Genomic DNA, 69,289 nt, shown 5'->3' with positions numbered 1-69,289 from the left:
GATGTGCTTTCCGTGGCCAGTCTGTGCTGGTTCAGTTGAGAGGCTGGTGGCTTTGCTGGTCCAGGTAGGATTTGGAGCTGGCTTTAGGTCCCCTGGTGTTTCTTCTGTCACTTCATGCCCCGGCTATTCGCAGCCCCTCTGTGATTTTCCCTCTTTACTGTTGGACACCCCCCCCCCCCCTGCCCCTTCCTCAGCAGCCCTTGAGGACTTCTCTGACCCAGCATCAAACTGGGGAGCACAACGGCCTCTCCACTGGCACCACCGTCCCAGAGGAGGGGAGCCCAAAGCCAGCTCTTCTTTAGCAGCCGAGCAGGGACTAGAGAGGCAATGATGCACCTCTGAGCCTTCCTCCTCAGGGGGGGTCACTGACACAGAGCTGCCCGCGTAGAGCTGGGGCCACAGCACCGTTCCCACGAGCAGGTCTGCCTGGAAACCCAGCCCTGGAGCATTAGTCCAGCCTCCTGTCCTGACGGATGAAGGCCGGGAGATTTAATCTGCTTAAAAAGCCTGTGTGAGTCCGATAGTTGCTTAAAAAGCCAGTCCCAGTCCCTCCGAGTCCCCTGCTGAGGGATCTCTAGACTCTCACCCTGCAATGGCTGTTTGCTCGAGTAAAGAACAAATAGTTTCTGCTCCCCGTGTTGGTTTTCCAGGCAGGACCGGTGCTGGGCCGAGCTGTGTCTCTGTTCCGGGGAGCCCTGTGGGTGTTACAGCCCCTCAGACCAAGACTGTCCCGTTGTCACTCTCTGCTCACGGGGCAACTGAGCTTCCTCCCAGCTGCGGACATCAGGCAGTGCAGGGGGGATTCAGGGCATTAACTCCAGGCATCAGAGGGTGGTTAATTCTTTGGGTTCGTTTGTTGGTTGGTTTTTTTTTTTTTTTTTTCTTGTTTGGTTTGTTGTATTGATTCAACTCCAGGCTCATTGTTTGAGCCACAGGGAAAGTTCCTCAGTAAACAGAAAGCAAAATGTGACTCGGGCTGACAGAAACAGTCCCAAGCTGTGGCAGGATCCATCGTCTTCTTGCTCGTCATGGTCCAGCAGGATTTCAGGGGGGTTCCTTGGCTTTCAAGTGGGATTTGCAGGAAGGAGGGAATGAAGGGGACCGATAACCCAGGCCTCTCTCTGCTTGGTCACAGCAGAGTTGGGGCAGTGACGGTGCTGAGTTGGGGTAACGGTGGTCCCTAGTCAGCACGTGTGTGGCTAAACTGAATTTTATAGTATTGACCTGTCTATTCTGCAAGATTGAACCGGGTAACTTGTTGGCCAGCATTGTGTGTGTGTAACATCGGGCGTGCTGAGCGGGGAGGCCACGGGGCTCCCTCTGCCTGGCTGGGGCAGGGGCCCTGCGCACGGGGTGGGTGCTGGTGGATTTCTGTGCTGGTCCTGGGGCTGTGTGGAGAGTTTGATGATTTGGTGTGCTGGAAGTTGATGGCTTTGAGAGAGAAGTGTTGGATGCTGTGATCGGGAGGGGAAAAAAAAAAAAAAGCTGATTTGAGAGGAAGGAGCAAGAAGAGACCCAGATCTGTGTCTGCCCCTGGATCCGGTGGGCTGTCTGCAGCGGGTGGCAGCAGCTCTCGACCTGCCAGCAGCTTTGTGCGGGGACGAGCAGCCTCTTCCCCACCACCAAGGACTTCGTGGTTGGACCTCGATGCCGTGGAGACGTGGGAGTAGGAGCTCCGAGGGAGGAGGAGGGCAGCCGCTCTCCTGCCACGCAGCCTCAAAGGGTTAACAGGTCCCGAGGAGCCTGGAGGGACCGTTCACACCCTCTGCCCAATCCTGGGAATCCCTCTGTGCTAATTGAGCACTAACCAGATCAAAGGCTCCAATCAGGCAATCAACACCCCCCTGGCCCCTGTCTTCAGGTCCCGGCCCAGGCTGCCCTTTGTCTGGGACCAGAGCAGAGCAATGTGGCTTCTCCTCAGCTTTAAAGCCAGCCTGGCCTGGGCTCTCCTGAGCCTGGTTCTGGGGATGGAGTTGAGTTTGCAGGAAAGTTTACTGTTAAAATCCTTGGGTTTGAGTGCCAAGCCCAGCCCGAAAACCCCCGTTCCTGTGCCGTCTGTGCTCTGGCGGATCTTCCAGAAGAGAAAGACGCTGCCCTCTCCAAACAAAGACCTGGCGGATGCCTGTAGGGTGGAGGAATTTAATGTCCCTGGGAACATCATCCGTGTCTTCGCTGACCAAGGTACAGAAAGGCCCTGCTCTGGGTCCTGTCTTTTGGAAGCCGCTCTGATCTCTGGCCTGTGGGAGACTTTGCTCCGGTCCTTCCTTTTCTGTCTGTTGGGCGTAGGTGGGAGAGGCTGGGGGAGGACGGGCAGTGCCCAGAATCAGCCTCCAGGAGAAATCTCAGCTCTGACAGCTCTGGTCCCTCTGGGTGTTGTAGACAATTATTTACAGTTTAGGAATGATGAGTCAGTAGACGAGGCAGCGGGTGAGGGTGTGGAGGGTGTAAGGCTCTGTCCCGCCCGGGCACCTAATGTGCCCCAGTTTGGTCCCAGGTGACCAGCTGGACCCGCTGGGCTCATGGTGGTGGCTCCTGGCCTGGGGTGACGTGGCTCCTCCGCGCGCTGGGGCTGTGGGTGCAGCGAGTGGGACCAGCACGGGGATGGGACCCTCGGCCCTTTGACTCTGTGTGTGTCCCCTCCTCTCCTCCCTTTTTGCCCTCGTGCCTCTGCGTGACCACGCGGCACATCTGCCTGCTTCAGCCCGTGGCCTCTGAGCTGATCTCGGTGACTCGGGAAGGGTTTGGTCGGTGTCTGGAGGCGCCGTGGAGCTTCCCTTGGGTTTCTGCGTTTCAGCTGGAAACCCAGGGCTGGCTGAGACAGGCAGCTGACCAGTTCCTAAAGTCTGTGGCCATTTGCCTTCCTTTCCCCTCCATCCCAAACAGCAACCCCCGTGTCCTGGGGGGAGATATTTACAGCTGGGGAAAAATAACCCACCAAGATGTTAAGCAGCATCTAGAGGTGGTGCTGGAAGGGCTGGAGCGTCTCAGTGCCGCAGGCTGGAGCCCGGGGTTGTGTTTGTGGCTCCAGACCCGCCTGGAGGCCGCGCCGTCGGGCTGCTGGCCCTTCTGCAGCCGGGCCACCTTCACCCAACGACTGCGGGCGCCTCTGCCAGCCCCATCTTCCTCTTCAGCCAGGAGCTTCAACTGGAGCCCTGGGAGGCTGAATCCCGCCCGGCGCAACAGGGTTCAACCACCACCACCTCTATTTCTCCTTCTTTGTCAGGCCACTTCATTCATAACGGGCAGCCCCAGAGGTTGCTGTGTCTGCAGAAGCGTCTGTACTTCAACCTCTCGGTGCTGGAGGAGGGGGAGCGCTTGACGATGGCTCAACTGGAGATCAAATTCAGCCACAACTCCTACCACACCTCCAGGCAGGGGCAGGTTTTTGAGCTGAGGCTCTACCAAACCTCCCAGCTGTCTCTCCGGGGGGTGCCCTCCCAGCAGCACAGCCGAAAGCTGCTGGTGGAACAGTCCTTCGCCCGGCTGCACAAGTCTCTTCTCTTCAACCTGAGCAGGGTGGCGAAGGACTGGAGAACGTCCAGCAGGAACCTGGGCTTGGTGCTGGAGATCTCGGTGAGCGGCAGCCATGGGGCCTCCGCCCCGGCCTGCGGGGGGCTGCAGAGCCTCTGCACCAGCATCGACTCCTTCCTGGACACCTCCCTCCTGGTGGTGACCCTCAGCCAGCAGCAGTGCAAAGCTGCCAGGAGGAGGAGAAGCGCTCATTCCCTCCCCATCACCACGAGCAACCTCTGCAAGCCCAGGCGGCTTTACATCAGCTTCAGCGACGTTGGTTGGGAGAACTGGATCATCGCCCCCCAGGGCTACATGGCGAATTACTGCCTGGGCGAGTGCCCCTTTCCCCTGACGGCGGAGCTCAACAGCACCAACCACGCCATCCTCCAGACCATGGTGCACTCGCTGGACCCCCAGGGCACCCCCCAGCCCTGCTGCGTCCCCGTCAGGCTCTCGCCCATCTCCATCCTCTACTACGATAACAACGACAACGTGGTGCTGAGGCACTACGAGGACATGGTGGTGGATGAGTGCGGCTGCCGGTAGCGGAGCGGCGGGGAGTGGGGGGCAGCGGGTGCCGGGGGGCTCCTGGCTGAGGCGGTGGATGGTTGATGGAATAAATCCGAGTGTGTTAAATCCCCTCTGTGCTGGTGTTCAGGGAGTCTCCCCTGGGGTGGGGCCACGGAGGTCTGGCACGAAGGGAGCGGTGCTGGCGTTGGGATTGAGGCGCAGCTCAGCCCTGCGAGCAGCCGTCGGCTGCCGCTGACAGACTATTATGGGATTATGATCAAGTCTGAGGCTGGCTGTCTGTTCCGTTCTGCACGGGTGATGGCAGCACCAGGTTGTGAATCCCAGACCCCTCTCGCGCTTGGCTGAGCTGCTGCTGGTGCTTTTTGGTGAAACGCTGCAGCGTTCTCAGTGTGAAAAGGAAGGAATTTTTTTTTTTTTTTCCGGTTGGTTTGTGGGTTTGTTTTTTTTATGGTGAAATGGTGCTGGTGGTGCCTGGGCACGGGGTTCGGTGGCTGTGTCGTGAGGTGACATGGTGGCTCCTGTCCCGCTGCAGGGACAGAGTGAGGGCAGGAGCTGCGGGAACTCGCCCCGGGGGTATTTTTCTGGTGCGTTGGGGAGGGGGCGGTTGGGGGGGGGATTGGCCACACGAAGCCCCTGGGAGCCACGGCCTGGGGTGGTGGGGGGGGGCAGGTTGTTGCGTGACACATTTTGGGCTAAGAAAGGGGTAAAGCAGGGCCTTGGGGCAGTGGAGTTGGTGGCGTCTTGTTCCCTCCCAGCCTGCGTCGAGTCAGTAATTAATTATTTACCTCATTTGCAAATTGGTGAGACCAGTGGGGGTGGCTGTCCCCACTCACCAGCAGCTGGAGCCAGATGGCACCTGAGCATCAGGCAGCAGCAGTCAGGCACCACGTTCACCCCGTTGTGTATTTTAAGGTTATTTTGTGTTTTTTTTAATTTTTTTTAATTTGTTTTCCTTGTTGCTGTGGTACCCAGCCCCTGGCAGGGGCGTGGCCTGTGTTTAAGGTTCACCCCGAGCCAGCAGCGCCCCAGCTCCGCACCGTCCCTCTCACACCTGCAGCTTTGCTTTTGTCTGGGGCAACGGGGGAGAAAAAAGGAATCTGAGTTAGACTTGAATTTTTTAATCTTTTTTTTTTAATTTTAACTGTGACCCTGACGCCCTTGCATAGATTTCTGTTTGGTCTGTACCGAGGTGTTGTCTCCACGAGGTCTGATGAGGTGTTACCCCGCCAAGCTGGGCCTTCTCCCTCCTGGGAACACGAACGATTTAACCACTGGGGGGGGAAAATGTCTTCCTGGCCCTGGTGAGGGTGTTTTTGTCACACCCCCCTGCTGGACCCAGGGCCTGGATTTGTGTTTTTGGGGCCCAACAGAGCACCCCTGCAGCTGAGACCCAGGGTCAGCACCTCAGTGTTTTAAGGGCTTAGAGTAGGATTTAACTAAAGCGAGCAGGAGCCGTTTCTTACAGCTCTAAAATGGGCAGGATTAAGCGAACCTTTAGGTAAGTGTTAGGTTTTGGTCCCTGTGCTGTGGCAGACTCCTTTAACTCCTGCCCCGGTTCTCCTACATGAGGGAGGGCGACTGTCCACCCTCACCCCAGGGGGAAGGAGGTGGGTGACAGCCTCAGGAGCTTGGGCTGAGCTCAGACCCAAGCTGGGGCTAAGACCAGGCCTAAAGCAGCATTTCAGGGGCAGCACTGCAGCCTGAGCCAGGCCGAGCTTTGCTGAGCTCCCACAGGTATAAGCCAGGTCCACAGTCACTGCGGCACAGGGGAAGCAGGCAGGAGGACCCAGCTCAACTCTAGGCTCAGCCTTTGTGCCTCCTGCAGCTCCCCCCACCAGGACCAGGCCCCCTTAAGCCCGAGGGGGAAGTGGAGGAAGAAGGGGAGGACATTTAACATTTTCACCATTCCTGTGCTTACCCATGTACACTATGCACACACCACACTTTTGTACTAGTCTGTGTTTAAGAAAAAAAAAAAAAGTAATAAACTTGAAGTTTATACAATCAGACTAAGTTTTAATGAATGTTGCATGGTTTTCATCATTGAAAGGTAGGGGCCACCTTGAATGCAAGAGCTGTTTATTAATATTTTATTGATGACAAACAGGTTTAAAACAAACTGAGACAAAATCAAAAAAGAGTTAACACCGTGCTAGCACTGATGTCTGGATTTATAAAACTCAGAGTAACTGCTACAAAGGAAAAAACCAGCACAAAGCAGAGGCAAGCATTCCCGTCAGTGAAATAAAGGGGGTGAGGGGAGAGGAGGGGGTTACATTACTCAATGGATTGCATTGCACAGAGGGTTACAGCTTAAACCTATCGGAAAAGTCTATGCAACTACGCAGCCTACAGAAGGAAAAAAATTAAAAAGCCCTTCGGCAATGTTAATAAATAAAACAGTCCATCTTACAAGGAAGGAAGGTGGCCTGTGTCTCCATTCTTTCACATTTTTAGAAGTCTAAACTCTGGAGGCGTTTTATGAGAAAAGAATGGTTTTCGTTTCTGGAAAAGTTTCTTTTGCAGTTCTTGAACTACGTTCGCTGCAGGACTTGAACAAAAATCTTGAACACCTGTTCCATGTTTATGTGCACACTACTCACGGTTTGTGGGTATGCTACACCAGGTCTGCACTGGGGGAGAGACACTCTTGAAAAACTACAGCAAATACAGGTTATGAAAGCGGGTCAACAATCTACAGAAAGGACAGTAATGAAAGGGCTTTCCCCCCAGTTACAAAAAGTGGGTTTTACGTCATTTAAGTACATTCATATGAGAGGTATTTTGAGTTCCCCCCAAAAAAAGACTTAGAAACACTTGGAGCCCTTTGAGTATAAAGCTAACTTAATTCCAACTTTAAAAACACCTAGGTTAGTGAATCCCACTCTACTGTTCTGTGCCAATTAGGAGGTAGAGGTTAGTCTAATTTAGGGATCTGATAAAAATGGGTCTCTGTAGGAATCTGAAATTCTCTGCGCTGTTTCTAAAAAGGTTTAGACAGAAATAAAATGCTCCCAGTGTTCCCATATGACTTATTTAAGACATGGGTACAACTTAGAAATTGGATGGCTTCTCTTATGTGCTGTTTTCAGTTTTGACTTCCAGCTATTTCTCAAGCCAGCGTTGATGGCACAGCCGTGTCCACTACCTGAAAAATCAGCTCCGGGTTTGGTTTAACACCTGAATCTTTCAGCTAATCTGCGTTAATCACCGAAGAAGCCACACAAAAGCCTAACCCAGTATCTCTAATTATACCCAGCGATCAGAGGCCACCTTCCAACAACCGCCTGCTTTGTCCATTTTTCCAACCTGCTTCGGTAACGTTGTAGAGTCTGTACTTCAGAACCAATATAATCCCCAGTTTCCACTACTTCTCCCCCAGCTCTGAGGGAGCAAAGCAGGCCTGTTTTAGCATCTTTTCCTCCAGGGCCGAAGGGCACAGGAACCCATCCCCTTTCAAGCGCAAAGTTCATCTTACAGAAAGGCTTGTTTTTCACAGAGTAGAGTCCAGACAGTAGCCAATTAAAGCATACAGAAAACACTTTGAAACCCTCCTCCTGCCCGAGCGCGCAGGCTCCTTTCACTCTAACTGCTATCCAATGTAGGAAGAAGAGGCTGATTGCTGCAACTTTAAATCACACTGAAAGTTCTCAAGGTTGGTGCTCAAATTTAGTTTTGTTTTAAAACTTTTTGTAAGCTTCTCAGAACAAGGATCTCCCAGGTCCACCACTACAAATTCAGAGACAAACTTCTAAAAATTCAGTGCTCCTTTGAAAGAATCTCTTTAAAAACCACCTTGTCACGAAAGACCCGTTCACAATGTGGGCAACACGATGACACTAGGATTTCAGAGCCAGTGTTGGACAACAAAACCTGCATCTCAGAGTTGAGCATCAGCTGTGTTCCGCTGGATTTCTGCTTGGCTCGCTGTCACTTAGTCAGGAACTCTCTCTCTCTCTTTCTCTCTCAGATACTCTGCTTCTAAAATGTAAACGGTTACTGCTAAAATATAGTACCCCTTTAAAACGAGAACAACTCTGAGATGAGGGTTTTCCTCTCCCCATCTGCTCTGAAAAGTAATGCCCTGCTCGCAAAGAGAAGTATGGAATGAAGTGAAACCTGCTTAAGGCCCTTCTCTCGAGCTTGTTTGACTGGGGGAGCAGGGACTCGGCTGACCACTCATTTCAGGGTGAGTTGCCTCCCCGGTGAGGCGCCAGCCAGTCCTTCAGTGCGCTCTCTCCTCTCCGGTCAGTCTCCTTGTCTCAGTGAGCTAGCAGTGGGCTCTCTCGCGCGCGCTCCTTTCTCTCTCTCTCCTCTCCGTTGGTTGGTTTCTTTCTCCTGTTGCTCTCACACAGTGGTGCTTCAGTTTTAGCAGTGGAAAACAGGTATCCATTTTATTTTATTTTTTTTATTACCCAGAATAAAATGCTGATGAACTAAGCTCCACGCAAGCTTAGCTCTTCTTCCTCAACCTGAAAGCAAGGAGGCAAAACAACAGTTGCGTTAGGGATGTCGCTCCAGACAAACTTACATGAACTTAAATCGGGGAGGAAGAAGCAGAGGAGTGAACCTCAGGTGTCTTACACTCTAATACTGTGACAGTCCCGTCACTCCACCATGTTGATATGCACGTTCACCCTGGTAAGTAGAGTCCTGTGACAGCGCCACGTCAATCTGAGATTTAAACTCATCACCAAGGTAACTGTCCTGAAAATAAAAGTGTGTGTTAAGCCTCTAAATCAAGCTCAAGCGCTCCCTTACAAAGCAGAATACCTGGCAGCCAAGGTTAACAATAACATCTGAGGGGTTTTATTGGGGATTTTTTTTTTTTTAAAAAAAAAAACACAACCAAACAAAAAACCCCATACTTTTTCCTGCAGAATTTCCACAAATAAAGGTTTTTGCAATAGCTGGCTGCTGAACAGGCAAGCAGTTCAAAGTTAAGCCTTGAGCTGAAGTCAACACATGCAGCATTTCAATTTTATGCATGAGGGTCCATGCATAGCAAGTCCACCAAGTATGAAACGCTGTGGCTGAGTCACTGAGACACTTTAGTTGCCATTTTCCTCAGTTCCCACTAGGAAACAAGGATGCTCATGCACAGAGATCACCAGCAAACCCAGGGAAGAAAGCAGACTGCATCACAAATTGGACTTACCTGTGATAATTCTGGTTGGGAGAGCCCAGGCTGACTCATCTGTGATGGCTGACTCATGGAGATATACCCCTGAGTCAGTGGACCCTGGGAGAAAGGCTGGGACACCACATCTTGGCTCGCTTGACTATTTGGGAGGTTTGACTGACTAGTTCCAGGAATCCCAAAGCGATTTTTCTGGCGCCCACCACGACCAGTCTTTCCTTTTGGCGCCCCACGTCCTGGAAAAGCATTTATCCCAACCAACAGTGAGAAGTCTTACATGTGAGAATTAAATATTCTTGTATTTCTATCAAGTCTTGATCTCTCGCAAGAGGCAACATTTTCTACGTACCCAACGTAGCAGGGGCAGAGAAAACAAAAGGCAGAACCACCAGCACAGACAGGGCAAAGGGATGCTGACTGGAAGGGGTAGTGCTGTTGTGTTTGTACCCCAAAGAGCTAAGATTTATCCCTGGAGGACATCACCGTTCCCTCATCAGCGCTGCTGCAAGAGCAGCAAAAGCCATTCTCTGATTTCTGACCTAAAAGGTGGCGTTTGTGCCGTTTGTTTGCACCGTTCCAGCCCCGCCCCGTACCTGCGGCGGGTCCGTTGGCCTGGCCAAAGTACCCGGGTGGTGGCATCGGGGGCATCACCAGGTTGAAGGGGATGGGAATGTTCATGGCCGTGACGTGGCTGGGGCCAGCGCTGATCATCCCGATCTGGTCGTGGGTTTGGAAGTACATGTTGGATGGGCGCCCTGGGGAGGAAAAAAAAAACCAAACCACAGTGATCTCAGGCAGCCCCGAGAGTTAAAAATCGATTCCTATTCCTGCTTTTAACAGGAACGGGAGGAGTTGTGAGCAGAATCAGAACCAGAAATTGAGAGGAGAAGCCTTTTACTGCCCAGAACCAACAGTTCTAGTTCACCACTTATCCCACACCTGAAAATTTCAGAGCCTCATCTCACACGTGTTCATCCCTACACAGTTACTCTTTGACAGCAGCATCTAAGGTTCCTGAAATGCTCTCACACACACACACACCCCCCCTCCCTCTCCCCTCATTTTTCACTTGCTCTGCAGACACCAAGTTGGACCGTAGGGGTTTCTATATACAGCAAGCAAAATCCACGCACAGCATAAACATTTTCAGATGTTAAATCCTGTGTTTTTCTGTAGCAGCTCTTCAAACATTTAAAAATTTGAAGTCTGTAAGAAACCATACCCCAAGGACTAGCTGGGGGGAAAAAAATAAAAACCTAAGGTGGTGTTAATTTTGACAGCTTCCTTTACCTTGGCTGCTCCGGTCGTAGACAGATCCCGGGATGATGGCCTCACGGGCATCGTACATGGCAGTCGTCATGAAACGGGCACCCTGGAGGCATTATAAGAGTCAGACAAAGCCTTGGCATAGAAAGCATCACACCATAACTTCAGCAGAAGTTATTTTGGATAAAAACCCCAGTAAAACTCCACAGATCACACATACTTTACAAGTGCTGAGGAAACTATACGGTTCTAATACACGGAAAACATCCAACTACTATTTCAACTACATCATGACAAGAAAAAGTAGTAAGATTCTACAGGCAGCCTATCTCAAATTGTGAAACATCTGATGAATTTTCAGTCTATTTTGAGGTTCTGATCATAGTTCCTTGCTCCATTCCCACCACTGGCCTGTGACGGCTGACAAGCTTCTCTCCCTACCCCAAGTGACTATTTATGTTAAAGCACAAAGTATAAAACTTGCAGGTTGAGGAGTAAAGTGCAATGCTATTAAGTACACACACCTAAGGAGCTCGCCATTTCCACATAAACCAGTTACTTTATGTTGCATTCACCTCAGAAGTTACCCCCCTCAAAACTGTGCAGTAAATAAAGCAATGAAAAAAAGCACCAAAAAGGTTTTTTTATAAGAGCTCAACTTAGAAACAGCTGAAGCAGCAACTTACTTGGGTCACACTGCATTAACTAGGCAACAAAAATGGAAAGTTATGGGTGTGTGCAGTTGTGTGGGTGACTGTTTATTCCATCCATTGATCAATCAATTCCCAGTTGCTTCATGCCACAAACATCTGAGAGACAGGAGAGGGCAACTTACTGGGTTGATGGTATTGACCAGTTTCCGGGGCTTGCTGAACTGCATGAGGCTTTCCCGGAGGTTATTTAGTGGTCCCTCCACCAGAACCTTCTGCTCCTTGTAGTAATTCAGCAGGTGATTCCAAAGTGGTTGTTTAGACAGTGCTTTTGGGTTCCCGACAATAATTACTCCATACCTGTACCACAGCAGACAGATATTAATTTTGACTAAGTCAGAACAGCCCCGAAGTCAATCCCTTTTGCAGCAAATCAAGGCACCTCACTGAAGCCCACGGTGGTAGGAGACCCTGAGCAATTGTTTTGTTTACAGCGGATGATTTCAGTGCTATGACAAAACACTTGGAAGGAGATTGCTGCAGCCAGTTTCTCAAGAATCACAAGCTTCCTTCTGCAGGCTTGCCAAACCCCTCAGCGTACCCGACCAACCACCGCACCGCAGTGGTTTCCAAGTTTGCAGAAACCAGGGAAGCCAACCGACAGTGTCAACTCCACATCACCCCTTCCCAGTCACCGGATCCATCGAGAGAAGCAAAATGGTAAGAATGGCAAAAATGGCTGTTGGAAGAGATAAAGCAGCAGGTGAAGGGAAGAGTTCTGTCCTGCAAGCAAAGGGGAACGACAGGGCAGGTTCTGCAAACTACCGACGCCGAAAGGTAACGCTGAGTAGGCTGAGATTGCTCTTGGAAGTTGTAGGGAATGTGGAATCCTTCAAGGCTCCTCTAAACCAGGCGGGGTGGGGAAGGGGCCTGTCACCCACAAAACACCTTTTGTTAGTCGGGCTGTATCAGGGCTTTAGCAGACCAGATTCAGTATCTAGAACAGATAAAGCTTGCCCAATTTTACTTTACCTTGCTCTCGTAAGAGCTACGTTAAGACGCCGGGGGTCATTCAGAAACCCTATTCCTTGGTGTTCATTGGCCCTCACACAAGAAAGGATAATAAAGTCCTTCTCTCGTCCCTGGAAGGCGTCCACACTTGCAATTTCCACTTCCTGAAACAGAGGAAAACATGTAAATCACGGAAGCACAGTGCAAAACAGTTAATGCTACCAACAGGCACTACCAAATGCGTTGGCTGTGCACTAGCAGTTCCCATCATCTGACAAAAATGTTATTTTTGTAGTGATGAATGATTTAGTAATTCCACTGGTCACTAAACAGTTTCCCTAAAGGAGAACAGACAGTCTCAGTTTAGGACAAATCACTTTTATGTTCACTGCTTTACGGTTCTCGTATTTCCCCCAAACTGGCATCTGTGCTATGGAAAGCATCCCTTTTCTAGGTATGTTGCCAAAAAGACTTCTGACTATTCCAAAAACCTCGTAGTAAGACAGGTCCAAATTAGCACCACTGCTCCCAGCTACTGAGAAACCTGAATCAGAGGGACAGATCATTCCTGGCAGAAGTAGAAGTATTTCCACCAAGTTTTCCTTCAGTGAAAACACTGACCAGATTCTCAATATTGCAAAACAGGCTGTATTAAACATACAACTCTTGTTTGTAGCAACAAATTTTTATGTTTGGTAGAGGAGTTCCACTGATGGGAGGATATATTCCCCAGAAAATAAACAGTATGAGCATCACAATTTATGGAGCTTGGCTTCCTGCGTGTCTCTTGGCGTGATGCTTTTATCTAAGACACAAGCTGACTGAAGCTTTTCCACAGCTGAAGCACTGATGACCTCTCCCTGCTGTGCCTCAATGAGTCCTCAGAGGATGGACTCACTGAAGCTTCCTTTCAACAGACCTTAACAAACCTTTCTCCTTTATCTGCCCAGCTGCTCCCCGGACACTTACTGGCATTGGATACCTCCTAAGCTCTTCTCCCTGTTCTATTTTAACCACAATCAACTAAAAAAACTCAAAAATTACTAAAGAGTAAACACAGACTGACGCCTAAGAAGCCAGACTAAAAATGAAAATATTGAAGTTTCACAATATCTGACTTTTCTAGCTTCTCTGCATCCAAGTGTCCTCATTCGTGCAACGACTCTGTTACCTGGTAGAGCTTCGTATGCAAGGAGCCACTGAACTGCATGTACTGCACCAGATAGGATCGTTGACCTTCATACGGAGTAATAATGCCAATCTGATCTGGTTTGGCACCAGCTTTCAATAGCTTTGTAGTTATCTTCTCCACATTGGCAGCTTCCGTCCTAGAAAGAGAGATTTGTTTATCTAATGACAATCAAGTCTAACTTTTTGCAAGTTAACGGGTCTAAAAGTCTTGGACACGTATGCTGTGCTAGCCTTTTGTCAGAAAGGCTACTTTGAGAAAAAGATTGATTTTACACTGCTTGAGCGCTCCGATTAATTCCACTTAAGCTTTGCAGGAACATCCACCACTGTCACCTCCTGACTTCACCACACGCAGATGTGCTCAACCAGACGAATATGGGCAAAAGCCAACATTGAAAAAAGGTCTCAATGACACAGAAATTTCTCCTTACATATACAACCACCTTCTCAGAGCTACACAGCTAAGACCACCTGGAACAGCAAATAGCACGGTGGCCACCATTCCAAAATGGAACTGTTTAGTACAGTTCAACATACATGGGCACTTTTATGAGCAAGATCATTAAAAACGTTCCAGGCTGCTGTGCAAACAGATCCTTCAGTTGCTTTATCTTAAAGTTTTAAATATAGAATGCTTTTAATGCCACTCTCCCTGTCAGCCAACTATTGTGCCATTTGTTTGTGCACAGTCTGGCTTGCCGCATTCAGCAGTCTTGCACATGCTGTTCAGGAAACAGACCGAGATTAAAAATATCACGGCAGATATTTTTCATAAGTTGGTCTGGTTTCCCTTCCAGGCACGTGAACAAACACATACGACCAAGAGGAGCAAAGGGATTTAAGCTCACTCTTTGAAAAAAAGAAGTTGGAATTTGCAGAAAAAAGGGGTAGAAAAATGAAAATTAAATTCCTATCCCTTTCGCACCGCCACCAAAATCTAAGGCTTAGCACTCTGCTTCAGGAGCTACTGGAATTCTGGCTTCAAAATGTGACTTGATCAGCATTTCCTGCTGCAGCTGCAGTCCGTTCACTTGCTGGCCCAAACTCATCCTGCATTTTAGACACGTAACTGTCCCGTGCTCCTTATACTCCCAGTGAATGAAGACACGCACCTCCACAGAACAATTCAAGCCCACTCAAGATCTGAACTGCTCCCACTGGAGATGCCTTTTTCTCTCCATTTACTGTAAAGGGAGCCTAGGGCAAATCAAATCCAAAATGTGGCTCAGCCTGCACTATCCTTTTATTAAAAAAAGCACACAGGAGCAATTTCAATTATAGCTGATAAATAGGAAACGTTTTATTAATTTAGAACTACTGCAGAACATGAGAATCGATAGCACTGACGTACACAGTACTTTCGAGGTCTGTGGGTTGACTCAGCTGAAGTACAGATACCACCCTCACAGAAACAGAAAGTAACTCTCCCTCAAGAACACAAGCCTTTATTTAGCTGTTATGTCTTTATTCACACAGCAAGGCACCAGGCATCACGGTGAATACAGAATACTATGAATTTTGGTGCAGAGGTTCTGAAAGATACAGAAATGCTTAAATATTTGGTCTGCAGAGGGAACTGTATAGTGCACTGACATTTGAGATAAACTTAATTAAAAATACTTTGTCCCAGTATATCTCTCACTGTTGAATGTTATTTACCTGTTTAAGTAAGAGGTGCCTGAACTGGCAATTTCTTCCTGTCCTTGTGTAACATAGAAAAACATTGGCTTATCTGGCTGTGGCCACTGGAAGTCAAAGCCTTTTTTCACACGGTCCGCTGAAGAGCAAAAAAAAAAATTTAAAAAGTTAGCACAGCTTTACGAGCAAGAACACTTTCATATCAAAGCACCTCAATGACTCAACACTAAGCGCAGTGGTAATTCTCTTTTGAAGCAAATGTACTGGGAACTCATCTAGATGAAAGAATCCTTCCTTTGATCTTTAATGAATGGTAAAGAAAGTCATTTGTAGGAGTTGCCTACCTGCAGTAACACCATTCTGGAGCGACCCCTCGTAGAAAATGTTGGATGGAAAAGCACTGAGTGCAGGATGCATGCGATACTGCACTTGCAGGCGAATGGGACGAATCCCCAGCACCACAAGCCTCTCAAAGAGGGACTGAGACAGGCCGGCCTTTGCAGCTTTTTTACACATCACAACAGGACCAAGCTGGCAGTGGTCACCCACAAGAATAAGCTGAAGGAAAGAAAGTTGGCAGATATTCAAGTTTTTATTTTCTAAAACTTGATCAATCGTTAGAAACAGCAATAATCTATCAAATACATTAGGAACAAATCGGTCTGACTTGTAATAAGCTTCAGATCTAAGGCTTACAAACCTTTAGAGTCAACTAGATTTCAGCTGATCGTTTTCAAATAAAATCTTTAGTCTCCAGATTGTTCCAACAGGACCAACACATTCTAGGCAAAGATTATGCCACGAAAATAGAAAACTAGCAGGATTAACACAAAATAAAGTCATTTAGAGCTATATTATGGAAACGTCTTCCATGAAAGGGAAGGATTTTGTGTCCCTACATGCTTACGCTGTGAATATTACTGCTTGATGCTACTTTATTTATAAAACTATTTTTTTAATGAAATCCGATGGCTCTTACCTGTTTTGCTCCCAGGACAACTGGCACCATGCACTCTGGCTCAGTAGCCTGCGTGCTTTCATCGATCAGAATGGAGCGGAACTGCATTTTTGCAAGTCTTGGATCACCAGCTCCCACACAGGTGCAACAGATCACATCTGCGTTCTGAGACAGAAACGCAACCCAAGTTAATCAAGCAGGACATCACCAGATAGCATTCCTACGTGGAAGAGTATTCAGAACCATCCCAGGAGTCCCCCCAAAAGTTAGACTGTACTCTGATCCCCACCAGCAAATTGCACCTGAGCCTCAAGTGGGAGAAGGCAATTATTTAAGCTGCTAGAACCGACAAAACCTTACCATAAGTAATTCACGCTCTGCTGTTCGCTTCAGCGCACGGTAACGTTTCTCATCAGCAGATGACAGTTCTCCAGTCTCATCTTTAAGCTGCTGCAGTTTCTGAAGCTCTGGCATGCTGTAAAAAAAAAAAACCAACCTGTTTTAAGCCTAATTAACAGCTTGATATGATTACAGAGGAACTCATTTGTAAAACTTACGTATGACACAAGTATAGAACCAAAAAAATTATCACATCAAGCAAATACACGTTGTCATCATTACACAGTTAATCAGTTGTGTCCGGCACACTTAAACTGAGTTTTTTTTGTTCCTCTCAACCATTTCTTACCTATCCATGTTTCTGATCTGGTTATGCAATGCCAAGAAGGATACGGGAGAGTCAATTGCCTCACGACTTTTAGCACACAGACGAACCACTTTCAGTCCAGTTTGATGGATCTTCTCAGTCAGCTGATCTACAGCTATGTTACTCGGAGCACAGACTAACACAGGCCTTGAAAGAAAAAAAAAAAATTAAGCAAAAAGTAAGTCTCGGTGAGCTGTAAACTTTTTTCCACTAGACTTGTAATAAAATCATGTGTTATGACACATGGCCCCTGAAAAATATGCTGGGGAAGAATATTTTCTGAAATGAGCACAAGTCTTCCCAGAAGAATATACTTCTAGAAAGGCTTTTTAGTTCAACGATACAAATTAAAAGTTTTTTAAAATCAAGTTGATTCTTTGATCATTAATAAATTAACCTCATACATAAAGATTTAGAGGGCAGTTCTCACCCGTTGCCCTGTCTAGCCAGATGATAGACGATTGTGGCTGATGTCACTGTTTTTCCGGTACCAGGGGGACCCTGAATAAGGCTCAGAGGACGCTGCAGGACAGTCTTCACAGCATAAACCTATAAAAATATTTTTTTTTTTATTGCTATTTAGCATTCAATGCATAGGAAGTTACAAAGTTCCTCAACCTCTATTCATAAATCCTTTATGATATTCTTTGCACGTAGTAAAAAGGAGATGAGGTTACCTGAGAATGGTTGAGATCAGGAAGTCCTTGTGCTGTAAAGCGCTTTGGCAACTGGCATTTAATAATTACATCTTCTACCTCATGACCTAACAGTTTGTGATAGATGTACCCTGACACTGAAGTCTCATCCACAGCAAATGTTTTTAAAGCACTCTGCATTCTGCAATGAGGGAAGGACAGGAAAAAAAAAAAAAACACATTTAAAGATCAGTATGACCTCAAATATAACCATTCATCTACTGTTAATCAGACATCAGGCACAAATTAAAATATACCTTGGGAAAAAAGAATAGTGTAGAACATTTAAAAGAATTAAAGAGATAAAAATTAGACTGAGAACACAGATCTTGTCTTCCCCCTATAGGAATACTACAAAGAATTATAATCAGAAAAACCTGTAGAGAAACACCAGCCTTTGACAAAATCTGCAGGAGTAATTTTAGGTGTAAGACTGGAAGAAAATTTGTACTCAGTGTCTCTCTTTCAGGGTAATAAACAAGCTCCTATCTTACAAAATACAGTACAGATACATCTGAAGCCTACTGACCCTACAGCAAACTCAAAAGCCTTCAAATTCCAGCTAAAGCCATTCAAAGTTTAGAAATGCCAACTAAAATCAGAGTGTGCTTCGTGATGAAGCCATGCTCAGGAAGCTGAACTACAAAACAATTTTTCTTCTTCCATTCCAAGTATTACTAAACATAAGGTCGATTCCCCCCCTCGATGTATTTGCAATAAACCTTAAGCATGGCTTCAACATGAGAAAAATTAACGGTTTGATGGCATTCACATTGCTTCAGTTTCTAGTAAAAGTTAGGCCTGTTGCTCTATGAACCAGCTATCATGTGTTATTAGACTTAACGCATGGGGCACACTCAGATTTCTGATTGTTAGTGTCACAAAACAATACAACTTTCCTTGTTCAAAAACGCCCACTGAAGGTAAAAAAACAAAAAAAAACTATGCACCAAGTGCACCCGCTATCTGCCAAGCTTTGAAGTGCTTTCGCAATACCTGTCAAACGAAGTAGACTTCCATACAAAATCCACTTGGAAGTTATGAGTAACTTCCACAGGCGCTCCAACGCTGCTCCTCAGCTCGATGGCTATCTCATCACCATAATCTGTAGAACCTCGTTAAGTAGTAATCTATAGCAAAAATTTGAATTTTATTTTCCCCAATTTTGACTTTTTTAGCAGATCCCCAAGACAAATTAAAATTATCTCAGAATTACTTTTGTATGCATTTACTGATCTCTGAGAGACTGGAACCTTTGATTAAGCCTTCCTGAAGGCTCGCTAAGTAAAGGATACTATCAGGAACTTTGATAACATGACCAATTCCCTTCCATAAAGGGGCCAGGTCTCCTTTATACCTCAAGCAGATCTCATCTCCTTGCATAAGACGCATATCTACAAAGGAAGGAAAAAAACGCTCTTAGAACATTCACCAATGAACAACCACCCCCCAACACAAAACACTCACAGTACTTATACCCCAGGCCAGATCAAGTTTTTTTTTTAAACACTGATGTTATTCACCAGGCATTTAAAAAAAGCAATAAAAACATACAATCAAGCTGTCAGTACCTGAATCAGTCTTTGGCAAAGTGAAATAAGCAATTCTTTTCTTGTTCAAGCCCAGGTCCCATCTGACTGTGATGTTATCTTGGGTCTAATGGTGAAGAAGAGGCATCTATTATGTTCTTAAAGAGCTGTTTGCCAACTACCTACAGTCCTCACTGCCCTATAGTTCAAAATAGTTGAGAAATACAAAACTTGCTGTTCCAGCATCACAGTGTAGACAAATACCTGTATTTATTATGGCTTGAGTTTACACCATTTACAGAAGAGAGTTTTGTTCTACAGGAGAGTTACTTAATGAGAAACAAAGTCCTAATCACCACCTGCGTTACTCTCTTCCCCCACCTTTAAAACAATCCCTGTTTGCATGACCTCATATAATTCAAGTTTGTCTGGAAACTCTGACTAAGGTAACTGCAGGTTATGAGGATAACAACATAAAAGGTGGCCAAGTTGCACAGTTCCATGACACAATATGGTTCTTGGAAAGAAACTCTGAACACAGAACGATGGAAGTTCACAAGCATTTCAAGTCCTTTTAAAATCTCAGTTTGAGGATTTTTTTTTTTTCCCCTCTCCCTGCTATCAAACATCACCATTACTACTGTAATTACTGTGATGTAGCAGTACTGCAATAAAGACATTTATTTCACTTGAGCCCTCTTTCTATGCTGTTAAAAGTGACCATGTGTTTGGTACCAGAGAACTGGTCAGAAGCCCCCTCAAACAGGCATATTTCAAGAATATTACCTGAGACTCCTTGAGTTTCTTGTCATAGTCTGCCTCAAGCTTGACTAGAGGACCAAATATATTTTGGTATTGATAAGCATCTTCATATCTAAGCAGGACATGCTGTGGTTCTTCATCAACACCAGGCTTTTCTAAGTCCTCAAGGGTCGCAGATGGATTTTCCTAGAATTTAAAGCACAAACATTTTTGGTTCCAAGTTTGAAGTACAGACGAGTGACAAGCTCTCACTGTGCAACTGTGTTTTACTGCTACAGGAAATTATATCAAGCTATAACCACCTGTTAAAACTATACCAAGACATTATATGTCATGCTCGCTCACATCCTGTCAGGTTTGTTATGCTTTAAAGGATGTACAGAAAAACCCCTCAAAAAGCAGTAACTGAGTACCAAGCATGGACTGACAGATCCCTATTCAGCTAGTCATCATGCAGAGCAGAAATAAGTGAAAGATTCGATGTGAGCAAGGAAAGTTGTTTTTTCAGTTTGTCCAACAGTGCAACTTGAACAGAGCTGGAGAACCTAAGGGTGAAACTTTCCTACTTCGATAAACAATTTCCTGAATCCTTCGATTAATTCCCAGTTGTATTGCTTGTCAAATCTGCAGGATTTAAACCTCATGTGATTTAAGTACGTTCCCTGCCTTGTGCAGTTGCTAAAACAGTCTTGTCCCTCCTTCATAAAAACACAAAATTAGCACTTGGTAAAACATAACCAGAATTTGAAAAAGCAGCACATACCTTCCAAAGTTCTTCCAGTTTGTTGATCTGTTGAGCTGTAATCTGACGTGCTCTCAGCTGTTCCTGTTCAGATGGAATCTTTACCAGCCATGAAAGGAAACAGCGATCTTGGATAAGGGGCTGCCACTGTGAACTGTCCCAATTAATATCCTTTAAACTGCTCTGACTGGCACATGGCTGCCTGCACAACCAAAATATTGAAAAAAATTATTAAATTAGACAAGTGTAAGAAAAAGTCTACCGTGTGAAGTGTAAAAAAAAATAAAATAACCCAAGCCTGCTGGGACAATTCATTTTTTAGTTCCTGTATTTGCTGTTTCAACGCTGGGCAGGCTCAGTACAGTAAAGCAGTTATTTCTTAGGCATTTCAATAACTGAAAGTTTCAGTATCTAAAATATTAAATATGACACTCACCTCTGAAAGTGGTTACAGTCCATTAAGACTATGCACACATATATCAGAAAACCCTCAGGATTACCTCCCATCTGTTGTTTAAACAAGTAGAAGAACTCGTTCCATAGAAATACACCTTCTACTGTCAAATACATGGTAAGTGACAGCATTTAATTAAAATACAATTATAAAAATCATGATTTCTGATAGAATCTATCAGAGAACAATTTCCGATTTACTGTCACCTTTGAATGATTCTATGAGCTGACAGAAAAACATCCTGCGTAACAGAGCCACTACTCCAGTAGGGCTCCAGAGTAATTTCCTGAACTGATCTGTTACTCTTCCAAATCTGAAAATCAGGGGTTTTTTTAAAAAAAAAAAAAAGGGGAAAACCACCTTTTTTCCATTAAGGACCATTTCACTGGAAATACTTTTCTATAGATCTAAGACATCTGCCCAGCATAACAGAATGTTCTTTTATAGCATTATCTACTTGGGTATTCATGAAGTCTATACGATCATCCAGAGGAAAAACGGTGGCAAATTACTAGTATAAAATGTATTTTGGTACAAAATGAAAGCAAGCACTGCTCTTTAGAAATAAGGTTATGCAACAGACTTGACGCAAACATGCCAACAAAGGCATTCTCTCACCTGCACAGCAAAACAACCACAGAGTCTGCCTTAGCTGGAATAAAGCCAAGGAGAAACACATTACGACATCCACAGTTATAACATTCCAAGACAGTCTCTCCTAGAGGTCCATCTTTATGGAGAGTCACCTCTTTGCACTTCGCTCTCACAAGATGATTAACAATGTGGCTGAAACCAGAGAGGACATATATTTATATGAAGTCAACAGGAAAACCGGATTTATTCCTAACATAATGTACCAGCTCAGTTATTAAAAAGACACAAACAAAAATCTATTTACACTGTAGCAGACATTGGTAAGATCTTGCTCTTTTCATCCAAGCAAAGATTACTGCTAGCACAGCTTCAATGGTTTCTCAGTGCACAAATGCTTTAAGGTAGATGAGCATGAAAGAATAGGAAACGTGTTAAAAAATTCTTTTCATGTTACTGGTAATTGAAAGAAGCCTCCTGAAGCTCCACACGTCAAGAGCATCAGTTCTACTGCGCTTTGCAGGAACACAGGATGGGGGAAGAAGCAGCAAGCTCACTTCACAGAAGTGATTCAAGTTTTGCTGAGACTGAGGTTAAGCTGGTAACAGCAGAAAAGCAAGAGGCAGCTAGAAGTTCACACTGAAGTCACTAGACTTTGATTATCACCGACATGCAAGTCACAGCCTTCGTACCACCTCAAAACACACACACTCTAAAACAAGGCTGTTGTTATTTCCATCATTTGACCATTTACCTGCCAGATGTATTTCCACGTCCATTACAGAACCACTTTTTGCTGGTGTTACAGTAAACCACACAGGCAGGATCATGGATACCACAGTAACTGAAATTAAAAACAAAAAACAAGATGTGATTAGGTACTTGCTTACAGGAAAATTTAAACACAAGATTTAAACTAACTAGTAGTGTACAAAAATAAGGGGAAGTGAAAATTAGGGATCACAAGTGTTGGTAAAAGCATGGAACATGAGCAAAACGTCTGTTCTGAGCCACAGGTTTTTTAGCACTCCCCACCGTTACCATCCCTAGGCTGGCTTAGCCTGCTATTCCTCACGGGAGGTCAAAGACCTGCAGGAGCAGGAGCTGTACACAAGAGCTCACCAGAGGGCACCATTTTCCTACCAGAACGTGGATGCCTCTAAGGAAGTCGCTCTCAAAACCCCCAAATTCTCTAAGCATACACCTTTCACTCACACAAAGTGCTCCTGCCCTCTGGAAATAATAAGCCTGGGGCAAAGATTAGGGTTTACCTGCAAGCATGCACTGGAAGATCCTTTGTGTAATAGGTATCTTCTTCATCTTCTTCAAAATTCAACTCTGCCAGAAGCTGGCTGGTTTTAGCCACGTTATCATCCACAGCTCCATTCTGCAGAATGCCATCAGGTCCATTAACCTGAAAGAGAAGGTCAGTGCTTAGGTTATACAATCAAAACAGACTCCAAAACATAAAGCCAAGGACAGTAACCCCCACTCCTCAAAGCAAAAACCTGTGGTTAATTTAGAAATCTCAAAAGGAAAGAAAAATGCTGGTAAGAGTTGAAACACATACCAGTTATATAATCAATACTTGCCTCACTCGCTCCTATTTTACAGGATTATTTAAACTCCAACTGATGAACAGAAAAAAGTTAAAAGGAGGCTGCTTTTCTGCAGATTACATTTTCCCTAGTCTTACACAACAAACAAAATTCCATTTAAACATTTCCAGCAGTATCAAACATCATTTTTTCATCCATTTTAGTCCAGAAATCTACCTGAAAACAAGATCTTTACTGTACAGCACTTTCCCCATCTATTTCTGCCCTTCTCTATCCACCAATATTTCTCCATCCACCAATATTTCTCCACGGATATTAGAACCACCCGGACAACAAGTAACAACAGAGCGTGACAACTTGGACAACAGAGCAGGTGATCAAGAAACCTGTTCTCATGTAAGCCTAAAAAAAGATATATTTAAATAATGCAAGAAATAAGAGAAACTGGTTTTCAGCAATGTCTTAACTCTCCATGCAGTAACGCTTGTTCAGGATGGACTAACCAAATACTGAATCAAAGGCAGGGCAGTCACTATTGTGTTACTTTAGATTTGTTTTAGCTACGATAAGATTTCCTTTAAAAAAAGAGGTCTAAGTTATCCAAGAAAACGGCAAAAGTCCATCAAAACTAGTAACGCAGCTCAAGTTTTCAGACCAAGTGTGCTAACACAGCACATACAAACCAGGTGTGCTCCTTCCACCGACAATATGCCGCCAGAACCATGAAAGTTCTGCAACATTTGGGGCTGCGTCAGCAACTTTTACACACTTACTGATGTTAAAAATAACTCCTTTTTGGCAATACTGAGTACAGTGCGTTTACCACCAGGAAGAAGCACCACGAAGTGTGAATGTCACAGATCAGATTTTGGCACAGCTAGAGCAGCCGTTGCCCCTTGGGCCTCACAGGTGTTCTGGTTTCATTCCACTGCCGCAGCCACGGGGAGCTTCAGCACCTTAACACGATGCTGCAAGAACCCCCACACCCCCCAAAAGTGGTCACTCCGTCACTTGGTTCTTTGAGCTGTTTAGCCAGATCTCTCTAAAATCCAAGAAATAAGCATACCATAATCTACATTAGCTCTGGCAGGAAAAGGACCACTACAGTGAGGGCAACGATTAGCACAATATTAACGAAACATCCGAGATGAGTGCTGTGAGGTAGTGTCCTTATCAAAGCAAAATCATCAGACATATTAATCCCCCCAACTGTTTCTAAAGTTACTGGGTTAGACAAGGTGAGATAAATATTATTCCTGAAAATTTTAACTAGCTAATAAATGGGAGCATAAGAATCACTCAAGGCCTTTGCCTATCAATACAGTATTTTAATAACTCTTTGGCACTTACGACGTTTAATGCAATTTATCTGGTAGCTGTAACTTAATTCTCTGACAAGAGATGAGAAAGCTATCCACAGCAAGAACACTTATATCTTTATTAAAAGAAACTTAAAAATAGTTGCTGTAGCATTTTGAAGCTACAACTCATACGCAAATCAAAACAAGCTTACTTCTCCGAAAGTCTAATTTAGATTCCACACAGGCTAGTTTCAGTATTGCACATTAAAATTTAACAGCCAATTGCAAGAGTTAAATTTAAAAATAAGTGCAAGCCACTTCACATTTGCCCCGGACTCAACGGCACAAGCTTTGTTTCATTATCTTCAAACGAAATGAGGTACATTTGCAAAACACAGTCTAAACCGTATGACTTTTTATTGACGTTACCTCCGAGCAGAGGCTTTTAATAGAAAGATCAGCCAAGAGGAACCATCAGCACAGAATGTGCAAAAGAAGCAGAGGGAACAACGACCAAAAAAAAAAAACCAACCCCAAAGAAACCCATTAGTACGATGAACTCAAATCCGATCAGCTCGCTGTGTAATAGCACTCCACAGATGTTTGATGATAAATACCCATTTTAAATAGATAGTGCCATTTTATAAAATATGAAGATAACTTATTAACTTATCGTGGAACAGGTGGTATTCCAAAGCCTTCAGTTAATTTGAATTTCTTAGAAGCACGAATACCACGCATTCACAAGTGCGTTTCTATCAATCTATTCCAAAGAGCCATAATACATTATTATACGTATCAGTTGACGAGTTTAATCAATTTCTTTTTTTGGGCGCTCATAAAGCTGGATTGCTGAACAGTAATAAAATTGTGAAACTTTTTTTTTTTTTTTTTTTTTTTTTTTAAGGCAGAAACCCAAGAAACTACAACTGCACACTATTAGTACTTCTGCACCAGGTGACTGTTAGTTACACCCCGGGGGGAGCTCCGACCCTTTCAGGGAGCTTGGCAGGAGTGATGTCACCTGTTACTATGAAAATCCAGCAGCGAGTACTCGCCCTTGGCAGGCACACAATGAGGAAGTGACTCAACTATTGTTCTAAAACCTACTGTGATGTTAGCCTATGTGCATATTATTAAAAATCTGGCACCAGCGACTGTTGTATAAGGGAGGTGGGGGGGGCTTCTCTATTTTAAAAGTGTTGACTGAAACTTCTGGCACAGCAAGTTTAACAGCTACCAGCGATCTGAACGCTGAGGTGCTCTGAAACTATCACCGAGGTACTGGCCCCTCCTTTGCTCCTTTTTTGGTCACTAAAATACTGGTTGAGAGACAATAGTAAAGGTCCAGGAAGCTGAGTTACAGAACAGTAAAGCAGACTAGGCAGCAGCTCCTACCGACCGTGTGCCAGCAGTACCAGAATCTTACCATCTCAATTCCTCCCAGCGCTTCTGGCTAACGTACCCCACCCACACCAGCAGCTGATCCACAGGTGAACGCACCTACATCCACTTGATGTAGTTCTACTTTAAAGTGGTACATTTCAAGCTGTAACAAGAAAACTAATTGCAGTTAAGTAGGTGTGTTGCTAGAAGAGTCCTCCTGTTACGAAGCTGCAGACCAATCGATCGCAGCAACGCACCTCAACGCTGCACAGTGGCTGCAGGACACACTCACGCTGCCCCCATTCAGGTAATTTTCCCTCGTGCTTTAGAAGAAAAATATACACTTTTGGACTTGCATGGATAACCCAACTATTTGTTGTTTTCACATTCTTTAAATTAAAGCTATATTTACTGTACCTTATTACAGTCTCTTATATTGATTTGCTTTCCCTTTACAAAATAAGCAAGAGGATATTACTGAGCACATCCACCCCCACAACACCCCCAGAGCAACGTGGAGTAAAAGCTGTATTTCCAGATGGGGACCTGAGCAACAAGGAGTAAGTCATTTTGCTAAGACAAAAAGTCTTTGTTAGAACTGGAAATTAAATCCAGCCCCCATAGTCTAGACCAAAAATCGAAGAGCTGGCCCAGCCTCCTTCAACCACTCTAACACATCAACACCATGTGCCTTGTCCATCACGGACCCGTTGAGCATGTGACTGTTTCCTAGCATCAGAACTAAGTCCTTGCCTGGAAGAGTGAAAAAACAAGGCAGAAATCAGAATTTATCTTAAAATATTTATAAAAATCTATTCCTATGTTTGGTTTTAATTATATGCAAACAACAGAAATACAGTTTTCTGAAAAGAGCAGACATTGCTTCTGTGCTACTAACCTCTCACTACCTTTTGTCAATTGGACACTAATCAATTGTAACAACATCCTCTTAAACTATCAGTTAAATATACAGTGGGAAAGGAAGCTCTTATAGACTGCCTAGATCAATCACATTTTCTTAAGAAATTAGGTGCTCTGTATTGCTCAGCTAATCTTTATTAACATTAGGACACTGAAAAGATATCAAAATATGAAACAGCATAGTAAAAGTGTATACCTCAAACGTTTATCATCTTCAAATAAATATTATAATTAAAGCTACTTGAATAAATAATCACAGTGACAGCACTTAATTAAGCAAAATGTGTGTGATCAATTTTAGGGCCTTAGAAGTTATTTAATATGTCCCCTGCCAAAAGACATAACAACTTTAAATTTGTTGAAAGCAGCAAAATCTCCCCCAGAATCTTTAAAACACACATAATTTCTGATCTTATCACTCAGGAGACCGTTGAAACGTACAAGTCTAAACGGATCCAGGGATCTGGGTTCTGCTGTGCTTCAGCTCAGGACACTCTACTTACTACACTTCTGAGAGTTCTTGTTGCAATAGGTCCATTCCCTCTCCCCACCCTCCCCAAAACCTACATTTCTAGAGTCAAAGCGAGGATCAGGATGATCACAAGAGTTTGCAGAAACATCATAAATGCACTCAGTTTAGAAAAAAAAAAAAATAATCCCTTCCTTCTTGCCAGGACAGACGGTTATAGACATACATACTAGTACCTGAATGTGCTCTCCAGATATTTTTTTTTTTTACTTCAAAGGCTTTTCAAACATGTTTAGACAAAAAAAGACAAATTAATCCTCTCATCTGGTCTTTTAGCTTACGAGGCTTATTTTGGGGTGGGTTTTCTTCTTCTTTTGGCCACATATTCTCTACTCTGAGTTCTAGAATGATCACAACCTATTAAGGCTTTATAAACTAAGATTTTAATAAAACTGCCTTTTTACTTGATCAGTGTGTAGTCTGACTGTACACAGACGAGATTCTACTACTAGAATTTAATAATTCTAATACTGCAATGTTCAAATTGGATTAAGTCTACCAAGCCCCAATTCAAAAGCTGAAAGTAAAGAGCCATGGGGTCACATCTCTAATTCTTTATAAACACACTAACCTGCAGCAAGCACCACACAGTGGCTACAGCCAGGCTCTACCTTGAGCACTTTCAAGCACAAGAAAGTCATTCAATTCGTCCTGGGATAAACCCGATACGGCTCGGATGGGATAATACCACCTTCAGTCCTGCGCTGCACACCTGTAGATTCTCAGTGCCTGGCCACACTGGCCTGTTTCCAGTGTTTGTACTCACAGCTCTACCAGACGCTGATACTTCAGGTTTTACAAGCAAAAGGTAAAAAAAAAAAATCAAAAAAATCAAGCACACTCAAAGATGTTTGGTTCAGGATTAAAAACTTACCAAAAGCATTTCAACTCCTAACAGCGTACAAACATTTAATTATTAATAATGGGACTACATAAGTACTCATCTAGATGTAATGAAATTTAGCAGAATAGTCCATGATCTTTAAATGCAGAAAAGTTTTGACTTTTTAAAAGGCATGGAAGAGGTCTTCAGGGTTTTTGTTTTTACTACAGTCAAGCTGTAGCACAGTGACAGTACTTTCATTTGCAACCCTTCTTCACTTGTGAGCACAAAACCCTACTTCCTTCTTTACTTTTGCTTTTGTGAACTGTCAAATAAACACAATTTGTCACGTACGTACCAATCACCAACTGACTATAGTAAGAAAAAAAATATCACCTGCTTTTAAGTTATGAAGAATCAGAACTCTGAACTTAAGACTCAGGCCATATCGCCTTTTCCATATAAACCCCAAACCAACCAACCTAGCAACTGCGCAGCAGAAAAGTAAGGGTAAACATAATAATAAGAATAAAAAGTTAAAAGCGTATTTTGCTTTTAGTCATAGAAGAAAGAAATTAAAGAAAGTAACGCTGGATTTCCTCAGTAGCCCACTTCTGATAGCCAAATACTACCTGTAGCCATATTTGTTTTAAAGAGGAAAAGAACCTGAAATTACATCCAGAAGGGTTTCCGATTTCTATTTTCAACACCGCACTGAAAAGCGACTCAACTGCCACGACACCGCCGCGGAGCCCGCCGGCTTCACCAACGGACAACCGGCTCCAAGTTTCCTCCTCCGCGCGCTCTCCTGCATTTCCCGGGCGGCAGCAACGCGCCCGGCTGCCAGGGCCGCTCCCCCGCTGCCGGTCAGGGGCGGCCGGGCCGCGGTGTGCCGGCAGCGGGCGGCCCCGCTCCGGAGCCGGGAGGCTCCTCTCCGCGGGGCAGGCGAGCAGCCACATGCGGCTTCTACTTCCCCGTCCGCCGCTGCCGGGGGCAGAGCGCCCAACCCCGCAGCCCGCCCAGGGCTTCCCCTCGCCGGCCCCACGGCCCGGCCCGCCCGCCCCTTCCGGACCCCCCCTCCCGCCCCGGTGGCGGAGACGCCCTGACCCCCTCGGCCACCCCCCCCCCACCCCCCCCGCCTCCGGCCGCGGGCTCACCTGTGCTTCGATCGGTCCTGGCGGTCCCTGCCCCGCTCCGGGGGGGCCTTGGCCCTGTCCCGGCCCCGCCTGCCCCGGCCCGGGCGGGGTTTGGGTCTGGCTGGGGAGAGTGAAGTCGGTGAACTCGAACTCGGAGCCCTGCGTGTCGGCGCCGAGCAGCTCGGCCTCCTCGGTGTCCAGGAAGGTGAGGGTCTGCGAGCTGGGGCCGTACGCCTCCACGCTCATGGCGGCGGCGGCGAGGAGAAGCGGTTCTTCCCCACCACCCCCCCACCCCCCCCGCCTTCCTCCTCACCCAAGCCGGCCGGGCCTCACCTCAGGAAACCCGGGCCCCGCGTTACGCGAGCGGCGGGATCCGCCGCCCGCACCAGGCCGCGCGCGCGAGCCGGCCACCAAACGAGCCTACCGGCCGCCCCGCTCGGGCCGTCCCACGCGGCCGGAGCCAACTGCGGAGGGAGGCGGCGGAGCGGGCGCCGCCGGAGGAGGGAGCCCCGAGGCGCTGCGAGCGGAACCGTCCGGCCGCCGCCGCTGCCGCCGCCGCGCGCCAGGCCAGGAGCGGTGACGCGGAGCGCACGGCGGACGCCGACGCCAGCACGCCGCGTACGCGTGGGAGCGGTGACGCAGCACGCACACACCTGGGGAGGGCAGGCGGCGGGGGCGGGGCTCCCGCGCAAGGCGCGAAGGGGTTCGCGCGGCGGCGCGCGGGGGAGGCGCCGCGAGCCACCTGGCGGGAAAGGAGGGGCGGGGCGGGGCGGGGGGGGCGCTGTCAGGGGGCGCCCCCGGCCCGCGCGGGGAAGGGCGGAGCATGATATGTGACTGACTGCTCTCCCAACCAATAGGCCTTCGAGATGAGGAGGAAGGGCGGGCTGCGGAGGCGGTGGCGGGCTGAGGTGGCGGTTTCGGCCCTGAGGGGGCGAAGGGCCCCGGGGGTGGCTGGAGGGAGCTGGGGGGGCTGTGGTGGTTGTGGGGGCGATGGGACGGGGGTTGTGGTGAGGGAAGGCTCCGGTGGGGTGGACGGGCCCTGTGGAGGCTGCGGCCTCTGTGGGGGCGGTGGGAGCCCTGTGGTGATACTGGCCCCCTAAAAACCAGCCGAGGAACTCCCGAAGACTCGTTTTGGAGTTTTAGAAAGCAGGCATTCCTTATTGCGGCGCTGGGTGCATGGGGGATCGTTCCGCCTAACATGCATCCACAGAACCAAAGGTTCATCCTTTATATACCTTAAAAACATGAATATTCATACATTTTCCAAGAAGTCTCCACCTTTCTGCCTATCGATTACATTTACGTACGGCTGGCATTGCAAACCTACACGCCTGCACAGGGCTCTCGGGTGCTCGTCGGTGGGTGTTTGGGGACTTAGCCCCTTACTCTGCGTTCCCTTTTACGGTCACGAGTCTTTTGAGGACAATTTTTTCTTCTTGGATGTTTCCCAACTCTGTTGTCTGGCCAAGATGTTCTTTCTTATCTGCCTTGTTTGAGCTTTTCTGCCGGGGTGTATCTATTCTCAAGGTTAGGATATCTCCTCCGTACATTTTAATCGCTCAGGCCTTGTTAAATACAAAATTAAATGTTTGGTAAAACAATTTCTTAATATTTAAAGTATAACGGAATGCTTCTCTTATCACTAATTGTTACATGCGTCGACTTGCAGGCACCAGCTGCTGGTAGGCGTCGGTACCAGGTTCGTGTGAGGGGAGATGTGGTGGCACTTGCCCCCGTGGAAGCAATGTGGGGCCCTTTATCCCCCTGTGGCCACTGTGAGTCTGGAGCTGCAGCCACTGGTTTGGTGGCCTCCTTACCTCGTGTTCCCGTTTGAAACGAGGGCGTAGGGTCTCACAGAAACATAGCCTGGGTAAGGGAGTTACGCGGGGGCTTTAAGTGTTTTGAGACAGACATGTTAATTAAGAAGGATCTGGTATTATAGTAATACCTGCCCTAGCTGTAATACCTATTATGCTGGTAATACCTAATGTAACAGTGTGATAGTCAGAAAGCTGAATTGCTGTGAGGTGAGGGTAGTGGAGTTGGCCGTGGAGATTCTCTGGGATCAGGGAAGATGATTGTCTAGGTTGTGCAGAGAAGGTGATTAGCATATGTTTCTACCCATAAATAAGCAAAATTTTGGATGTGAGTGCCCTCAACATCCTTTTATTAGCACACAGCAAATCTCTCCTGTGTGTTCTGAAAAGCATTGATGTGAAAGGCTAGATATTCAGTCCCTCTTCCCTGCTAAAGCCTTCAGCTATAAGATGCAAATATGTATCTTCCTTTATAAGTAACTTTAATTTTATTTTTGCTTTTGGTGTAGGATAAAGCCTGGAACTGAAACATCATGTACCAATGCAACTGTTAGGCTGAAAAGATCTAGATGAAGACTGAAAAGCATCCTTGTCCTAGGAATATTGTGCACTAAATAAAGGAGGGGAAAGAACAAGTAAAGAGAATACAGGAGTCATCACTTCTGCATACAGACTGTTGGAATTAATCTTTAGCTTCAAGCCTCTAGGAAGAGTAGACTGTACCAATATTTTATTATAAATGTATCCTAATTCAGGATTCAGGTTAAAGTAGGTTAATCCAACAAGCCACTAAAATCAAAAGGCAGAATGGAAAATTGATTGCTGAATTGCGCCTGTCACATCAGCTCCAGTTTAACGTGGTGACGTCAAGATAAGTCAGGGTATAAATAAGTGTTATAAGACAGTTTGAATGTTGAGACTCTTGATTCCTAAAGGTGAAACACAGCTGAATTAAAACCCCCCGAAAGTTTGGTTGGAAAGCAGCCGTGGGTGAACTAAAGTGGTGCTTTCTTAAACCAGAAATTGACTGTTTCGTAGTTCAAAGGAAAGCATAACTGTGAGAAAATATGGAATCCTTGAAGATGAAAGCAGAATTGAAGAAGAAGTTTATAAAACCAGGTAGGCTGCTTGGTGTGAGCACTTATTTATTAATAAACTCAACGTACCTGCCACATTTGGCTGGTTTACAGAATCCTCAGAAGTTCTGGAAACCGATCCAAGTTTTGATGCGCTGCTGGATTTCTTTCCCTTTCCCCTACGCAATACAGAATATAACAACGCTTTTAAAGAGAAGTTCTTGGGAAAATTCGCTGAAAATTGCAGGCCTTTGGCTGATGAGGCCATCAGAAGGTAAATTTGTCTTTGAAATGGAGGCACCAGGGACCCTTGGGACAGGATGGTGCTGCTGTCTGAGGTGCTGGAGCTGGAGGGTTCCGAGGAGACCCCCCACCCCACGGCGGGGCTGCTCCCCTGTCACCCACTGCGAAAGGAAAATCAGAGTGAATAAAACCCTGCAGGTCGCTTTGATGTATTTTAGACGAGGGATCAAACTGGGAATTAGCGGTGGCCCCTTGGGTTCCCGGTTACTGCATTTAAAAACGGAGCCTGTGATTAGTCTTTATACCAATATAGAGGCATGGCTTGTGAAGAGGGTACATTTGAATTTCATGCCATTATTGCTTAATCATAGTTCACTGCATGCTGGAAACTGTGGACTACTTTGGTGCTTTTAAAGATGAACATGGAGGCACATATGCTGCTTACACTACAAAGCTCCTAAACAATATTTGTCTAAGCCATATTTTGTGAAAGTTTTCTCCCTTTCAGTCTGGGCTAATGCAGAGAGATGGCACTCTGACTCATTGGTCTTTACTGTTGTGCATTCAGTATGAAATTTAAAAAGGTAACACTTCAGAAAATTGGAACACATTCTCTGAAAATGTTGCTGCTTTACCATTTTTATGCATAGTTAGAAGCTGGAATTCACAGGACATACTTAGCCATAAGAATCTATCCAAGAGAACAAATGTGGGTGAATTTAATTTTAAAAAGGATGCTTTCTGCTTGCTTCCATGAGCTAAAAGGTTTAAGGTGATTATCCCGAGGAGGTGATAGTAAAGGTTCTTGATGATTATGTGTAAAACTGATGCATACAGCAGTTTGAGTGTTGATAGAAATAACAGTCCTGACTCAAAATAATTGGCTTTGCCAAAGGACTTTCCTTGAAACTCATTTCAATTCCAAGACACACTAGCACTGGGATTTGATAGCCTCCTCCACTCAGGACTACACAAGAGAGAGCTGAAAACAAGCTGTTAAGAAAAGGAATGAACTGATTGGTCTCTGCAAACTCCAAGCCATGGAGATAGTGCTAGAAAGTGTCATCGTGACGTGAGGGGTCCAGAGCCAATCAAACCGAGTGTGAGGACTCTTTGCAAAACTGCTACTTCAAATGACAGGGTTGGATTTAAAAAAAAAAAAAAAAAAAAAAGTGTATTTTTATCTTGGGATAAAACAATTCAGGTTAGGGGGAAATGAGTATGAAGCAGAGATCAGATGTTCTTGACAAAGAATGCTTAAGGGATGCTCACACATTACACACCCGATGGTGAAGTAGCTTTATAATAAGTCCTGTAGCAATACACCAACATATTGTAGAATGATAAATGCAATCAGTAAATTTATTCTGCATATTTAATCACTTTATTATCTGCTCTGCCACTTCCCATCTCTGTTTCTTTGTTCTTTAACGTTCAGGTAGCTCATATTGTTTTAAAAGTTCTTCGTTTTGTGTCTCTCTGTTTTTTCTTTTGCTCACTTCTTCGCTAAAACAAATCTTCAAATGAAAATTCTGTACGATTTTACCTAGTTTACCTAGCCTGAGTACGAGTACATGGAAAAGAAAAGAATACCTGTTGTTGGGTTTTTTTTAAAGAAAAACTATTCCCTTTTACAATGACAAAATTTCAATAAAAGAATTTCTTCTAATGAAAAAAAAAAAAATGCACCAAAAATGCAGCAACAAAGCAAAAAAAATTTTAAGGGTATAAATTAGGTATTCCGTTGCAGATGTTACAGTTCTTCTCCGTTACCACAAGAGGGACATAGAAGGAAAGCTAATGCAGCGCTGGGAAAAAAAAAAAAAAAATATCAAAAGAACAGCTTGACGCAGGTTCATAGCAACATACATTTTCCTTTTGTTTAGGAAGATCTTCTGGGATTATAACATTTCTATAGAGCCCTTCATCCCATATAATCTTTAAAAAGCTTTATAGACCTTAGAAAATGTGATAATAAGCATTAAATAGTTTAAATGGATCTTTTCCCAGAACTTCATATTCTTTCCTCAGCTTTTTCCTCTTGGAATGTCTGTAGTAGTGTTGGGACAGGGAGCGGTTGGGCTGGCTGTATTTTTGTTCCATCTCTAACTGCTGGACCAACAAATACTGCAGCATTTAGTAGGCATGTGGAGAAGAAGGTTATGGAGCTATTTTTGTTTATTTAATTTTCACAAATTAATGGCTGATGATGCAAATGTCCTAAGATCAGAGCTCATATAAATGCCTTCATGAAACAAGAGGACCATAAAATCCCCTTAAGTAAATATTGAAGGGTTTATTGGGCTCTTGTGGAATTAAAAAGCACAGTCTTAATATGCACTAGATTGAAAGTAATGCAGCGTGTATGTTTAAGGATATGCAGTCTATTAATCCCTAATGTCAGTACAGCTTTACTCCAGGCGTGGCGAGACAGAGGCACCACTAGCTGGGCATGCTGCTGTGTGGGATCTGAACAGTGATGCTGTGAGAAAGGGCTGTTTTGGGTAAGGGAGAAATAAGGACTTTTTTTTTTTTTTTTTTTTTTCTTTAATTATAGCTTTAGGGACTTCAGTCTTAATGCCTGAATTTATACGACAGGTATTTTAACATCACATTAAAAGATCTCTTCAAGTGGTACTAGGTTGAACGGTCATTTTTTTTAAAAGCCCTTTAATGCACAGAATGTTTTCACAAGCTAAAAGCATATCAGAAAAGTATTGTTGTGTAAATGTAAGAATTTCTCTAAGGTGCCAGAAATCTAAGTGCAACAGTAAATGCAACCCAGCTTTGATTTCAGGAGTACGAGTAATGTACTACAGAAAATTCACAGAAAAGGGCTATTTATTACTCATTATCAGCAGAGTCTCAATGCTTTTATCCTTCAGGAAACCGTGCAATATTTCCCTTTCAACTGATTTACCTGCAGGTTTGATTGTGGCTATAAAAAGTATTCCTGAAACAAGTCATGGGTAGGTAACTTAAAACAATGAAGGAAAAGATCTTGACATTTCTTCAGTGATCTTGAATGAAGAAGGTACTTAGATATTAAGGTGATGAGTGACATAAAAAGATAGTAGCAGTATATGAAAGCCAGTGAATGAAACTAGCTATAAACTCTGTGCTATAAACCAGCTTTTTTTTCACTGTCTAAGCTAGGTGGGTACTAAAAACTAATAAACTGTGAAAAGGTAAATTAATATTAAAATACTAATTAAAAGTACTTTGCTTCAGTATAAAATTTGAAGTCCTTCTCTCCAAAAATATATTAAACTCCTTTCTAACTCCCACTCCTTGAAAATAGCTGAAATGTGTGTTCATCCTAAACAATGCCACGTTAGCACAGAATCTGAATTCAAGGAACTAATGTAGGGGAAGGATCTTTTTATGAACAGAGCTTCTGGCTTTCTGCAGGTTTTTGGTTGCAAAAGTACTGTGTGAGGTGATCTACTTCTCTTTAACTGGCCACAGAAGTTAAAGATCGCTAGCAAAAAGGCATAGTTTATAAAATCCAAGAAAAAGATTTGCTGGAATTGATGGATATATTCAAGAAGATGTTTGAGAGTATCTGTTACCTATTAAATCTGTCTTTGGTAGGAGTTCTGGAAGGAGCAGACTTGTTAAAAAATATTAGGTTTCTAAAGGGGCATCAACGTTTCTTTAAATGGGGTTTCTTCAAACCAGATGTTGTTGTATCTGAGCTTAAAAACAAATTTTGAAGCCCTTGATTGACTACAAAGAGTGTACATGTTTCTTTGTTTTAATTTCTGGCAGTTATCCTAGGCAGAGGGAGAAGCAGTGAGGTTATTTCAGTATAATGTAAAAGCCAGGACTTCACAAAGGGTTTTGATGTGTGTTTGAATCTTGTGGACTGGTGTTCCTCCCTCTGTTTTAGTGGGGACAATAGAAGAGTGGTGAATTTTCAGGTTATCCCTTGTGTCTCATTTAAATTTATAAATGCTTTGAGTTTTAGCAACATGACTTCTCATGTGGTAACAGCTTGCTTTCTCCTCAAAGCATTCCTGCTTTACAGACACGTTTTAACTTTTGGGGAAGGCAGCATGCGCAGGGTTAAATCTGAGGTTGTTTTTGTAAAGACTGTCTTCAGAGAACAAATCATTTGAAAAAGAGGGGTTTGAGTCCCACCCTGTCTTTTTCTTTGCTTTTTGTTTGAGTAACATACTTGCATTCTCTACATGTAAACTAAATCCTTCCAAATAAATCCTTCTTCCTGCTGTGGGAGAAGTCTGTTAATTTGGCACTTGTCTTAAAAACGAAATAATGTAAGCAATCCAATAATTAGGTGTGTTGCCCTTTGGGTTTTGCTGAGGGGGGTATCTAAACACGCATGTAAGGATGTGTGTTTAGCCATATAATGTGATTTACTACTTAACAGGTGTGGTTCAGATTCCTGCTGGACTAAACACCTGCATCTAGGAAGGTCCTTGTCCTGAAACATGAACCATTTCATTTTCTGGTCTCCAGCTCTCAAGAATTATCCTTTCTGGCTTTTTCAAGGACATCCCAGTTCCTTTTGATGTGAAACACAGAATTCACCAGCTAGGCCTTATCTTTTCATTGCAAATATTAAAGGTTCAGAAAGCAATGAGTGTGAGAACTTTCACGCATTCATAAGGCTCAGAATATTAACAGTTGCTTCTTTATTTCTTGCCTAAAAAAAAAAAAAAAAGGATCTAGGTGGTGTTGCAGTTGTTTTGCCATCATGGAAGCTCTTCCATCAGAAGGCCTGTGTTTCTGATGTCCGGGGGTGAGTGCAGGGCAAGGAGAGGTTGGGTGCCTGAACCAGACTGGTTTCAGGATGGAGAAGCTTACTTGAAGTGGAAAGAATGTTTTCTTTGCAGAATGCTGTGGATTTGAGGAGGAACCAAGCCAGCACTGAGCACAGGTCATGAATGGTTACAGTGTAGCTTTGTAATGCCTTCCCAGAAGTCATGAGTTCCTTGGAAATGTACCCCGGCCAGTGGTGGAATTTCATCAAACAGCATAGGAAAAGATCAAGAGCACGGTGGGGTCCCAGATTTTAACGGTACTCCTGAGAGTGAACATTTCAGTTGATTATACAGAATCCCAGAATCACTCAGGTTGGAAAAGCCCCTCGGGATCAGCGAGTCCAACCCTCAGCCCCACTTTACAAAGTTCTCCCCTACCCCACATCCCCCACAGCTCATCCCAACGGCCCTGAAACCCCCCCAGGGATGGGCACTGCCCCCTCCCTGGGCAGCCTGTTCCACTCTGACCACTCTTGCTGGGAAACATTTTCTCCTCCTGCCCAGCCTGACCCTCCCCTGGGGCAGTTTCCAGCCGTTCCCTCTTGTCCTGTCCCTGATCCCCTGGGAGCAGAGCCCAGCCCCAGCCTCTCTGCAATGTCCCGTCAGGAGCTGCAGAGAGGGATGAGGGCTCCCCTCAGCCTCCTCCTCCTCACACTGAACACTCCCGGCTCTGGCTCCTCACAGGACTGATTCTCCAGCCCTTCCCCAGCCTCGTTGCCCTCCCTGCCCTCGCTCCAGCCCCTCCAGATTTCTCTGGGATTGAGGTGCCCAGACCTGGACACAACCCTCCAGGCACCAGTGCCGAGCACAGGGGGACTGTCACCTCCCTGCTCCTGCTGCGCACACTAGTGCTGATCCAAGTCAGAACGTCACCCACTTCCTAAACACAGTGGCCTTAAAATCCAGTGGATTTGCCCCTACTTGCTCGGAACAAGGTTTCCCACCACCAGATTGGTGTTAAGGAGTGTTTCACGTAGTTCCTTTGCCAAGGGTTGTTGCTGTTCCCTTTCTCAGTGCAGTTTCATAACCTGCTCCTCAGCTACGAGCCTAAGCCCCAAGCCAGGGCAGAGGTGGAGTAATTCTCTCACCCCAACCTGGTCATGCTGGTTACTGAGACTTCCTCAGGCTGGATGAGTTAAGATCCACCAGCCTGGCTTGGGAGCAGCAGCACCCTGATGGCAACGCCTCAGGACCTGATCCAATCTGCCTTCTACCAGGATTTCAACGGCACTTCCAACTAAACTACCCAGCTAACCTTTGCTTTTGCCTTTGCCATGGGCTGTATGAGGGAGGCAGCACACCACGGTGGCAGGCAGCCGGGGCGACGGCCAGTAAATAAATGGAAAGGTGCTGAAAGAGCTCTGAAAAGAGAGAGATAACGAGTCCTTCACGCTGTCCCCTCAGTGTCACGCAGACCAGCAATTATCAACTGGTGCCACTGGAGATTCACGTTGCAGAAGCTGCTACAGGTGCTGTAATGAAAGTGGAGTTTACTTGAATTCCTGGACCCTGAGCAAGGCTCATGGCAACGCTACGAACCCATTGTGGAGTCTGGAAACTGTGAACTGGGGCTGGTTTTAGTAAAAAGGTAATTACTGAGCTTGATTTATGATCAAACAGAAGTTTTCAAACAGCTTCTCAATTCTGGTCCCAGAAATCCATGAGCCTTATGTCATATGGAGGAAACCCAGAACGTTTTTTTAGGTGGTTGTTAGCAAATGTTATTAAGAAAACGAAATGTCAAACTAGATCCTGCGACCTTGATTTCAGTGTGAAGACAGAGCAGAGGTGCTATGGGAAGATTTCTGGCAAGTAAGTGGCGTTCCAGGCTCAGACAAGATACATATGAGGCCACCTTCCTGGCAGCAGCTTAGTATATGACTTTGCTGGAAGGGGTGATTGCAAAAAGCTTATGAAGAAGGTCTGGAGAGCAACAATTCTAAATAGAGCTTTAGTAATGATGTCATTTAAACAAAAAAGTAATGTTAAACATTGGGCAATGAACTCCTTTGGATCAAGAGCAACACAGGGCCACTAGCCAAGATGCAGAAGAACCTCTGCAGCAGGAGAAGTTGCACAGGGTAATAAAGAGCTGTGGAAAGTCCAAAGCATGCAAGGTCATGATGGAAAAGCCATATTAGAATAATCCTGAGGAGTGGCGAGGTAAATAACCGGGTATTTTCTATGAGCGTGAGGGCTTACTAGGAAGTGGAGGGAGGAAGGAATTATAACTCTAGTCAAACAGTGGATTCACTCATGAGCGGTCCATGTGTCTTGAAGTCAGAAGCCAAGTCTTGGGCTAGCTGTTGCACGGGAACGGCCCGCTGTGATCCCGGGCAGATCTTGGACTGGGGCTCCAAACAAATCCAGTTGTAACCTGCACCCACCTCCTCTACTGAGGAAGCAGAAAGGCGCAAACGAAACAAGGGGTACTGTTCTTGTGGACTTGACAACTTGATGAACATCAGGAAACATCAAAAATATCACTTTAAAACTGTGTTACAGGTTTTTTCTTTATGGGATGACCCGTTACGGTGCTGCAGGTGGTCTGAACTGACGGATCGCTCCCAGGCTAGGGGACAGAGATTAGCCCTTTACTAGCAAGTACGTGTAGTTTTAAACAAATCCCCACTGAATTCAGCTATGAACAGCTGAAGGCCTGGTCAGTTTAGTAGGAGGCTGCACATGCCTTCCTCCTTTTCCCTTTTTATGCCATTTGTTCCCTATTCCACTAGAGGCCACCACAAACCTCATCTGAAAAAAAAAAAAAAAGAAAAGAAAGAAAGAAAGGGAGGGGGCACCTGCGGTATTAAATGGCAAAAGCTCCTGTTTTATAGGGAGATTTAGAAGTGGAACTTGGATCTCCCTCGAAACAACTTCTCTTCCCGCTGTGTTAGGAGTAACTCCCAGATGTGACTTGGAGCCAGCAAATGATCTCAGGCTGTGAGATCAGATTTTGCTGAGTATACAGGGTTAGACATGTTCGTTACTCTTTCCAGAAGATCTCCTATCCAAACCATGCATTGATATTTGATTTCCTTGGGAAATATTGGCCTTCACGGTAGCTTTTACTGCATTTGTGTATAGAGACTCAAAGTTTCAACATTGCCTCCCGCCTTGCCAGTAGAAAGTTGCTTTTGCCATTGCTATTTATTCACCTGAGGCGTGGGGTTCCTGGAATTGTGTGCGCTTTCCTGGAAGAAGTGTTGAAGGGTGTAATGGCTTGTGCAGAAAGCATTCAACGACTGAAAAGATGTCAAGGAGAGACAAGGCAGCTGGAGTTAAGGGAGAGCTCTCGGATTCCACTCTCATGATAGGTATTTCTCTGGCCGTCATTGTCTCAGGAACTCGATGTCGCTTACACCCAAAGTGTTTTGGCTTGAATAAAGGTTAATGGAAGAAGCTGACTGCTGTGCTAGCCAAAAGCAATTGGCCTTTATTGAAGGAAGCATTGCGCAAATACAGAGGATCAAACTTCTAGTTTCCATGTGGAATTAAAAGTAGAGTGATTCTGCGACCATCGCAGTTAGGCTAAATATGTGTCCTTGCAATGTCTGGATGGGAAGAGAGGTTTAGATGAAGCAAGGACTTAGTCTGAATCTTTACACAGACCGTGATACTGAAAAATACTGTGAAAAAGATTAGATTTGCTTTTGTGGCTGTTTTTCAGCTTTGGGTGGGGTCAGGAGGAGGAATTGCCAGAAATCTCCAGAGCCAGTTCATTCCTGTGAGATTTCTGGTCTGATATTTTCTTGAAAACTCCAGAGGTTTGGATTAGTCTCCAGACTCCATCTTTCTGGAGAGCTTCCCACCACTTGTGAGCCTGTATACATGCCATTTTTCCATTTCTCTAGTGGTGAAAAAAAAAACCAACATAACCCATAGTCTGGATGATGCTGAATTTTCCTCTTGAGTTTATAAATGTTGTACAAAGTTTTTTGGATAAAGCCAGTAATCTGTAATGTCTCAAAGCTTATGAAAGTAAAATGTGCATGTGAAAAGAGATGTATGACAAGTATGCGCGCCAGGAAAAGCATGCATTTAGTAGCCAGTGGCTTCTTTGTTTCCACAGTCCGTGAGGTTGGTGAAACAAGGAGTTTCACCGATGAAACTGTTTGCTTGAAGGCGAACAGGCCTCTCAAACTGATTCTTTTGACTTGCATCTGTTAAGAACTTTCTAGTAGTCTGGACCAGGTAGCACAGACGTTCTCTTCAGCTTTGCAAAAGCTGTAACTCAAATAACGTTTCTGAGTATTACCAGAGCGCTTTCAGGTCTGAGCAGGGAGATACGTCTGCGTGAGGATTGCTGAGTATTTAACAGTGTTATCTAACCTAACGTGAATGAGGGCTCAGCTGCCGGGCTCTGCGCTATTATTTCTGTTTGAAAATTCATCTTCATTTTGTATTGAGATCTCTCTTTTCAGAGAGACAAGGTTCTCCTGCTTCTGAGGACGATACCTGTCCTTCCTCGCCCCCAGAGCGTGGGCCCTGTGAACATTTTTGTCTATTCATTCCTCTGACAGCCGTAATTATCTCTGACGGAAAGCCTGTGGAACGCCTCAGGCAAACACTGGAAGGGGGACAGCAGCGTGGAGAAGACACTGCCTTGTGCTGTAATGGGTTTGTCTAAAAGATACTGGGTTTGTCATTCTCTGCTCATCCTTGAGGAGCTGACATCCTTTTGTGGTCAAGATTTTGGGAACAATCAATGAAAGCATAAAAGACAGTTTCCAGAAAGAAGATTCATTCTTGTTTGCTGAAAAATCTAACCAAAGTTATTACTCAGTTGATGCGGGGTATAAGCAAGAAAGATTGAGACAGTGTTCTGCTCTACCACCATCATTAAGAGGAAGAATGATTTTTGTGGAGTACTCAGACTCTGCTATTATAATAATCCCATTTTCTTTTTTCATATTCAGGATTCTTATTTTACATATGGATAATGAGACCACTTTAGAGAACAGCCTTGACAATCTGCTGGTGCTTCCTATATCCCTCTATTCTTTGTGCCCTCCATGAATCTCCTAGTCATCCTGATTCCACAGCAAAGAAAGCACCTACGCTTGAAGAATTTTCATTGTAATTCATAAAGACTTTTTTTCCTATTTTTCTCGTATAAGAAAAAGTCATACTTCCGCGTGCAAGTGTTAAATTACTCACATTAAAACTGAACTTAAGCGTGTAGCCTCTTCCTGAGACGAGACGAAGAGTATTGCATTTAGTGATCAACTTCTTTTCCTCCTTTCTCTGTCCCATCCAGTATTTTGAAGAGTTGAGTTTGGAGAAAGCAGTGGTCAGGCTCCTGACCTAATGCTTTCAGCATCCCCACAGCCAGTGAAGATGTGAGGGGCGATTAATACGGAGTGATCTATCCTTTCTTCCTCTTCGTACAAGTTAACTCTAATTTTCAACAGCGCAAAGGTTTATGTCTCCTGCAAACAGCTGACTACAAATTACATTTTTACAGAGTCCCTCAACAGTGGTCTTTTGATCACTGGTGTCCTGAAAAGACCTGATGGCTTGGTGCTGGTTTTGCTATTTTCCAGCTGTTAAATCACACTAGATATCTTCCTTCTGGTTTTTGGTGTGCTTTTTTTTTTTTTTTTTTAATGTAAGCAGCAGAGCTAATTGCTATGGAGAGGTTATGTGAAAAAGAGCAAATGGAAGGAAAAAAAAAAAAAGGCCCCTGTTGCAGTCAGTAAGAGAGGAAATGTCAAGAGAACTATCATTAATCTTGAATCAACACTTATTAAAAAGCTACAGCTTTTTTGCTGCATGTATCCAGGAGACCTGAACAGGTTTGCTTAATATAACTTTTGGCACAGAAAATTTGTTGGCGTTCCCTTGAGGTGTCCACAGAAAGGACAGCTTTGTGGTCTGTCCGAACACAGTTGAACTACTGGTCCAGCTTGCTGGGAAAGGTAACTTACCACTTCATACTTCTGAGGCAGAATAAACTGTGAAGTTCAGAATTTCTCTGTGGGTCTTTGGGATGTGACCACAGAAAGCACAGCTCTGTCTCCCGTGAATGGATGCTAACCATTCCTTGGCGCTCTCTATAAAAAGGTTTTCTCTGGAGTCCCAAGCCAAATGTTTCCCTTTTTTTTTTCTAAACACTGTTCTGCACTCTGTTATGTATTTGGCTGCGCTCTCTGTCCCAAAGGTGTCTATGTTCTGGTGGTATTAGGTATGAATAGATTATCAAGTTCCTTGGGATCTTCCTTGCTGAAAGGCAGGATGGAAACTTGATCTTTTTTTGAAGCTGCATGTCAAAAGGCTAATGGCATGTGCCAGCTTGTGGCTAGAAGGCAGTAATCTGAGGACAGCAAATACTCATCTATGTCATACTTGTATATATGATACAGAAATAGTATTATTCATACACAGTATGTGCATTTATGTGTGACTACCGAACTAATCATGTGCAGACAGCTCCAGCAACATATCAGAGTAGATTTCCAGGGTCCCTCAGGTTCAGTATTCTGCCTATGAAGGGGTCACTGCCAGATGTTTCTTTGGAGTCAATAAGTCTTGGTACTTGCTCAAAACCAAGTCAGTGCTCCCTAGGAGAGGTCCCCAGACTATTAAAATGTGTACATGCTGTCTGCCCACCTACATGTGTGATCTCAGAGCACTGAGCACTTCCAGTCCCTTCTGTAATGAGACAATTCCTGTTTACACTCTTGCTGAAGACCCCTGGATTACACAATAAGAAAGTTTGACCATGGAGGTGAATTATATACATCATTCAGGGGAAAAGGAAAACCAGTCTGCTTCGAAAAGCTTTTAAGGTTTGCCATCCCTAAGAGTTTTGGGAAGTGACTTAGTGCGTACTGAGCAACGAGTGAAAGCAATCAGTAAAACTGTGTTATTGTCATTATGACTCTGGGAGGTGTCTTTTAGTAGCAAAATCCAAAAAGGGACACCACAGCCAAAGCTGTTTTACCGAAAAAAACCTGCCTACTCCAAGCATTAATGATACTCCCAATAATAATTCCCCGCGAGACATGATGGCTAAACCATCGCATCAGTTTGCATCTCTCTTGCTCAAAACAGCCTTCAGTCCTCTCCTTTTTTTTTCCAGTACAATTCAGTTAATTATTCCCAGTTCCTTCAATGAGTCTGAGCTCCTGCTGGCTCCTGGAGCAATAGTAGCTCATTGTTGCAAATGAGCTTAATCCAGTGTTAGAAGTCTTTATTGTCCCTAATAGAAAATGGCATGAATAGTAAAGGAAAAAATGTGAGATGTTTCCTGTAAGGTTTTAACAACCCTCCTGGGTGTATGATTGCAACATATGCTGGGGAATAGTTCTGAGCAGGGTGGCGGTGGGGAGAAGGAGCTCTGGCAGGATTTTACACCCCCATCTGTAAGGTTCATTACAGCGAGCTGCTGGAAGGATGGGTGACAGCTCTTCTCGATCTGCACATGCCACTGCTTTTCGCCCCTTGGGCTTCTGATTTGTCATGGTGTGTCTCTGGCCGGCTTGAATGAGGGGTAGAGCAATTTGTGGGCCCTTTGATTGGCCTCCTGCCCTCAGTTTTGTAAAAAGCATTTTAGTTCCAGGTGTCTCAGTTCTCTTCAGACAGGATTATGTTGACACAATGGCTCAGGCATTTTGGAAGGGGTAGGATTATCAGTGTGGGACCCAGGGGTGCGGAACATTTGACAATGCTGAGACCTTTCTAGAGACAACAGATTAAATTATCAAAACTCAGCAAGTCCCTGGGAAGTTCTGGACCGTGTTTTAAATGAAGGACAACGTTCAGGGTGATCTTGTAGCCCTGTCTCTGGATAGTCCTTGGATCCGTATTGTGGCTTTGTCACCAGTCCTGTCACTGGCCTCATTTCCTGCTGTTCCTGAGGAGACTCCCTGGATGGAGCTACTAGTAACTGAGTAATCTAGTAACCTAGACTACCCAAGCAGTCTAGGTTAGCTTCATTCATGCTTCCTGCTGCCCTCTGAGTATTGGAAGTTCAGTATCACATCTGTGATGAAACTGAACTGCGGCGTTCCTACTGTGCACTTAGACACTTTTTATTTGTCCCAGGGCTGCAGTTGTTTGATATTCTCTTCTCTTGCAAAAATACAGCTTTTTTTGCTGATGCTTCTCAGAGTTCCTGCGTCATCCTGTGTCTTTCTCTTAGCCCATGTGGGCAGAATGTCACTTCCAGGAAGATCAGCCACTTACAGTGGTGGTAAGGCTGCCCAGACAATATGTAGTATCACTTATTTTAGGTGAATGTGCATGTGCTTATTTTTTTTAGCATCTTTCCCTGCCAGTGTTTGTGAATGAAGATTCCCCTTCTTCAGAGAAGAAAGACGGTTTAGTTATTTCAGTGCTGGCATGAGCTTTGGGCTTCCAGTTTACTTGCATGGTGTGACCTAGCTCAAGCTGCTTAGCTTCTGAGTGATCCAGTTCCACGTCTGCAGAGTACGATTCTTGCTTCCTCAGAAGAGTAATGTGGCCATAAAGAATCAGACCAATTAGCTCTCTCATGGTTGCCTACAAAACAGTTATCATGTTGGGAGTTTCATCAGAGAGATCAAGAAACAAAAAGCCTTGTGGAACAGGAGCTGCTTCCAGCTCTTACTGGGAGATTCCTAGGTCAGGTCCAGAGGTGCAGGGAATCTGTCTTGATGACACACTTGGAAAGTTTTAGACTAGCACTTTTCCCACTGAATTAAAAAAAAAAAAAAAAAAAAAAGAAAGAAAAAGGAGGTGATAAAGGTGGCAATTTCTTGGTATGTGTCTGATGGCTTAGAAATGTCTTCTACTTATTAAATTTCATTTGTTGTGTTGGCTGTTCAATAGCAAAAATATTGGAAAACGCCAACTCTGGTCATACTGGTTCTGGTTATTATTTTTGGTTGGGGGTTAGGAGCTGAGGACAAAACAAAGGGTTTGAATATGTTCTCGGCTCATCGTGTCTTTTTTTGTGGGATTCCTCCCTCAAACATTGGAAAGCATCTTTGTGCCTTTGTTCAGAAACCATTTTGCAGTTATTTTTGTACACTAACGTTATGGTGTTTGTTTTGTTGCGTTCAGAACTCTAAGAAAATGTTGAGGGTGAAAAACTGAAGTTCCCTTGAAAGTCAGCTATTCATACGCAGTAAGTATGAAAGTCATCAAATTAGAAGAATAAGCAGAAAAGTTGACCCTTCTGAAACTCTCATCTTACTAAAAGGAAGGCCGAGCTTTCTGCGGTGGAGGGCAGTAGCTTCCTCCCAGGGGATGTCCCTGTCACAATGTGCCAGTGGCTGCGACCTTGTGGTTGTGGCCCAGTGTTATGTCATCCTGCGTAGTGCTACAGCGAGCTGTGTGACTTTTTTTTTTTAGCTCATGTAAACAGCTTTACTGACATTAGTCAAAATCCATTAGTAGGGTGGAAAACAAGAAGACCGAATGATAAATCTAGCGTAGTGCACAGTGGAGCCATGTCTGTTTATTGGATTTTTTGCAGGCTTGATTTTCCGTCACTGCAGTTTGCCATTGATTAAATGAAAAAAACATTAAAAGTACTTACTTAATAAAAGGTCTTCCGTGACCTTCAGTGCCTTGCTTTGCTAAGAAATTCAACATTAGAGACATAAACCAGACTGCAGCAAACTGTAACTCTTCAAACATGCGACAAACCACAACCTAGAATGGATTATTCCATCTTGCAATGAATGAGGTGTACGGGGAGGGGATGGGGATGTTCTCACCTCTTGACTGATGGATTTTGTGGGTAATATTTGCATCACTCTAGGTGTTTATGTCAAATAATGAATCTGTTTTCCATAAAGAAGCACCATTGGTGCTATTCTTTACATTATTGAGTTAATACCTGAACTTTGTTACCTCAAGACTGCAAATAGCTCTAAGTAGATCATTTAGGAATCCTGGTTTGTTTTAGCAACTGATAAGTATTTGTACATAATCAAGCTGTAAAATGATGTTTTGCAAACTTTTGAAAGCGGGTTTTTGTTTAGTCTGGAAGCACATAGCAGAAGGTAGGACAAGACTGAAGATTCTGCTGGCAGCTGGGCCTCAGACTTCAGTGTCCAGCCCTTTTCACAGTGTGTATCTTTGGAATTTGCAAATATTAGACAATAGCGTTCAGAATAAAGACAAGCTGAAAAACACTGTGCTTGGGCTGAAAAATTCTGATGGATTGGGCTGCTTGCTGATCTGCTCAGGAGTGAAATGTGTCAGATTCGTTCATCTGTAATCAGGCAATTCACCATGATAGATGATGTATCTTCTGAGTCATAGATAGTTTATGTATTGTGACAATTACAAAAATCATGACCGATTTAAGATTTAGTTGAGACTTCAAGACTTTGATTTCTCTTAGAACTGACTAACTGTTGACAGTCTGCAGTGCTGGCAGCTGCATACATTAGCAGGCTCTTACGAAAGCATAGAATTGAGGTGCAAGTTCTCAATATATAGTGCTTGTTCAAAGGAAGGACTAGCCTGCTCTGTGGGTCCACGGTGAATAAGAGAAGAAGCAATGGGCTTAAATAGCATCCCTTGGAAACATTTTCTAACAGTGGAAGGCTCCTGGGGTGGCTGTGGGGTCTCCGTCACTGGAAGCGTTTAAGAACAGGGTAGAGAAGACTTAGTGATGAGTTCCATTGGTAATATTGATCCTGTATTGGGAGGAAAAGGAGGAGATGTTTTCTGACATCCTTACTGATCATCTTTCATATAATTTGGTTTCTTATAAATATATAAGAAACATTGTAAAATACTTAGCATACAATTTCAGAGGGTGTAGATGTTTTTCACTTATTTTTAGAATTTGACCTTACAAGACTGAAAAATAACTTTTTCCTTCTGACTTTTGTCCTTCACTTGGCAAAGATTAGTTAAAAACACAGAGACGGAAAATATTTAAACTTTAAACTCGTATGAGCTTTTCTTTTTGTTGCTTGTTTGTGTGCTGGTTTAATTTGTGATGTCAACTCCAGTCAGGGAAAAAGGTGTAACTAACCTGGCACTGCGCAGAGTGCAAAAACACTTTTTACACTGAAGCCCAAATAAACACTCTCTGCTGCTCACTTTTTTTTTTTAATCAGTAATGCTTAAAAAATGATCTTGACAAATCCGGAAGATGTTTCCCCATCAGATAATATTAACAAGTTCAGATATATCGGCTACTTTTGAATTTATCCTTTTTAAACAGGCACAGGCACCCAAAAATAACCAGCCCTGATCAAACACTTTCTGATCTGCTACTGTGTGTTTAAGCTGCGTTTGAGTAGTGATTTGCAGGGATTTCTAGCCCTCAAATCTGAATATAGGAAGGTGTAGAATGAGTCCAAGGAAAATAAAGGTAGGAATGACCTCACCTTGTGGAGACACTGTGTTTTGCTCAACTCAAGAAAGCTCTGAAGAAATTAACTACATTTTAATTCGTACAGTTGCTTTGTCAGTGAACAGAAATGATTCCCAGAAACTGTTGTAGACTAAAAAGAAACGGCTTTGGGTTTCTAGAAGAAGGTAAAGACGTACCGATCGCTGCCTTAATACGCAGAAGACTTATTTGTTCAGATCTTTAAAATGGGCGTAATGCAGATTTGATATGCTTTGGTTCATTTCATTTAAGAGTGAGTGAGCAGCAGTAAGCACTGCCCTGTCACCATCCTGTCCTACGCTAATTATTGCAGAGGGAAATGAGTGCCAGTTCTCAGCAGTGAACGTTCCTGACTTGACTGAGTTTGAGAACTTGCATCTTCCTTAGTACATACTCACAGTTTGCCTCTTGTGCTGTAACACCTCAGCTAACTGCAAAGTTACTTACCAGTAACACGTGCTCCAGTTCAGTGCACGCTCCAGCCTCCACCAATAAATTCACTGTTTGTGAACTCTCTTGCAGAGGAGGGCACAGATGATGATGTACTTGCAGATTGTCCACATTACCCAAGTTCTCTTTTTCTCTTTTCTTTGAAGAGATCCAGGTTTGCTGCTGGTAGCCCTGAATGTTTTAAATACTTTGGTGACTTGCAGCTTGTCCATGCAAGAAAGTCTTCAAAAAAGAGGGGCTCACTCTTCCCTTTTAGTTCTTTGCAGTGACTCCAGGAGCTTGGGAGATTTCTTCTTTTTAATGGCAGTTATTCGAGTTTCTTCAGTCCATAGTAAAAACAAAGAAAACGATCTAATTTCTCTATAATATGGTTTTAATGAGTTAATTTAGATGTTAAGTAATAGACATATTAGAAAATATAGTGAATTTTACTTATAATGTGGTGTCGTGGTTTAACTCCAGTCAGTAACTAAGCACCACACAGCTGCTCACTCCCTCCTCCCCGCTCCCAGTGGGACAGGGAGGAGAATTAAAAAAAAAAAAAAAAAAAAAAAAAAAAGTAGAGTTGAGATAAGAACAGTTTAATAACTAAAATAAAACGTAATATAATAACAACAACAATAATAAAATATATTAATAATAGCAATGAAAAGGAGTATAACAAAAAGTGAGAGGAATAAACCCCAAGAAAGACAAGTGATGCACAACGCAACTGCTCACCACTCTCTGACCAATGCCTGAGCAGCCATCTGCCCATTCCAGCCAGCTCCCCCCAGTTCATATACTGGTCGTGACATCCTATGGTACGGAATAGCCCTTTGGCTAGTCTGGATCAGCTGCCCTGGCCATGCCCCCTCGCTGCTGCCGGTAGGCCTGCTCGCTGGCAGAGCACAGGAAAATGAAAAATCCTTGATTTAGGATAAGCACTACTTAGCAACAACTAAAACACGAGCATGTTATCAACATTATTCTCACACTAAATCCATAACACAGCACTGTAGCGGCTATTGCCTGGGAAGAAAATTAACCCCACCCCAGCTGAAACCAGGACACGTAGTCACCGGGTTATAGTATTGTGAAAGAGCACGAGATTCTGGGCAGGTGAATGTGTTTGGAAAAATGCTGAGCTTTGTACAGAGGAAGCAGGACTCTTCCTGTCAGTCTTCAAGAGCTCTTCCTAGATACAAATACTGGTCCCTTGCTGCCTGGGGGTCGCATCGTTTCACAGGCAAATTTCACGTGGTCTCAGAAATGGTTGTTACTGGTCAGCCTACTATCTCTTCTCAAAAACTTTTTGGCCCCTGAAAACGTAGAAACACAGAAGTTTCCAGGTAGCTGGATACTGGACTTTCAAACAACTGTTTTATTAGGTGTCTGACTTGAAGGTTTTTTTTTAATGTGGGTTGGTTTGGTTTAATGTCCTAATATCATTGAGTAATACTTCGCTTAGATAGCAGAAAACATCATTACTGCTCATACATATTTTATTTGCCTTGTATTGAATAGTTCCTTTTTTAATTTCTTTTTTGTAGTACTGGGATTTTGATGGTCTCATCATTCTGTATGGACATTTATTTCTCCATAGAAAGCAAATCTGATGTCAGTTGTTTCTGTGGTGACCTCACAAGTGACCCTTGTCCATTCTTCATTCCATGTGAGTTACATCTTTTCTTTCTGGAGTTTTATGACTTCTCCCAACTTGAAGAAAACAGATTTTTTTTCTTAATAGTTGGCAAGAATCTTCCTTTATTAATGACCCGTGAGGCTTCTGTTGAAGTAATGTGCTTTTCCCTTGAAACTCTCCACTATCATAACAGGTACTAATGGGCCTCCTTGCTTGCCACCAGCAGGGCCCTGGACTGAGCAGTCTGCAAGGTCTGGATGCCTCTCTCACCTCTTGACAACAGCACCTTCAAACATAAGCTGGATAGACATCAACTATCCCTGTTTCTGGTGAAAAAACTTGCTCCCTGTGGGATGTGTGACGGGGCATTTTTCATTCACTCCCCATTTGTTGCTATAAAATAAAAATTGTAAATATTTCCCAGAACATCGCTAGGAAAACCAATATATTTTATCTTTAATAATCTGTTGCCATGGTTTTGATTTGTCCAGAAGGACCCAGAAATGCTAAAATTTGGGAAACTCAAGTTTTCCTGAGTTCCTTCTAAACCACTTTTGCTTACCACAAGCATCAAACCCTCAAAGCTGATTTACCTGTGGCTTGACAGCAAAAAGTCACTTGCTGTGTGTAACACAAGATGGCATGTGTGCCAGACAAGCAGAATCGTGCAAATGCCAGCTAGGTAACACATGCAAATTAACCTTATTTTGCGTCTAAATTTGCTTGGTGCAAGAAAACATATAATCTGTCTGCTGCAGCATTCCTGTAATATAAAACTAATAATATTTATGAGTGAACCAATGCCTGCCAGACTGCACGCAGTTACCTTCAAGAATTGTGCACAGCCACAAGGATGGCAAGTTTTTTCCTGAACATGGGAGGTCTGAGCTCAAAATGAGAAAAAAAAAATCTTTATGTAAATATCCAAGGATCCTGCTGCTATAACATTTTAAAGACTGAGCTACTGTTTCCTGGGGCTTTCCTGTCTGTGTCCCCAAGGGAACTGTATGCTCGACGTTCAGACAGATTTGACAATCAAACAGTCAGAATGTGTGATCAAGAATTTCGCTGGTCTTCACGCTAAACTTCTTACAGGTCATAGTTTAACAGGCAATGTAGCAGCTTTAAGGTTTTCTTCGGGCCGATTTTCTTTGGCTGGTCTAGATGGCTTTCTCAATCCTCTCTGTGTCTTCTGATGGAAAGTGTTGGATTGAGACTGACTGATGGAAAATGCTGGACTGACACTCATTCCTTCACAGACAAGAAACAGCAAAGTCTACCTTCCTTTCATGCTGTCACTTCTGCGCTGCATCCTTCCTTTAGACAGGCCTGCGTGGGGGGTAAGAACATCAGCCTCTCGTACATTTGCCCAATCCCTCTCCAAAATAGGATGTGACAGCTCCTCTTTGGAATTGGAAGATGATTCAATAGTTCTACCCCAAGTGTGAGTGGCAAAACTGTCTTTTGGGAGTTTAAAGAGTCTTTTCTGAAACTCTAGTGAAGTCCAGATGTCTCATAGCTTTTGTGATCTTGCGAGCAGTTTTAGAAGGAAAATCTGTGAGGGTTATGGCTATGAATCATCCGTCTATCCTGTGTCCATGAAGAAGAAATAAAACCCCAATCCAAAAAGAATCCATTTAATTCTGGAATTTTCTGACCTATTTTGGTACAAGCTGGTCTAAAAAAAAAAAAAAAAAAATTAAACTACTCTCCTGATGAGTTTCTCATATTGTTTACTTTTGTAACGTTCTCTGTGGACTAGCAGCCAGAAATGACGTCCACCCCTCGTCCAGCATCAGAGAATAAGAACTTCAGAGGAAGGAATGCAACTTCATAAATAGCAAACCACAGACACTAATGGGGAGCAGAGGCAAACCTGCAGGTTAAAAATTCATTGCGAGAGAAGCCCATACGTCCACACTGCCTGGAGATTCGAAGATGATTTCAGCTCTAGCGTTTGTTTTTCTCCTCTGCCTCTCTTGTCCTTTTTCATCATGTCAGCAGAGAAGAGCAGGTAAGTCATTTTAATTCTCTCTGTATTTTCTGGTCTCGTATGCTTTCTAGATTCCTATGAAAATTTTGTTTTGCAGAAGGGAATGAGGAAGAAGGTTAACATTTCGACTGCATCTGCTGAATCCTAAAAGCAATGTTCAGGGATTTTGTAGTTTCAGATGAAACTCGAAGCTTAACTGTGTAAATGTTTGGTCTTAGATTTTTCCCCAGTTCCCCTCCTGAGTAGTGAAGTTTTTTAAGAAAAGGGCAACTGACAATTTTGTTGTGTTTTGTAATGACCTTGTAAAGAGACACTTTCTATTGATCTGCATTTTGCATCTGATTTAAGTTAAAAAACCAGATCATACAGAATGTCCTATAGCCAGGACCCTTGGATATTCTCTCTGCTTGTGCACATAGAGCCCAGGGAAGCCCTGACTTCTAGGAACGTAGCCATGCTAAGAACAAAAGTTCCACTTCTCTGAACAGCCCGTTCAGGGAATCTTCCAACTCCAAGAGGATCTGTGAGATCCTTCAGACTCAGGCTGTGAACCAGACATTCAGGTGTGTGTTGTAGAGACAGAATGAGTCCATGGGGAAGGATGCAGAGTGATGGAAATGTCTGCAAGTGCAGAGATTCCCTTTGGAAATCACTCCTGCGTAGCTGAATAATTACTGTGAATTGGAGTATTAAAAAACCCTCAAATTTTTATTTTAAATTACAGCTTGCTACTAGGGATGGAAAATTCTTCCCAGGAATAACGGAAGCTGCCTGACGCCTTCATGCAGAGCTTATTCAAAACCTCTGTTTGAAGTTAGAAATTATGTGCAAGCTCCTTGTTTTCAACAAAAAAAAAAAAAGAAACGTCAGTTTAATTCAGTCTTTCTGTCTTAGAATGACACGTTTGTGGTAGTTTGAATCGAGTTCCCAAACCAGAATGTATTGGAGGGGTTACAGATAATCATACAGTCCTCTTGGTTCAGTGTGGGGAAGACCCGTGAGGCTTTCAGGCTCATTTTTCACATGAAAATGCTGAAGTTGTTGTGCTGAGCAGCACGGGCTCACATCCTGCCTTTGGTACTGGCAAATTTCCTCACGCTCAAGGAGGCAGACCCCTAACTCCAGCTCATTTTCTCCCAAAACACACAGTGCTGTTTGGAGAAGATCCTGCTATTTCTCTTTTCATGAAGGTTTGCTTACACTGTAGACTGTTAGGGGATCAGTTAATCTAGAAAAAACTAGAGAAATGAGGTTGTACTTTCTCATGGCAGACAGGAGAATACCAGAGTTGAACTTTAAGTGGCTCAAATTTTCTTAAAACTTACATAATTCTAGAAACAGGGAGCTGCTTCCATTCTTTCTTCTTGAGCAAAGCTGGAGTTTAGACTAGATTTTTAGCTCAGAGGACTAGGCGAGTCTAGAATCTAGCAGATGGGAGGGAAAAGTGATGTTAATGTGCCCAAGATGAACTTGTGAAATAATTTGTGTCCTCCACTCGGCATAGTTGAAACAGGATTTTGCAGTGTTGCGTGGACGAGCAGATGGCTCCTTTGTGTCCCAAAGCCACTACATGGCAATTTGAAACTGCTGCTACCCAGAAAGAACCCGTCTCCGGCAAGAAAACACTCTGCACCTTGAGAACAGGCGAGGCAACGGCTGATGTGCCGGTTTTCCACGTTCAGTGCTTGGCAGCACATTTGGGATAGACTCAGCAAAAAGCCTTCCTTTAGTGGTGCCCATCATAGCAGCTTCCACGGCACTGAATTATTAATTTGCTTCTTTTGGCAGCAAAACCTTCCTATGTGTGAACGGCAGCAACCACGCCAGATTAACAGCTACCACAAGGCCAATTTGTTTGCTGAGGGGTAACTGTTACCTACCTGACAGGCATGGCTGATTATCACTGTCTGCCCTGCCCGCAGAGAATTCCACCCTATGGGCAAGTCTCTGTGAATTCCAGCAAGCTTCTAGTTAAGGAACTGGCAGAGACTGGTGTGGAGGGCTCTGTATCTTTAAGCTGAAGTTAATATTATCAGTTTGTACTGCTAATGGCTCTTCTGTGTTTTTCTCACCCACTCTGGGTTTTTTAGGAGGTGAAGTTGGGCCTGAAATGCTGGAAGAGATGAGAGAAACTAACCGTGTGCTGATGGAAGTTCGAGACTTGTTGAAACAGCAGGTAAGGGAGAAAGAGACCTAGTTCCTTCTATGCTGCACAAGAGAGATCTCTGAATCCTCTGCCCTACGTGCTGAGGATTGTGCCAGTCGGGAACTGGGGGGCTGCTTCCTGCGTTAAGTGAAACGAGCACTAGAATTATTGTGCGGCAAACCACAGTGGTGTTCTCACGATAAGATCTGTAAATGTGAAATAAAGTGGATTCCTCTGAATTCCAAATTCCGCCGCTTAGAACCGTGTCTGCTGAAAAAACAGCGTCCATGGAGAAACAACTCTTAAGAAAAAGACACGCACACACAGTGGGGATATATTTCACTGGAAAAGCAACTAACTTTTTCCTTGGGTTTTGTGGGCTTATGAAATCAGTAGAGAGTCCAAACCTGGAAGATGGAGGAGACCTTTGAGCCATTTCTAAGGGTCCTGGAAAGGGAAGTCATGGAGTCTAAACAAGCTCTGTATTCACTCTTTCCTCTTGTTGTTTTAATCCTAAACCTTTCTGGCTCTGGTAGTTTCTTGGGGAATGTGGAACTTCTGGGGTGCTTAGATCTTTTCCCATTTTAACGAGGAGATGGTGGTTTGTCTGGTCAACTCTCCTTTTAAGTATAGAAAAAGGTTCCATTCTCCCTTGCTCCACTCTGGGAGCTGAGGGCAGCAGCCTTTGCCTGCCAGATAATTGGAATGGCAGACGGGTCCCTGTGCCAGTGCAAACTGGGCGGCCTCTAATCTGCAAAAACATCTGTTGCATTGAGTTACTCTCACATTTCAGGCTACTGCATAAATACCCAGTGTTTACTAGGAATCAGGTCAGACATGGTTCCTGGCAGCCTCGAGCAATGATTTCCAGTGTTCCCATCCAGCTTAGCACTGTTTCTCCATACAGGTTTTCTATTTGTTCTTTTTCTTGCTTTTGCCACCTACTTTTTTTTTTTTTTTTTTTTTTTTTTATCTATGGCCTTTTTCTCAACAGTGCTTTCAAGAAAGCTCTTCCTCAGAAGAGAAACTTGCATCTACAACTGGAGAGCCAAGGTGGCAGTTCATAATTTCTTAATCTGTGCAAAGCTTTTTCTAAAACTTACTTTCAGCATCTTGGGATGTTGGCAAGTAAGGATGGCAAAAGGCACAACAATAAAAGGCCAGATCTACTCTCCTGAGCCAAAGGCTGAAAGATTCTTGGCACAAAGGAACCACTAATATTCATTAGCAGTGCTCCTTCTCTGCTCTGCTCTCTGTCGCCCTGTTCTGGGGATTTGGGTTAGATCTCTCTCTGCGTTAACTATTCAAAATACATGACCCCAGGCCATGTTGGAGGGAAGGAAGAATGAAAGCTTGTTCTTACACCTGGGAGCTGGCAGAGGGACAGGAGTAGAAGGTTTTGTGAAAGTGAAATGTTTTAATTGCAGAAGCATAAAGTCCGCAGGGTGTGGAAGAGTGGTCCTGAGCATCAGTTGTAGATAGCCAGTAAGATTTTTGCAGGAAAGAAGCCCGCTAGGATTGCTCTCTAAGATCCTAGGGACTCATATAAACGTTAGCTTGTGCCTGTCCCATATTCCATTCTTCACTAAAGGAACCGTGTCTTTGCACTGCCGATGCTACAGATGATCTCTTTACTGAAGCAAGCGTGAAGGAATAAGAGCCTAGAGGAGACCAGAGGAAGTCCGGAGGGAGGAGCTTTCGTGAACAGATTCTAAATATCCTCATGGCAAGGGCATCAGGGCCAAAGAATGGCATAAGCAATGTCAGAGATTATTCGTATATCTACAAAAATCTCTCACAGGGGAACGTCCTCCTGACTTGACTTGTGCGGTGTCTGGACTGCAGATAAAGCAGATCTCTTTAGGACTGCTAGTTCAGCATCTTCTAGGGTAGAAGACCCAAATAAAGTCGATTTCTAGTGCTCTACGGTACTTGTTTCTGTGTATTCAAGCCAAGTGTTTCCTGCACCTGTGATAGAATAGTATTATCAAGTTAGCCTGTAGAAACACTACAGCAGGGAGTGACTTACAGCAGGGAACACAAGCCACCTCAGCTTCCAGAAAGTGGTACATAGACTTCGGGCTAAGAGTTAATTTGGTTGTAAGTAACTGTGCAGTCTCACAGAGACACCCTGTTTTCTGGCAGCGGGGCTATTAGTTGTGTGGGAGCAAAACTCAGCCTTTGGCTAAATGGTGGTTCTTGTTTTCTTCTAGATTAAGGAGATAACATTCCTGAAGAATACAGTCATGGAGTGTGATGCCTGTGGTGAGTTACTGAGCTGAGTCCTATGTTCAACAGCCTCCTCCAAGTCCTTCATACCTTTGTGTCCAAACAAGTAGTAAAATGCCACCTGTGACCATCTCCCCAGAGGAAATAGTTTGTTTCACCATTACCCTGAGTATCACAAGTTAATACTCAATACTAGTGACGCTTCTTTCTCCCCCACGACGTGGGCCAGTGTTCCATGCCGTTCTCGTGGTTCAGCTGTAGCTATTGCCCCTTTCCTGGGCACAGGGTGCAGAAATAGCCTGAAAAAGCTCCTCTTTCCTTCCAGTGAAACCCCAGCCTTCACTTCCTTCCGCTATTTCCAAAACAAGCTTTGTTAGTGGTTTTGTGACGTACCACACCGTGCCGCTCAGGGCAGCTGCATTCTGCAGCAGAAAGCTGCCCAACCACATCTCCTACGTGCCCAGCCCCTGGCCGGTGTCACAACGCCCTGGGAATGCGCACTGGGATCCTTTGGGATACAGTTGGCTACTCCTGAGCTGCAAGTGGAAAGGAACATCACCCCCAAGAGGCATCGCTCTGCTGTTCCTCCCACCCTAGTGCTGCCACCGTCCAAGCTAAGAGGTTGTTTATAGAGGATTCAGGACACAGGGGTCATAAATTTTCCCATATAAATCTTGCTCCTCAATAAGTGGCTTTTTTTCTAGACTGGAACTTATGTCCAGTACATCTGGCTTTCAGAAAGCATGGTTCTTGGAGGTGCTCTGCTATTTGCCAGGACACTCAAAGGGTGGAGCAATAACCATTTCTGCAGTTGGAGAGATTGTGTACTTCTGCTGGAAAAGAGATTAGCCAAAGCTTCTGGGACCTGCAGTACAGAAACGCATTCATCCACAGCAATTGTTTTAATAATTTGCTCGTAAAACTGTCCTGAACTTTCTCTCTGTTATTTGATTTCTGCCTTCCCCACTTGCTATTCTGCTTGATATGCGTTCTCCTCCTGCACTCCTTACTGTAGAATTTGAGCCTCTTTTAGTCATGCATTGAACAACGTGACTCACAGCAGTCGTGTGCTTCTCATTATTTCACAGAAAGAGAAGCATGAAGAGAGGAGGCCTTGTTTTTAGTGAAGATTTTGCTGCTGGTGGTGGTAGACCATTGTTTTTTGTTTTGGTTTGGGGTTTTTCTTTCAGGTTTTCTGTGTTGGGCTTTTAAGCTGGAGGAAACAGGAGCAAAAAGTGTCCTTGTCACTTAGAGTAGTGAGTGTGGGAGATGTGACAATTCTAGATTCTGGGAAGGTTTATCCACAGTCTTGAATTGACCTTCAGTAAAGTTCTGTCTCCCATAGAGATTAATTTTGCAAGTTTTCTTCTGCTGTGGGTCAGGTCATGAGGATAAGGACAAAAACCTGGCATTTGGCCTAAAACCTTAAGGGAGGCAGGCGTGCAGCAGTGTGGGGACAGGCTTGGTGTGTTCAGAGTGTTTCTGAATAGAACTGCAGTAGCATTTTATAGGGGTTGGAATTTCTTACACATCACACACAGTACTTCATGCTTAGAGAGACCATATTGCTGTATTCCTGATGACTGTCCGAGTAACAGATGCCAGGATGAAGGGAGGTTTCCTAGCCCTGTGGAGATTAACAGGTAACATGTTATGAGTAACATTATGGCCTGAGAGCCCTCCGTGAGCCTGACGTGAGTGTATTTCTGCTGCAGACCAAGCTGACCTGCTTAACATTCCTGCCTTCTGCAGCAGAGATTTTGGCTGACAGCCTTCCACAACGCTTCCCAGATTTAAGCCTGGGCCAAGTCTCTGAGTCCATACCAGCAGTGAGGTGTAGTTGTGGAGGAACCGGGGAGAGAACTGATCTCTCTGGAACTCCAAAAACAAGGGCATTACACCAGTGAGGAAGGTGGCACAACAAGAGTGTTGGACTGGGAGCTAAGACTTGTGGGGTTTCTTAATTATTTTTTGTCTGCTCTGACTCAGAAATCTGTCAGACTGCTGCTTCTGGCTTCATTTTTTCTCCATTTACAAATCAGAGCTCCAACTCAACCCTCAGAAAAGATGTGAGGAAATGTCCCGTGTGTGAAGCACACCGAGATCCTCTGAGACAATGGGGCCACCTGATGATAGTCTCTGGCAGCTACAGCTTTGTTCTTCCTGTTCCTCTTGTCCTCTAGGCATGCACCCCGAGGTGACAGGCCCTGTCATCACCGTCACACAGTTTAACAGATGCCTCCCAAACTCCTGCTTCCCTGGAGTGGCCTGCACCGAGACCAGCACCGGCTTCCGCTGCGGCCCCTGTCCCCCAGGCTATTCAGGCAACGGGTCCCACTGCACAGATATCAATGAGGTAAAAAACAAGTAGGAGAGGCTGGAAGTTATAAAAGTGGCTCGCTTCTCTTAGAGTATTGCAGGTTTGTCTTGTGGCTATAAAGAAAAGTCTTGCAGTTCCCTTAGGAGCTGAAGTTCAACAGAAACATCATTTCACTGGAGGGAAAGTCTGTATCTCAGCCGCCCTTAAGCTCTGTTCCATGTTGGTTTTATATCCAGTTTAGTTAGACATTTCTTTCTAAAAGATACATAGGCTCAAACAAAATAAATCTTTTGGTTTGTACCACACAGGAAGGTGAGTTTGGAAGACCAGAATGGTCCCTTTTGGTCTTACAATCTTTCGAGCTAATGGTTGATGAGTTGTTAGAGATAAGATTTATTATGTGTGGAATAGAATCAAATGCTTCCTCAACAGTCCTTTATGCAATAAATCTTACCACACTACTCGTATTGCTTTACTTCTGCCTTTAAATCAAACCTTGCTAGACAGATACTGTTTATTTTATAATTTTTTAGAAAGTGTGGCATTCCCCCAAGTTCGCTCTCTGTGTGTATCCCCAGCTTTACTCAGCCATTAATTTTGTGTGTCCATCAGACTCCTTAGTTCCGTGGTTCCCAAACCATAGTCCTGTGCTCACTGATGAGCCCACCAAGCAGCTCCAAGTGTCTTGCAAACCACAGCACCTCTACAGCCTTTCAGTTTAAAAACCTGCTGAAGTTAAAAGGGATGAGGAGAGATTTTGAGCTTGATGATAATCTGTTAGTCACCAAAATGTGGGAACCGCCGTATTAACGTAATGCATCTGCCAGTACAGAGCATAAGAATGCAGTGAAAATAATAGTGGTGGAGAAAATAAACAAGCATTAACAGCAACTTTGGGAAGACAATTGCTTCCCAGAGTCATACACAAACAACTGTTCTTGTCTTTCAAAACCAGAGTAAGAAATTATCCAGTTCTCTGGATTCAGAGACTGCCAGGAAGGAAAGTGTGAAGTGAAGCCAGGTCTTTGCCTGGGCAATTGATGTCACCTAAGAAGAATTAGTCCTGAAAGTTGATTTGTTTTACTTGTCTGCATATATAAGAACTTGGGAGAACAACTGAGATGGGGCAGCTGCATTTTCCACTTGCAAGGAAAGCCAGGAACTTCTATGCATTTTTGGTTTATTCTTTCAAAAGAAAAGTACAATAGCTGGAGCTCACCCAGCAAGGCTTGCTTAGAGAGCTGCCTTCACAGCTGGCCTCGAGCGCGCCTGCCTCACAGTTCTGCACCTCCTCTTTTGTGTTTACAGTGCAACGCAAACCCCTGCTTCCCCAAGGTCCAGTGCATTAACACCGTCCCGGGCTTCCGCTGTGATCCCTGCCCTCCCGGCTTCACTGGGCAAGCAGTCGAAGGGGTTGGACTAGCTTATGCCCGGGCCAACAAACAGGTAAGGCTCCGAAACATTTCTGTCTCCTTCAGAAGCCATGAACTCTCTCCCCTCTCTAATTATAATTCAAAAGTGTTGGATCCCTCGAAGAAATGGGCGTGGGGATACAAGATGACTGCGTTGTATTGGTGGGAAGCCTGATGCAGTGAGAGGGGACACCTGCCAAGGACGTCCTAGCACCTCAGCAACAAAGCAACCTCCACCCCCAGACCCTACCTCGGCTGAATTTGTGCTGGACAGAATGTTATACCTGACACCTTTGCAGCTGGGGAATCCTTCATGCTAGGACACAGAAGAGTTGATGCAGCTACTGCCCCCTCCCCTTCCCTGACAGCTATAGACATATTAAAGTAAAAAAAACCCAACCCAACCCACCACCTAGTCTTAGTACGGTTTATGAGAATATATTGCCAAGAGCAGGAATGGCACGTGGCTTGTGTTATTTAGAGAGCTGCTAGCTGGTCACAGGACACAGTCTTTGACCTTCTTGCTCCATGGGCTCTCTTCTATCCTTTCACAGTAAGGAGATACTCTGACAGCTCAGCTCAGAGCTAAGCTATTTTGCCAGGCTAAAATCTCTGGTGACTCTGCAGAGGGTGAACGGCTTGCCTGGGGTCAGGAGTGTTGCTGGGAGCTGGCTCAAACTCGTCTGAAGGAAAACTTTGAGCTGTGGGTCCTAGAAAGGTGTGTCAGGGGCTTTGTTTCTGCATCTAGTGATGCCCTAATTCATCTGTTTTGTTCTTCCTGGGCAGGTTTGCACTGACATCAACGAATGCGAGACAGGTGCTGCCAGAAATTGTGTCCCAAACTCGATCTGCATCAATACACGGGTAAATGTTACCCCAAAGCCTCCTGGGGCTCTCTCTTCCCTGGGCCCTGGGGCCTCTGTTAGCTGGGGCAGGTTATCGCAAAGCTTTCCCAGGCCTCACGTGATAGTTAATTCCCTTTTTCTTGCAGGGATCCTACAAGTGCGGAGCTTGTAAACCTGGCTTTGTTGGGGATCAAGTCACTGGCTGCAAGAGCCAGTCGGTGAGACGCTGCCCCAACGGCGAGATCAGCCCCTGCCACGAGAAGGCCCAGTGCGTCGTGGAGCGCGACGGGTCCCTCTCCTGCGTGGTAAGGGCCAAAGCTCCCCCTGCCTGGGGGCTGCGCGCTCCGGTTTCCATCACAAGTCGCGTTGACCCAGCGCTGAGGGATCTGGTGGAGTTGAGAACAGGCAGGCTTAGCTTAAAGGTTGGACTGAAGGACTTCAAGGTCTTTTCCAAGCGAGAGGATTCTGTGATTCTGCTCTGGGCTTGCTCTCCGGGGTCTGCCACTGCCCTCTCCTGGAGAGCCTGCCTTCCCGCCTCAGCCCTGCTCCCCACGAACACCTCAGCTCGGGCAGGATCCCTCTCGGTGCTCTCTGGAGACGTGGCCTGCTCCTGGCACCTCCGATCCACGGTTGCTTGTCTGGGGTATTTTTTGCCTGAAGCACGCAGTCACGGAACATTACACACAGCTGGGCAGGGAGAAGCACCTGCTGCCGCCAAGACGTTTTGCTGCTGCTGCAGCTGTCTTCATAATCGCAGGAACGAGCAGAGAGCTTGTACCTGAGCTATTTAAAATGCATTACTGTTTCTTCCAGACAACATTTCTCCTGTAGAGCCTTGCGTACCTGGATTTCTGATGTTTTGTGCCGGTTCTCATGTGAAGCTTTCAATTTCGGAGGCGTGCAGCCATCAGGGGACTCACTGGCAGGCTCACTTTGTTTATCTGCTGTCTTCCAGTGCCTCGTGGGGTGGGCAGGGAACGGCTACGTCTGTGGGAAGGACACGGACATTGATGGAGTCCCCGATGAGAAGCAACGCTGCTCTGACAAAAAATGCCGCAAGGTAAGACGAAGTTCTCTCATGTTTTGCCGCAAACAGCGTGTCAGAGGAACATCTAAGCAGAACTGGGTGGTTCTGATTTGAGGGCAGGGCTTGGGTGCTGGTGAGCCCCTGTCCAACCTTCCCAGCTCTGGCTAAAGGACACGCACAGCTTGCTAGCAGGCCCTGTGTTGTTTTTCTTTCAGGATAACTGCATGACCGTCCCCAACTCTGGCCAGGAGGATGCAGACAGGGATGGAATTGGAGACGCGTGTGATGACGATGCTGATGGAGATGGGATATTAAATACTGAGGTTTGAATTCTAATGCTTAAGCTCTGCCTTACCCAAACATACTCAGAGGTCCTGCAAAGCAACTGCTTACACTTTTAATGTGAATTTAGAGAACCTGCAGGTCACAGCATGTGATGTTTCCTTTTAGTCTGGATGGTCTGAAGCAAAAAACAAGCAGGCAGGGGAGCACGTTGTGGCACGGAAGGGACTTCACAAGTCGTGGTCCCCTGAGAGCTGGGGAGTCTCTCTCCCACTCAGCCAAGCACTGCTTGGAGAGATTTTTCAGGTGCTACTGGTATTCCCTGAACAGGCAGCGATGAGGCTGAATAGAGGAAACCAAGCCTGGCCGCAGATCGGCTGCTGGGCTTCTCGGAGCAGCTGGTCACATACCTCAGAGCTTTTGTCTTTGTTACTCCTCAGTAACATGCTCAGTGCCAAAGTTTCCCCTCAGCCAGACCCTCTCTCCCGCAGGACAACTGTGTGTACACACGCAACGCAGACCAGCGCAACGCGGACAAGGACAACTTCGGCGACGCCTGCGACAACTGTCGCCAAGTGAAGAACAACGACCAGCGGGACATCGACGGCGACGGGAAGGGAGATGAGTGTGACGATGACATGGATGGAGATGGTAAGAGCAGCTGGAGAGCATCCTCAGCGAGGTGCATGTGTACTGCCCTAAACCTGAACGCCGTGCAGCAGGCAGCTGGAGATCCTCAGGGCAGGTGCTGGCCTTCAGAGGCTTGAGCTCTACGAGAGGAGAATGAACTGAGTCTCTTTGACAAAGTAACAAGTGATAAGACAAGAGGGAATGGCCTCAAGCTGCCCAGGGCAGGGTCAGGCTGGCTCTGAGGAAGGATTTCTGTGCAGAAGGGGCTGTTGGGCGTTGGAATGGGCTGCCCAGGGCAGGGGGGAGTCCCCGGGATCCCTGGGGGGGTTGAAGAGTCGGGCTGAGCCAGCGCTGAGGGATCTGGGGGAGTTGGGAAGGGTCAATGCTGGGTTAACGGTTGGACTGGAGGATCTTCAAGGTCTTTTCCAACCAAGAGGATTCTGTGTGAATTTCTGATGGGCTGAAGCACAGCTCAGTTCCTAAGATGCCAACAGCCAAGCCAACATCCTTCACAGTTCAGCTCCTGCAGGGTTTAAAGATCTGTCTTCGGGATGGTGCTAACAATCTTTTATTAGCACTCTTATTGTGCACAATCACATCAAACCTGTGTCGAACTTAATGAAGAAAGATGCACCATGCAAACTGGTTTCAGACCAGACAAGGACACTGCTTCGTGCTGCAGTTTAAGCTTATGAAGAACTACAGGAATATCCAAGTCATTAGCAGCTTCTGGCTCAAGGCAGTGTGTGTCAGGGCTGTCTTCTGGGGAAAAAAAAACAAACCTGGCTGGCTTTAGAAACAGTCTGTGCACTAATGATGCTGTATTTGCACAAAGCCTGCTTTCAAAAGCCAGAAATCACAACTGGTGCTGGCCTGGGACATACATGTTTATTTACAGAGTATTTCCAGTGCATCTAGTGCTGTTTGGGTCTGGCTGCATCCTGCCAAGTAGCTCCCTGCTGCCATGATCCGCTGGTGGAGAGAAGGGGGAAGCAAAGTCATACAGGCTGCCAATTAGATTGTTCCTGTCCTGTCTCAGGCCTTGAAAAGACACTGCCTAAATCTTCCATGTCAAACAGCCAAGATTAACCTGGACTTGTAATTGTATAGACGTCTACTTTAGAGGAAAAAAGACTCTGTCACAGTTCAGGGAAGTGCAGACAGCTTCATCTTCATCCTCCTGGCTCCTCCCTCCTGCACAGGTACGGTGCCAGGTCGGAGCCACGTTCTGTTCTGTAGCTTTCTCTAAGGAACACAGTTAAGGACGTTTCCTCTCAGGCTCACGCGCAGTAACAAGCTCAGACATCCAGCGTGATGCAGCCTGGAGTATTTAAGCTCAGTTGCTGCTGATCTCCTCTACCCTCCATAGCCGCTAGGATGTAACTTAGAAGTGTGCAAAATGGACACAAAAATTGAAATTGTTATTACATGAATTCAGCTATCCTAGATTTTTGCCATCTCTCCCATCCAAAAGAGACCTTGCTGCGTAGAGCGTAATCGCCCCGTCTCCTTGATGGGTCCACTTTGTGTTTTCCAGGGATCAGAAACACTATGGACAACTGCAGAAGAGTTCCTAACCCTGATCAAAAAGATAGTGATGGTGACGGGGTAGGAGATGTGTGTGACAGCTGCCCAACAATCAGCAACCCAGACCAGGTGAGCAAACACTCCCAGTTTTGCCACCTTACAGGTTCATTTCTCTCACTCAAGACAGGTGTCACCTGCCCGAGGTGTGTGTGTGCCTGGTAACTCCCCGACATGACCACTTGGAAATTTTAGCTGTCGTGCTGCAGAATAAAGTACAGCCCCTTGAAATCAAAAGTCAGAGAGGAAGCGCTGAATTCTGGCTTTCTCTCGTCCTGCCCTACTCACCTGTGTTTAGAAAGAGCCCTGCTTGAATTCAGAGCAACCCATAAATCCTGCAGAAGGGGCTCTCCCACTGGTGTCAGCTGTTTGCAGTCAGAATAACCGGGGCACTGAGGCTAACGCCTCTCTTTGTTCTCTTTATTGCTTCATCCTTCTCCTGATCTATGGAAAGTTTAAATTATTATTGCTTTATTTTACTAGAAAGATACCGATCATGATCTAGTGGGAGATGTCTGTGACACCAACCAGGACAGGTGAGAGCTTGCTGCAAAAATTTCACTTCGGTTGCATGAACTCTTGGGGATAGAGGGGGGGGAAAGGCACGTGTGAGCAATTCTGTGACCACAGGGCTCGGCCTCATCCGATAAACAGACAGAGGTTAAGGGAAGTGGAGTTTTCCTCAGACCTCAAAAAAATTTGCCCCAAAAAAACCCAGGCCCAAAGGCTGGTGGGTGAAGCTCGCGTGTGCTCGGCGTCAGCCACCACTCACAGGTTGTTCACAGACAACAGCAGGAATATTTCTGACCTATCGCTCGTGTAAGGAACAGCTTAAGACTTCACAAGGCTAAAATCACCAACTTGTGCTGTTCTCACCTGCCAGAAAGGTGCTGCCTGTTCATCTGAAGAGCACGCATCAGCGGATAAGCTTTACCTCTCCTTTTCCCCACCAGTGACGGGGACGGCCACCAAGATACCCGGGACAACTGCCCGTCGGTGCCCAACAGCTCCCAGGTGGACACAGACAACGACGGGCTGGGAGACGAGTGTGATGATGACGACGATGACGATGGGATTCCAGATGAGAAACCTCCAGGCCCCGACAACTGCCGGCTTGTCCCTAACCCTGGCCAAGAAGACTCAGATGGTGAGAGGAACGGAGGCACATCAGCCCTGCCAACGCCCCGGGGTTGGACCTCGAGAGATAGACAGGAATGAGACAGTCCTGCATGGTTCTCAGACCTCAGATAACCCTGACAGCAGGATCAGAGCTGGGGAAAGTTATCTTCCGGAAGTAGCTACAAGTTGAGGTGTTTCTTCACCTCAAGAAACAGGAGAAGCCTAATGGTTTCTTTGCAGCTGACTTAAAGAGTGTAGCAGTGCTCTGAACACCCCTTGACCCTGCGGGGACATGGCTACCTTTGTGCTAGCCAAAAGCTGGCCAAGTAACACCCAGGTGCAAGGGGCAGGAGAAATGAATGAAAACTTGTTACTCCTTCTCTTCAGGGGACGGCGTGGGAAACCTTTGCGAAGATGACTTTGACAGAGACATGGTGATTGACAGAATTGACGTGTGCCCAGAGAACGCAGAAGTGACACTAACGGACTTCAGGGCTTTCCAGACAGTTGTCCTGGACCCGGAGGGTGACGCGCAGATTGACCCCAACTGGATTGTCCTCAACCAGGTAGGAGACTGCTCCGGAGTGGGGGGAAGAGCCTGTGCCAGAGGGGCTGCCCTTTGCCTGAAAAAACTCTGCAGGCTTACTGGGGCTCTTCAACAGCGTCCTAATCCTGGTGTCTCACCCTGGTGTACCCCCCCCCCGATCATGTAAGGAGTAAAGTTAATTTAGAGCTACACTAACCAGTCAACCTCTTTCTCAGGGCATGGAAATCGTCCAGACTATGAACAGTGATCCGGGCCTGGCTGTAGGTGAGGCACACACTTATTTTTGTCTTATTGGAAAAAATATTGCTCGTTAACTGTGAACTTCTCCGTGCAGCTTCCACAAGTATTTCAGACACGACTTAATGATTCCATCCACCTCCCGGGAAAATATTTTTCTGTAGTAGGCAGAGCCTTCAGATTTGGCTTAACAAAATCCACCTCCCCCATCTGAACGTGGAAGGAAATGGATCTACGTTTTGTCTGGGAATACAGAGTATTTGTTTTCCTGCCAATGACAGGTTACACGGCATTCAACGGCGTGGACTTCGAGGGCACCTTCCACGTCAACACTGCCACAGACGACGATTACGCCGGCTTCATATTTGGCTACCAGGACAGTTCCAGCTTTTACGTGGTCATGTGGAAGCAGATGGAACAGACATACTGGCAGGCAAACCCCTTCCGAGCAGTAGCAGAACCTGGAATCCAACTGAAGGTAAAGCTGCCATTGAAAAAGAATTCAGCAGCAGATTTTTGCCTTTTTCTTTGCTGTGCTGCTTGGGCGCACGCAGTGGGACAAGCAGCTCCGGTCCAGCAGTCCTTTATCCTCACATTTTCCCCCATCTCATTTCTCTGTTAGGCAGTGAAGTCTAAAACAGGCCCAGGCGAGTATCTCCGCAACTCTCTGTGGCACACGGGCGACACCACAGACCAGGTGAAGCTGCTGTGGAAAGACCCTCGGAATTCCGGCTGGAAGGACAAGACGTCTTACCGCTGGTTCCTGCAGCATCGCCCTCAAGTGGGCTACATCAGGTGAGGGGCCCCGTCTCCTCCACAGGGCTGAGCCGACCCCGCACACACGGAAGCAGCATCTCTCGGGTCGTCCCGTGGTGAAGAGGAGGGCGAGTGTCCCGGGAATGGTTCCTACGAGGGTCTCTCAGCCTCACGCTCGCTTCTTCTCTTCCAGAGCTCGGTTCTACGAAGGCCCCGAGGTCGTGGCAGACACGGGAGTTGTCCTCGACACGACCATGCGAGGGGGACGCCTGGGAGTCTTCTGCTTCTCCCAGGAGAACATCATTTGGTCGAACCTGCGTTACCGCTGCAACGGTGAGTTCGTTTTGGAAGGCGAATCCAGACGTTTTTACCATTTTCCTTTCAAGATGTTAATTTGTTCGCGGCTGGCCCACACGCCCCGCTCTAACGGGATGTCACGCAGTGGCTTAGCCTATTTTTTTTATTTCTGGTTCTACTTATAATCTATATTTCCTTTAATCTCCTCCTCCTCAGACACCATCCCAGAAGACTACGAAACATTTAGAGTTCAGCAAGACTAACCTCCAATTTAAACCTCTGTCCAGCCAAACTTGCTTTAAAATCCGTGCTCAGCTGCCGCACTCTCGCTCTGGTGTAAAGAACTGTCAGTACCGTACCACTGCACCCCGCACAGCACCACCCAGCAAAGCGTTATCTGGCATCTTTCCTACCACAGCAACTTTTCTTTAAACGCTACAAAAACCTGTTGGAACAGCAGAGGTGTAGATGGCGAGTGTGGAGAGAAGCCTGTGCTGCTGTAAACACTAATTCTCTACACTGCACGGAGAAAGATGTGCTGAGAGGCCACCGGCAGTAGCTGGAATTGTTTGAGTAAGTTTAGAGTGGATGATCCCCAGGAATCTTTTTTTCCTACTCAAAGGCGCTCAAGTGTGAATGTTGGGTTTTGGTTTTTTGTTTTTTTGTTTTCCTTTTCAAGACCTACTGCAAAGCAAACCCAGCACTAGTCTGAAAAGGACACAGAGAGCAGCCTATGTACAAGTTGCTCACAAAACATTAAAAAAAAAAAAAAAAAAAAGCACTTTAAGGAGAATATCTTTGTTCTGGAATGTTGGGTAATAAATCCTTGGAATGTTGGATAATAAATACTAGATTCTCCTTGGTCACGTGCATGTTGCTTTTTCCTCTTATGAAATTTTCCTGATACAGATGTGTAACAGAACCCTCCGCAGCCGGCGGCGCTGCCGGAGCGCCCTCAGCTCCGTGGTTCCCTCAGCAGTGCCCACCCCGGCCTTAGGCTGTCCTAGCTGGTCCCTGGAAGCGGCAGTCAGGTTTAAATCGATGAACGAAAGCTTTAGGTTTGATCTGTGTGTGCCAGCCTGCCAGGGCTCCCCGGGACAGCCGGTTGGTCCCGCAGGTGCTCACCTGAGCTGGGACCAGCAGATAAAACCTTTCTGCAGTCGGTAACCTGGGAAATCTTAAACCCTGCCCGGCTGTAATCCCCTGCCAGGTAACAATGACCCAGCAGCCTCTCAGGCTGCCTAAAGAGACAATAAAAGCCCAATTTTGCAAGATGCTTCAGGTAAGCTTTAATTATCCTGAAACTTGCTGGTGGTTTCGGGAGACTTGCTCACGGTTTCATCAGAAAGGCAGCTCCCGTCCAACGCTTCCCCGCGCGGCTCAAAGTTCCTCCCCAGGAGGAGGCCACACGACAAAACACCAGCACAAACGCGACGGCCCCTCCCCTCCTGCAACACCGAGGGCTAAAAACTGCAAAACCTGCCCCCAGTGG

At 45.3% G+C, this 69,289-nt stretch overlaps 4 protein-coding genes across 6 annotated transcripts in view; 3 read left to right on the top strand and 1 right to left on the bottom strand.

Moving 5' to 3' along the window:
- CERS1 (ceramide synthase 1) overlaps positions 1–1,514 on the top strand; it is a 14,282-nt gene extending 12,768 nt beyond the window's left edge. The window contains exon 7 of the mRNA XM_074928014.1: positions 1–1,514. This exon is cut by the window's left edge and continues 254 nt beyond it. The gene's annotated coding sequence lies outside the window, so the exon portion shown is untranslated.
- A 142-nt stretch (positions 1,515–1,656) lies between these two features.
- On the top strand, positions 1,657–5,974 carry GDF1 (growth differentiation factor 1). Its single transcript, XM_074928013.1, has 2 exons — positions 1,657–2,181; positions 3,224–5,974. Exons 1-2 carry the CDS (start codon positions 1,905–1,907, stop codon positions 4,057–4,059), a joined length of 1,113 nt encoding a protein of 370 aa, XP_074784114.1. The 5' UTR covers positions 1,657–1,904; the 3' UTR covers positions 4,060–5,974.
- Positions 5,975–6,106: 132 nt separating this feature from the next.
- On the bottom strand, positions 6,107–29,327 carry UPF1 (UPF1 RNA helicase and ATPase). Of its 2 annotated transcripts, none has more exons than XM_074928011.1 (24): positions 29,054–29,327; positions 22,649–22,791; positions 22,132–22,221; positions 21,405–21,572; positions 20,354–20,534; positions 19,615–19,776; positions 18,871–18,955; positions 18,595–18,693; positions 18,296–18,413; positions 17,282–17,441; positions 17,035–17,153; positions 16,587–16,751; positions 16,259–16,373; positions 15,920–16,063; positions 15,285–15,498; positions 14,962–15,079; positions 13,283–13,439; positions 12,133–12,275; positions 11,286–11,460; positions 10,475–10,556; positions 9,778–9,939; positions 9,203–9,420; positions 8,629–8,751; positions 6,107–8,516 (listed from the first exon to the last, which is right to left on the bottom strand). In XM_074928011.1, exons 1-23 carry the CDS (start codon positions 29,276–29,278, stop codon positions 8,632–8,634), a joined length of 3,363 nt encoding a protein of 1,120 aa, XP_074784112.1. In that variant the 5' UTR covers positions 29,279–29,327; the 3' UTR covers positions 6,107–8,516; positions 8,629–8,631. The 2 variants fall into 2 exon arrangements, with proteins under 2 accessions (XP_074784112.1, XP_074784113.1); XM_074928012.1 differs by having other exon boundaries at positions 18,296–18,404.
- Positions 29,328–52,135: 22,808 nt separating this feature from the next.
- Positions 52,136–68,598, top strand: COMP (cartilage oligomeric matrix protein). Of its 2 annotated transcripts, XM_074927782.1 has the most exons (19): positions 52,136–52,387; positions 54,457–54,542; positions 56,726–56,777; positions 58,925–59,097; positions 60,370–60,507; positions 61,260–61,337; positions 61,465–61,623; positions 62,274–62,378; positions 62,561–62,668; positions 63,119–63,278; positions 64,795–64,913; positions 65,325–65,377; positions 65,795–65,988; positions 66,348–66,526; positions 66,723–66,771; positions 67,026–67,222; positions 67,367–67,539; positions 67,694–67,833; positions 68,014–68,598. In XM_074927782.1, exons 1-19 carry the CDS (start codon positions 52,312–52,314, stop codon positions 68,058–68,060), a joined length of 2,286 nt encoding a protein of 761 aa, XP_074783883.1. In that variant the 5' UTR covers positions 52,136–52,311; the 3' UTR covers positions 68,061–68,598. The 2 variants fall into 2 exon arrangements, with proteins under 2 accessions (XP_074783883.1, XP_074783884.1); XM_074927783.1 differs by lacking the exons at positions 52,136–52,387; positions 56,726–56,777 and having other exon boundaries at positions 54,513–54,529; positions 59,025–59,097; positions 68,014–68,597.
- The last annotated feature ends 691 nt before the right edge of the window (positions 68,599–69,289 follow it).

The sequence above is a fragment of the Athene noctua genome, chromosome 27 (genome assembly GCF_965140245.1).
Source record: "Athene noctua chromosome 27, bAthNoc1.hap1.1, whole genome shotgun sequence".
NCBI lineage: Eukaryota > Metazoa > Chordata > Aves > Strigiformes > Strigidae > Athene > Athene noctua.
Note: the sequence above shows the minus strand (reverse complement) of the source record. Positions and strands in the feature narration are given on the sequence as shown.

What these genes read in the sequence shown, in the direction of transcription:
- GDF1 (XM_074928013.1), top strand. Translation starts at nt 1,905, where the DNA reads ATGTGGCTTCTCCTCAGCTTTAAAGCCAGCCTGGCCTGGGCTCTCCTG. An exon ending in CCGTGTCTTCGCTGACCAAG is followed by an intron (nt 2,182 to 3,223) that starts GTACAGAAAGGC and finishes CTTCTTTGTCAG; the next exon opens with GCCACTTCATTCATAACGGG.
- COMP (XM_074927782.1), top strand. Translation starts at nt 52,312, where the DNA reads ATGATTTCAGCTCTAGCGTTTGTTTTTCTCCTCTGCCTCTCTTGTCCT. An exon ending in TGGCCAAGAAGACTCAGATG is followed by an intron (nt 65,989 to 66,347) that starts GTGAGAGGAACG and finishes CCTTCTCTTCAG; the next exon opens with GGGACGGCGTGGGAAACCTT. An exon ending in ACTGGATTGTCCTCAACCAG is followed by an intron (nt 66,527 to 66,722) that starts GTAGGAGACTGC and finishes CCTCTTTCTCAG; the next exon opens with GGCATGGAAATCGTCCAGAC.
- UPF1 (XM_074928011.1), bottom strand. Translation starts at nt 29,278, where the DNA reads ATGAGCGTGGAGGCGTACGGCCCCAGCTCGCAGACCCTCACCTTCCTG. An exon ending in TTTGCCAAAGACTGATTCAG is followed by an intron (nt 18,694 to 18,870) that starts GTACTGACAGCT and finishes CTTCCTTTGTAG; the next exon opens with ATATGCGTCTTATGCAAGGA. An exon ending in CCAGAATGGTGTTACTGCAG is followed by an intron (nt 15,080 to 15,284) that starts GTAGGCAACTCC and finishes TTTGCTCTTCAG; the next exon opens with CGGACCGTGTGAAAAAAGGC.